The sequence below is a fragment of the Pristiophorus japonicus genome, chromosome 10 (genome assembly GCF_044704955.1).
Source record: "Pristiophorus japonicus isolate sPriJap1 chromosome 10, sPriJap1.hap1, whole genome shotgun sequence".
Classification (NCBI taxonomy): Eukaryota; Metazoa; Chordata; class Chondrichthyes; family Pristiophoridae; genus Pristiophorus; species Pristiophorus japonicus.
Window position 1 is genome coordinate 129,612,691 of NC_091986.1, and position 72,089 is coordinate 129,684,779.

The window sequence follows — 72,089 nt, forward strand, 5'->3', positions numbered from 1 at the left end:
ACGGGGACCTCATGTTCTCCCGCAGGATAAAGACGTCATGTGCTGCGAGGATGCGCTGCGTGTGGTTGCACACCAGTTGCATAGTCAGGGAGTTGTATCCCTTTCTGTTTCTGAAGACCTCAGCATTCTAGAATGGTGCTCGCAAGGCCATGTGCACACTGTCAATTGCTCCTTGCACCCTAGGGAAGCCTGCTATCCCGGCAAACCCACATGCGCGCTCATCCTATTTCTCCCTGGTCATCGGGAATGTCCATTCTTCGCATGTAGAGAGCCTGTGCGACGTCGTGGATACAGCAATGTGCTGCGAATTGTGAGAAGCTGCATATGTCCATGATTGCAAAGTGCTGCAGTACAGCGGGACCTGGGGGTACTTGTGCATGAAACACAAAAGGATAGTATGCAGGCACAGCAAGTGATCAGGAAAGCCAATTATCATGTATGTATGCTTGGGGTTACTAGCCACCAGGTGGCGCGACTGTCGGAGGTCATTGGGTTGTACGCACATGTGTGCAGCCCAGATATAAAAGGCAAGCCATCATGTAATGTAATCACTTAGGGCCCTAATAAAGCAGAGCCAGGTTTGTATCTGTGTTAGTTTACAGTATTCAGTCTATTGAGTTATTACATACATAACATTTGGCGGCGACGTAATTAAGAACCTTCGCATGCAAAAATGAGCACAATTGGAATTCTGGAGAGATTCGTGGAGGGAGAGGACTGGGCAGATTTTATCGATCGCCTGGACCAGTTCTTCGTGGCAAACAAAATGGAGAAACCCACTGATGCAGTCAGGCGCAGGGCGGTCTTCCTCACAATTTGCGGGTCCGAAAATCTATGGACTCATAAAGAATCTTCTCTCGCCTGCAAGTCAAACGGACAAAGACTATGAGGAATTGTGTGCTGTGGTACATGACCATCTCAAACCAGAAGAAGGCATCATCATCTCACGATACCGATTCTACAAGCACATTCATTCTGAGGGCCAGGATATATCAGAATTTGTTGCCGACCTAAAACGTCTAGCTGGACCGTGTAAGTTCGAAAACACGTTGGGAGACATGCTGTGGGACTTCTTTGTAATCAGCATCAACCTCGAGGTGATCCTGCGTAAACTACTGGTGGCAGAAACGCTGGACTTGAGCAAGGCTATCACGATTGCCCAGGCATGCGTGACAACGGACAAACACTTAAAGCAGATATCATCGGAAAATCGGAACTCGGCAAGTACTGTAAACAAGATTGTATCGTCGTTTGGCAGAGCTGCATATGGCAGGGCCTACTCGTCTACGTTTGCGAAATCTGTGGCTGCTCAAAGTCCGCCAATGAGAATGAATCCGATTTCACCGTGTTGGCGTTGTGGGGGCAATCATCGGCCTCATCAGTGTCGGTTTAAACAATACATTTATAAAGGCTGTTTGAGACTGGGGCATCTCCAGCGCATGTGTCCGCAATTGAGCAAACGTGCTGCGACGCACCACATGGAGGATGATGACCAGTACAGCGCGGATCCGGATATGCAATCTGAGATACCAGAGGAGGAAGTGTATGGACTGAATTCGTTCCTAACAAAGAGCCAACCGATAATGATTAATGTGAAACTTAATGGTGTGCCAGTACCGATGGAATTGGTCATGGGTGCGAGTCAATCAACAATGAGTCAGAGAACATTTGACAAGCGGTGGGATACTAAGGCTGTGAGGCCTAAGCTGAGTCCAGTCAATGCCAAGTTGCGTACTTACACTAAAGAACTCATAACGGTGATTGGCAGTGCAGTAGTCAAGGTGTCGTATGATGGTGCGGTTCATGATTTACCATTATGGATTGTTCCAGGCAATGGTCCATGCTGTTCGGCAGGAATTGGCTAGAAAAAATCAAATGGAATTGGAACAATATCAAAGCGTTGTCGTCAGAGGATGATACTCCATGTGCTCAAGTGCTGAGCAAGTTTCCCTCGCTGTTTGAACCAGGCATTGGCAATTTCATGGGAGCCAAGGTGCAGATTCACCTGGACTCAGGTGCAAGACCCATCCATCACAAAGCTCGGGCTGTTCTGTACATGATGAGGGAGAAGGTCGAAATTGAGCTGGACAAACTCCAATGTGAAGGGGTCATATCACCGGTTGAATTTAACGAATGGGCCAGCCCCATTGTTCCTGTGTTGAAGAGTGATGGCACTGTCAGGATTTGTGGAGACTACAAGGTTACGATCAACCGATTTTCGAAACAGGATCAGTACCCGTTACCGAAGGCTGATGACCTGTTTGCAACGCTAGCCTCTGGGAATTCGTTCACTAAACTGGATCCGACGTTGGCCTATATGACACAGGAGCTCGTAGACATTTCGAAGAAACTTATGTGTATCAACACCATAAAGGACTGTTTATCCATAATAGGTGTCCTCTTGGAATTTGCTCGGCTGCAGCCATATTTCAGAGGAACATGAAAAGTCTACTGAAGTCCGTCCCTAGAACCGTCGTGTTTCAAGATGACATTCTGGTCACAGATCATGACACTGCCGAACACCTGAATAACCTTGAAGAGGTACTACATTGTCTGGACAAAGTGGGACTCAGGCTGAAACGTACGAAGTGCATCTTCTTGGCACCGGAAATCGAATTTCTGGGGAGGAAGATTGCTGCTGATGGCATCAGGCCTACGGACTCGAAAACCAAGGCAATCAAAAATGCACCCAAGCCTCAGAATTTGACGGAGCTGCATTCGTTCCTTGGTCTACTCAACTACTTCGGTAATTTCTTACCTAGATTGAGCACTTTATTAAAGCCACTGCACATGCTGCTCAGAAAAGGCGACAACTGGGTTTGGGGTGTGTCTCAAGATAGGGCTTTCGCGAAAGCTACAAATCCGCTTTGCTCTGACAAGTTGCTGGTACATTATGATCCGTGTAAGCATCTAGTATTGACCTGTGATGCTTCATCGTATGGGATTGGCTGCATGCTCCAACAAGCTAATGAGTCGGGTAAACTACAACCTGTTGCATATGCTTCTAAAAGTTTGTCAAAGGCGGAAAGAGCTGACATCATGGTAGAAAAGGAAGCTTTAGCCTGCGTGTATGGGGTTAAAAAGATGCATCAGTACTTGTTTGGTCTTCGTTTTGAACTTGAAACGGATCACAAGCCACTCATTTCATTGTTTTCAGAAAACAAAGTTATCAATACCAATGCATCGTCCCGCATCCAGAGGTGGACGCTGACATTATCTGCCTATGATTATGTCATTCGCCATAGATCTGGCACTGAGAATTGTGCCAATGCACTGAGCAGTCTGCCTTTGCCCACACCGGTGGTGGAGATGCCACAACCTGCAGATCTACTGTTAGTTATGGATGCTTTTGAGAGTGAAGGAACCCCTGTCACTGCTCAACAAGTTAGGACCTGGACCAGACAGGAGCCGATTTTATTGATTGTAAAACGTTGTGTCCTTAGTGGTGATTGGTCTGCTATACCTGTGGAAATGTGTGATGAGACCAAACCTCACAACCGTCGTAAATACGAACCATCCATTCAGTCAGATTGTTTACTGTGGGGTAATTGTGCTGTTATGCCTAAGAAAGGAAGAGAAAAATTTGTACGTGATCTCGGTATTGTCATGATGAAAGCCATCGCCAGGTCTCACTTATGGTGGCCTGGAATTGACTCTGATCTGGAATCATGTGTGCATCAGTACAACACTTGCATGCAGCTAAGCAAAGTACCAGCGGAATCTCCGCTGAGTCTGTGGTCGTGGCCATCCAAACCATGGTCCAGGATCCACATCGACTTTGCGGGTCCTTTCTTGGGCAAGATGTTTTTTGTTGTGGTGGATGCACATTCCAAGTGGATAGTGTGTATAATCATGTCATCCAGTAATCCACAGATACCATTGAGAGCCTTCGTGTCATGTTTGCTACTCATGGTCAGCCTGACATCGTTGTGAGCGACAACGGACCTTGCTTCACTAGTCTGGAGTTTCACGAGTTCATGAAACTCAATGGTATCAAGCATGTGAGGTCAGCACCATTCAAACCTGCTTCTAATGGTCAAACAGTGCGTGCTGTCCAAACAATCAAGCAGAGCATGAAACGTGTAACTCAAGATTCACTGCAGACTCGCTTGTCATGCATATTGCTTAGTTACAGGACAAGACCCCACATGCTTACCGGGGTCTCCCCTGCTGAACTATTGATGAAGAGAGGTCTCAAGACCAAGCTCTCTCTCGTCCATCCTGACTCGAACGATCGTGTGGAAAACAGACGTCAAAATCAGCAGTGGTATCATGATCGTGCTGCTGTGTCATGCAACATCTCTGTTAACGATCCTGTGTATGTGCTAAATTATGGTCAAGATCCCAAGTGGATCGCCAGTACTGTTACGGCCAAGGAGGGTAACAGAGTGTTTATTGTCATGCTCAAGAATAGGCAAACATGCAGGAAACATGTTGATCAGATAAAGCTGCAGCATACGGATGAACTGGAACAAGTTGAGGAAGATACGATCAGTGATTCATCAGAGGACTCCGCCGTCATCAATGAATCTGGACTTTCAATCTCTGACATAGTTATTGCCACTCCCATCAGATCGGCTGCCCAGCCTCCAGTCATAACTGACTCAGAACGCTCGCCCAGAACTGGAGTTGAGCTGAGACGATCAATTCGTGAGCGGAAAGCCCCAGACCATCTTAACTTGTAAAAAGACTGATACTAAGATCTTGAAGGGGGATGTTGTCATGTATGTATGCTTGGGTTTACTAGCCACCAGGGGGCGCCACTGTCAGAGGTCATTGGGCTGTATGCACGTGTGTGCAGGCCAGGTATGTAACGCAAGCCACCGTGTAATATGGGCACTTTGGGCCCGAATAAAGTTGAGCCAGGTTTGCACCTAAGTGAGTTTACAGTATTCAGTCTATCGAGTTATTACATACATAACAATGGTAAAATCACTGATCCCATGCTCCCAGTGGGCAACCACAACAACTTGCATTTATATCCCAAGGTTCGTCACAGAAGTGTAATCAGAAAGAAAATGCATGCCAACCAAAGAGGTAACAGTGCGGGGATGGTGAAGAAAACCTATTACTGGATATGCTCAGTCTATTATCAGACAAATAAGTGTGCAATGAAGGGAGAGTGGGCCCACCAAACTGGACAATGGAGGAGAAGCGTTTGAGGAGGATGTTGTGCTCCACCATGTCAAAGACTGCAGAGAGGATGAGGAGAAATAATACTCCTTGCTCACAGTCACAGAGGGTGTAATTCATGATTTAGTTCGGAGTATTTCGGTGCACTGATATAAACCTGATTGGAGAAATGTGAGAAAGATGGGAATAGATTTAGGAGGCGACAGCACAGTCAAGGATTTTGGAGAGTAAAGGGAGATTGGTGATGGAGCAGTAGATTGCAAGGACTAAGAGGTCAAAACAAGAGTGGTTTTTTTTGAAGAGGTGGGCGATGAAGGCTGTTTTCAAAGGGAGAGGGACATTACCTGAAGAGAGCGAGTAATTTATGTCAGCTAGCAAAGGGGCCTGGAAGGGAAGTTGGCTGGTCTGCAGATTAATGGGAATGGGGGTCAAAGAAGCGAGAAGTGGGTCTCATGAATGAGGTGAGCTCAGCAAGGGTATAAAGGGAGGCAGAGGAGAATTAGAGATAGTTGCAGATTTAGAACCAGGACAAATGGGAGCCTGAGGAGAGGTTTGGCTAGTTGAGGCAATCTGAAATGAAAACTAGATATTCTCACAGTACCCTTTGATATATTTGTCCTCTTTTTATAAATTAGCTTTTTTGATTACTCTTTGTGCTGTCTTTTACGTTACTAGTTGTCAACTTGGTAGTCTAAAAGAAAGTCATGATTCCCATCAAAAATGAAACTTCAGTCACAAAGAGAATCACAATCCCCCCCACTCCCAACATTGAAACCATCAAAAAAGTCTATACTGTACTTGTTTTGTATAATGCAGTTTTGGTATGGCTTCTATCCCACAGAGACTACTATTGAGATGAATCACTTCCATTTTTTACTCAATCAGGAACTCATTTGCTTCCCTGTTCTTTACTGTCATAACCGTTTTTTTTATATAAATACTCTTATGCAACCACTTTTTATGCACTCAGCTGCAAAGTTAAATTAGTACACCACTTCCCTGAGAGTTCATTTGCTATATTAACTTCTGTAGCCTCTCATTAATTATTATAGGAGAGATGTTGTTGATAATTGTATCGGCTGCAATACCTCTAAGGGGATTTTTTTTTAATTCTCTTCCCCCAGTGAACATGTCAAAGGACTGGATGCAGAGGTCAGTGCACCTGATCACAGCATTCCCAATTTTCTGGCCATTAAAACTGATGACCGGAAAACCAGGAATGCAGCAAATCAGGAGCGCAGTGAATTTGGGAGCACTGACCTTTGCACCTTATTGTCCTATTAGGAGTCCAGTTGAGCGAGATTCTTTGCTGGAAGTGGAGTCTTGTCAAACTTACCCTCTATCGCTATAATTTTTAAAAACTGGAACTCTTTAGTGGGTGCTGTTCCATGGCATGAGGGAGCTCAGCGTACCAGGAGAAATTCTAGAAAAAGAAAGGTGAAAATCATTACTACCTTGCAAAAAAAAATTTTTTTTTTGGTTATTAAGGTGAGCAATATCAAGGACTTCAGTGTCAATATCAAATATTCCCCAGTTGTGTATAGCACAAATTCAAAGCAGGGTAGAGCACCCTCTACTCTGCCTCAACCAATGAAATACATTTTCATTGTCAGTGCCCCGGCACTCAGCTTTGAAAACCAGGAATGCATAACAGGAATCCAGGGCATGATCCCAGTATTTTTCATCAATTGAAATTAATGGATGAAAAATTATGGGGTGGGGGAGGGGTCCATGTCCACATTCCCACTATGGGACAGTGGCATTTGAAGTTCCGCACAATGGTGCTGAAAACATAAATTTACCCCAATGAGTTTTCAGCACAATCTCAGAAAAGTACCTCCCAGTGTACCAATATTGCATTTTCATTGCTCATGCCAGCCATCATTGTGGGCCTTCTGAATAAAACTCATAACTTAATGCCAGTTAGAGTCACATTATAGTAAATGTGTTCTGTGGCCTCCTACAAACTGGCTTGTCCAAACACATTTCATTGAGGACCTTTATAGCCATCAGAAAGAGGAGCCTTCCATCTCATCAGTCCAGGGTGAATATGGTTTCTATATTAAAATATTTTTTGGAGATATTCCTATTCTATGTCACTATTATAATCTACTTCACCAGTTATGATGTAAAATATGTAATTAAATGCTGTCGGGGTGAGCAATAAGTTAAATACTGCATGCAAATCTTAATTTGAGATGATTTGATTACTGTCTCCAGGAAAATATCACATTGTGTATCAGTTACCATATTCTTCACATTCTGTATGTACATGATCCCACATTGCTCTACTTTTGACAATCTGTGGTGCTGTGATGGAAGCTATTATTGTCTGCAGTTCCTGATGCTGTTTTTAGAGGTCATGCTCCCCCTAGCTTGCCTTGTCATTTTACTCACACCCGGTTTTGACAAACTGGTCTCTTTGCACCACTCTCCTGCACTTTTATACTATCCTCTCTCTATTTCAACTCTACTGTAGGCTTGTGGGAGGCCAAACCTAAAAATGGAGAGATCATTTCCTGAATCAGTCTCCAACAGTCCTATAGGAGCGTGGGGATAAAGGATTATTGACCTATTTAATCCTCTTGTATGAAAAAAGTTCTTCAATTCAAAATCAGAGTGTTGGCTGGGAACAGCTCAGTCAGTGATATGTTCTTGGTGCAATCAGAACACAAAAAAGTTTGAAACAAGTAAAGGCCATTTAGCCTATGAAGGCTGCTTCAGAGTTTACATATGATGGTTTTTATTATGGACATTCCCGCTTCCTCAACATCATCACTTTAAGTTCCTTCCCCTGCATCTCATAAGAAAAATCACAATACAAACAAGCTGATGTGCCATGCCAGTTCAGAATATTTCAAAGGCCATCATAGAAAGCAGTAGATCTGACAAATCGGGAGAAGGGGTTTCCAGTGCCGTGTGATGGAATGTTTATATTTGCCAGTACAGTTAACTATATGAGACCCAAGCTTTCGGAGCTGACGGCTCTACAGTAATATAATAAACTTTCACTCTTCCAAGCTTCTGAGTGTTGCGCAGTCCCTCCATCACAGCATAATAGTTTACTGCTGCCCTCTGGTGACTGATTTCTTTTGTTGTTCTACCCCATCGAAAAAAATTATGCATTTTATGCATGCTTGCTCAGCGAAAGAGCAATTCAAATTGGCTACTGAAATCTTCACATGGAGGAAAATGAGGAACTTTTAGCTTTGATACAAACCCATAATTAAAATTCTGGAACAGTAAGATGCAAAAGCCTGCCTTGAATTAGGAATCAAAGTCAGATCTGGAGATTTATTTTAACCAAAAGCCGTGCTCCACCTTAGTGTCTAATTTGATTGCTATTCTCATATTTAATGCCAGTGTATTTCTAGACTCCCAATAGGTGACACTGATGGTATTAATCTATGGGATCAATAACAGGAGCGGCACTGTTTTACATTATGAGATGCTGAAGGCTGAAGCTAAATCAATGCCCCATGCAATTGGCATGTGATAATCTGACTAGGAACCACCTCTGGTGCTGAAAGCTTGCAGACGGTTCATCAATGGCAAGTAACTATGTTAATTTGGGCTCAGCCCCATAATGCAGATAAAGCACCTGAATATTGTTTCAAATGGTCAATGCCCATATAGAATGGACATTCCAAGTTGGCCCTTCGTTCAGTCTGGACCTGCTGCATGTACCCGGAGAATATTTTTCATTTCTAACTTTGGTCAGGGCGATTTCAGTGCAGTGGCAGGGATGAAAACCTGTTTGGAAAGATCAGAGGAGACAAGCCAGGCAGGTGCGTTTGCACTGTAGTCATTCAATTAGTATATCACCATCCATAGAACCACATTTGTTTACAGCACAGAAGGTGCCACTCGACCCATCAAGTCTGTACCTGCACTTTGCTAGAGCAAATCAAAACTAATTCCTCTGCCCCAAATCCCTCCCCAGATATGATCTTATATTTTCCTCTGCTTCAAATATTTATCCAATCTTCCCTTAAAGGATGCATTGGTCTCTGCATCAACCACTCCCTCTGGCAAAACACCCCAAGTTCCAACAATACGACATGTAAAGACATTTTTCCTCACTTCTTAGAGAGAATTATAAATTGATGATCTCTTGTCACAGTTTCCAAACAAAAGCATAGTTTTCCCTATTCACTCTATCAAAACTCTTCATATTAAAATCACTCTATCAAATCTCTTAGCCAGAAATTAGCACAGGTGACCAAAAGCTTGGTCAAAGAGGTATGTTTTGAGGAGCATCTTGAAGGAGGAGAGAGAGATAGAGAGATGGTGAGGTTTAGGCAGAGAGTTCCAGAGCTTGGGACCTAGGCAACAGAAGGTATGGCCACCAATGGTTGAGTAATTATAATCAGGGATGCTCAGGAGGGCAGAATTAGAGGAGCGCAGACATCTCGGGGCGTTGTGGGGCTGAAGGAGATCGCAGAGATAGGGAGGGGCGAGGCCATGGAGGGATTTGAAAATAAGGATGAGAATTTTGAAATCGAGGCGTGGCTGAACCGGAAGCCAATGTAGGTCAACGAGCACAGGGGTGATGGGTTCAAACCTTTCCAACGGCAACCAGGCGTTCGGGCCCCCAGTGGCATCCAGACCTCTCCCCAGCGGCAACCGGATCCCCCTCCAGCGGCGACAGCTGTGCCTCTCCTCCATGACGGCGTTTTGGCCTCATCCTCCTCCACGACGGCGGCTGGCCTTTCCCCCTCCTTCAGAGATGACTGGGCCTCTACTTCCGCACTAGTGATCTGGCCTCTTATGACTGGTTAGCATCATGGCTGTGATCTCCCACCCTGAACCCTAGTGGGCCACTGACCCTCCCAATGCCTGCCCCCAACCAAGCCCCGAACCACCTACCATCAAGGGCACTACTCAGCACCAAGCCTGCGGCCAACATCTTGCCGTAGGCAACTAGGCCCATATAGCAGTGCCTGGTCTCCAGTCGTCTTGGACCCCCTTGCCACTGGACCAAGACCTTGCTCAGCTAAGCCCGTGTGGTAGCTGGTGTGCAATGGCCACCCCACGTTAAATGAACTCACGCACAGGCATCTTCCACTCCGTTAACATGAAGTTCGGGACCTGGAACGTCAGGACCCTCATGGACAACTCCAACAGCGACAGGCCGGAACGCCACACCGCCATAGTTGCCCAGGAACTGAGACGCTTTGACATCGACATCGCTGCCCTAAGCGAGACCCGGCGGGTAGGGGAAGACCAGCTCAAGGAACAAGGTGGAGGTTACACCTTCTTCTGGAAAGGGAAACCAGAGGGAGAACGGCATCTTCACGGAGTCGGCTTCACCATCAAAAACGAGCTGGTCTACTGCCTCAAAGACTCCCCCTGTGGGGTTAACGAACACCTCATGACTCTTTGACTCACCCTATCCCGGAATCAATGTGCCACAGTCATCAGTGCGTACGCCCCAACACTCGATGCAACGGATGAGTCAAAAGTGAGTTTTTACTCCAACCTCAAAAAATCCCGGTCCTGCGTCCCCACTGGCGACAAACTGATCCTCCTCGGTGACTTCAATGCCAGAGTCGGCAAGGACACAGACCTCTGGGGAGGCGTGATTGGCAGAGAGTGGGTAGAGAAAGCCAACTCCAGTGGTACCCTACTCCTGACAAAATGTCTAGAACATGAACTCCTTATCACCAACACCCTGTTCTGCCAGAGGGACAAATACAAGGCATTGTGGCAACACCCTCGCTCCAAATACTGGCACCTGCTCGACTATGTCATTGTCCGAGCCAAGGACCGCAAGGATGTGTGCATCACCTACGCCATGACAGGAGCTGATGACTTCTGGATGGACCACCGCCTAATCCAATCCGTCATTGACATCAACATAGCCTCAAAGCGGAGGGAGCAGCAGAAGCAGTGCTGCAAAAAAGTCAATGCCGGACACTTAAGGACCCAGCTAAGAGAGTCCTTTACAGTCAGCGCCTCACAGCTAAGCTGGCGTGCCTTAATGACCCTGAGATGCAGAATGCCCACCAGGCCTCCATAACCAGTGCCTGCAAAGAGACGCTCGGTCATTCAACCAGGAAACACCAGGACTGGTTTGATGAGAATTATCAGGAGATCCAAGCGCTAATAGATCGCAAGCACAGGGCATTTCTGAGCCTTAAACAACAACCCAACAACTCGGGAGCAGCAAAGCAGAATTACAGGCGGCTCAAGGCTGAGGTCCAACAAAAACCCCAGGATCTAAAGAATAGGTGGTGGATGGAGAAAGCACAGGAGATACAGCAGCTGGCCAACAGCCATGATGTGCAAGGATTCTTTGTGAAGTATGTAGCACTCAAATCACTGACTCCACACGGTCTGGTGTTGTAGTAACTGCTGTGACCTTGGTCCTTTATTGTGTAACTCCAGAGTGCCCTTCAGGTGTGGTGGGCAGCCTTTTATACTTTGTCTCGCAGGTATTTTTGGGTCTCCCACCACAGTGCCCCTTGTGGCGCACCATTGTAACTATACATTTAATGTACATGGACAATACATAACATCTCACTTCCCGCCCCCCGCAGTTCCAAAAGCAAATTGCCAGTAACCTCGGCCTTGTTTGTCCTGGTTGATTTGTGAGTGTGAGTCCATGACCATCTACTTCTCCCTTCACCCCCCTCCCCCCCCCCCGCTGTAGAGATTATGCTTGCGATCCGGTGCAAGCATGTGGTGTTTGCAGTCCGTACATGGGTGATACAAGTACACAAACATAACCTCCAGTAGAAAGCAGGTACACATGGACAGTACATTTGTATGCATTGAGGAGTTATATCAAAAGGTTGCAGGTACACGGAACAGTTATTAAATCTCAACTCCACTGGGTGAGGTGTGGTGGCGGCATACTGCCCCTTTTTGCCCGAGGTAATGGGCTGCGCTGAGACAGGGTATGGCAACTAGCGCGTTGCCTCTGTTCTCAGAAAATAGTTGCCTTTGTGGCTTGTCTGCAGCCGCTGAACAATTGCATAAATCACATAAAATCAGAAATCGCATTAATCATGTTAGTCACAGATCCATTAACCCTTTTAACTGCATTGTGATATTAACTCTTTTCACCAATCATCTCAATCATTTTAATCACAGTAATCATTTTAGCATCAAAATATTAACTCTTGTCATAAATCACGTCATCATACAAATCACAGTAATCATTTTGACTCACTCTTGCCCTTACAAAAGTCTCTTTGTGGGGACCGCCAATGGTGTAAGCCCCTTTAAGACTCCCGGGTACATTTCCCTTTTAAGACGCCATTTTGTTTTTCCCACGAGGTTTCTACTGGGCGCCGCCATTTTAAGTGCTCTGCTGGTGTCTGCCTGCCTCTCTCTGCAGAACTCTTCTGCCACGGGGCTCGCCGCCATCTCTGAATACACCCGGGAGCCGCAACGCACCGGCCCCCACACCGCCGCATCCTCCGGAGCACCCCACACAGCTGACCTTTTTGCCCGGGAGTCGCCACACACACACACACACACACGTCCTCCGGAGCCGACCTCCTCACTGCCGTAGCCGATCCTCCCGCTGCAAGTCCTGCGAACGGCCGCCTCTGCCTGCGAGCCGAGGGTGCCTGCTGGAGCAGCCTGTCGAAACCCTTCTCTCTTCTCCAGCTCGGTCGGCGCTGCTGCTGGTTCCAGCGCCTCTTTCTCACTCTCAGACTTTGCAGGGAAGAGTCGATGGCCGCCGCTGCTCTGCCCAACCCCACACACGCTTCCTTCGCTGCCATCCGATCCGAAGGTGGAGGCCTGCTCTGCCTGTGAACACGGGGCACAGCGGTCTGTGGAAGAATGAAGTCTTCCCAGCTCCCACGGACCTTCCCCATCTATCTCCTGCCGGGTAGCTTCGGCCCATCGCCTGCAATGATCCACAAAGGTAAACCGTGTGTCTCGCCCCCGTGAGATACCTGCACATCCGCTCTGCCAAGAACAGGTAGCAGTTTCTTGGTGTAAGTACACAGCTTCGCTGTGACCGGGACCAGCTTGGGTCGTGCAGCTGGGTTGATCCACAGTTTATCAAAAGTTTCCTGACTCATCAGCGACTGACCCGACCCTGTGTCCACTTCCATACTCACTGGGACTCCGTTAATCTGGACTTCCATAATCACTGGGGCCAAATCGTCAGTACACGTATACAGTCCAAACGCATCATCTTCTTCTACTTGGGGCTGGGATGCCTGTCGAGCCAAACCGCAATGCTCCTCGCTGGACAGTAGATCATCTACCATCTCCTCAGCCACACGGTGAGTCAGGTTTCTTTTGCACATATGCTGAAGGTGGCCTTTCGTGTGGCAGGTATTGCACGTATACTCCGCAAACCTGCACCGGTGAGCCCCGTGACTTCCTCCGCAGCGTCAGCATGGTGCTACTCGATTAACCTCCCTCGGCGGACTCTGAGTTCCAGGACCCCGTGGTTCGTGCTCTCTGCCCTGGGCAGGGCCACGTTCTGCAGTTTTGTCCGTGACAGGCGCTATCCTGTGAATAGTACCTGCCGGGTTCGAGACTGTGTGGATCATCTGCTTGGTGCTGCAAGTCGAGGTCATAAATGCCCGGCTGATGGTGATGGCTTGCTGCAGGCTCAGTAGATAGCAGCTTGTGAAGGAGACCCTCATGGCCAATCCCCATAACAAAAACATCTTGCAACGCCTCGTCAAGATGTGTGCCAAAATCGCACGATGCTGCAAGTCTCCTGATGTCCGCAGCATATTTTGTGACATCCTGGCCCTCAGGTCTGCAGTGGTGGTAGAATTTGTGCCTGGCCGTGAGGATGCTCTCCTTCGGTTTCAGTTGGTTACGAATGAGTTCAATCAGCTCCTCATATGACTTGTCCTTGGTGCTCGCGGGTGCCAGCAAATCCCTGACGAGACGGTAAACCTCATCGCCACAACTGGACAGCAATATCACCTTACGCTTCTCTATCAGTGCGTTCGTGTCCCCTGTCAGGTCGTTTGCTATAAAATAGTACTCGAGCCTTTCAGTAAAGGCCTCCCAGTCATTACCCTCTGTGAAATCCTTTAGCATGCCCAAAGTAGCCATGGTTGCGTGAAGAGCTCGTCCATGTTCTCGTCGCCAATTTGTGATGTATGTAGCACTCAAATCACTGACTCCACATAGTCTGGTGTTGTAGTAACTGCTGTGACCTTGGTCCTTTATTGTGTAACTCCAGAGTGCCTATCAGGTGTGGTGGGCAGCCTTTTATACTCTGTCTCGCAGGTACTTTCAGGTCTCCCACCACAGTGCCCCTTGTGGCGCACCATTGTAACTACATTTAATGTACATGGATAATACATAACATTCTTCATCACAGTCAAGGCCACCTATGGTCTAAACACCCAAGGCCCCACCCTACTGCTGGCCAAGAAAGGGGAAACACTCATCAAGGACACTGAGGCAGTCAGTGCCCGCTGGAAGGAGCACTTCAAAGATCTCCTCAATCGAGACTCTGCCTTTGACGAGTGTTCTCGACTCCATCCCGCAGCATGCAGCCTGCCACTACTCAGTGAGACCCCAACACTGCACGAGGTAGAAAAAGCCATAAGACAGCTTAAAAACAAGGCTACGGGTGCGGATGGAATCCTGCTAAGGCACTGAAGTTTGGCAGAGGGGCACTGTTGGCACGAATACATGACTTCATCTCTCTTATCTGGAGGGAAGAGAGCATGCAGGGAGATCTCAGAGATATGGCTCCAGAAATAGTGGATGCATTGGTGGTCATTTTCAACATTCTATAGATTCTGGATCAGTTCCTATGGGTTGGAGGGTAGCTAATGTAACCCCACTTTTAAAAAAGGAGGGAGAGAGAAAATAGGGAATTATAGACCGGTTAGCCTGACATCGGTAGTGGGGAAAATGTTGGAATCAATTATTAAAGATGAAATAGCAGCGCATTTGGAAAGCAGTGACAGGATCAGTCCAAGTCAGCATGCATTTATGAAAGGGAAATCGTGCTGGACAAATCTTCTAGAATTTTTTTGAGGATGTAACGAGTAGAGTGGACAAGGGAGAACCAGTGGATGTGGTGTATTTGGACTTTCAAAAGGCTTTTGACAAGGTCCCACACAAGAGATTAGTGTGCAAAATTAAAGCACATGGTATTGGGGGTAATGTATTGACGTGGATAGAGAACTGGTTGGCAGACAGTAAGCAAAGAGTAGGAATAAATGGATCCTTTTCAGAATGACAGGCAGTGACTAGTGGGGTACCGCAAGGTTCAGTGCTGGGCCCCCAGCTATTTACAATATACATTAATGATTTGGACGAAGGAATTGAATGTGATATCTCCAAGTTTGCAGATGACACTAAGCTGGGTGGCAGGGTGAGCTGTGAGGAGGATGCTAAGAGGCTGCAGGGTGACTTGGACAGGTTAGGTGAGTGGGCAAATGCATGGCAGATGCAGTGTAATGTGGATAAATGTGAGGTTATCCACTTTGGTGGCAAAAACAGGGAGGCAGAATATTATCTGAATGGTGACAGATTAGGAAAAGGGGAGATGCAACAAGACCTGGGTGTCATGGTACATCAGTCATTGAAAGTTGGCATGCAGGTACAGCAGGCAGTGAAGAAGGCAAATGGCATGTTGGCCTTCATAGCGAGAGGATTTGAGTATAGGAGGCAGGAAGGTCTTACTGCAGTTGTACAGAGCCTTGATGGGGCCAAATCTTGAATATTGTGTACAGTTTTGGTCTCCTAATCTGAGGAAGGACATTCTTGCTATTGAGGGAGTGCAGCTAAGGTTCACCAGACTGATTCCTAGGATGGCAGAACTGACATATGAAGAAAGACTGGATCGACTGGGCTTATATTCACTGAATTTAGAAGAATGAGAGGGAATCTCATAGAAACATTAAAAATTCTGACGGGATTGAACAGGTTAGATGCAGGAAGAATGTTCCCGATGTTGGGGAAATCCAGAACCAGGGGTCACAGTTTAAGGATAAGGGGTAAGCCATTTAGGACTGAGATGAGGAGAAACTTCTTCACTCAGAGAATTGTGAACCTGTGGAATTCTACCGCAGAAAGTTGTTGACACCTGTTCGTTAGATATATTCAAAAGGGTTAGATGTGGCCCTTACGGCTAAAGGGATGAAGGTGGATGGAGAGAAAGCAGGAATGGGTACTGAAGTTGCATGATCAGCCATGATTATATTGAATGGTGGTGCAGGCCCGAAGGGCTGAATGGCCTACTCCTGCACCTATTTTCTGTTTCTATGTTTCTATGCAGTGACCGTGACCACCTTTAAAAAAGGGTACAAGTCTGACTGCGGCAACTACAGGGGAATCGCCCTGCTATTAACCACTGGGAAAGTTGTCGCCAGAGTCCTCCTCAACCATCTTCTCCCCGTGGCCGAGGAGCTCCTCCCGGAGTCGCAGTGCGGATTTCGTCCCCTCTGGGGCACAACGGACATCATTTTTGCAGTGCGACAGCTGCAGGAAAAATGTAGGAAACAGCGCCAGCCATTATATATGGCCTTCTTCGCCCTTACAAAAGCCTTTGACACGGTCAACCGCGAGGGTCTATGGAGTGTCCTCCTCCCTTTCGGATGCCCCCAAATGTTCGTCACCATCCTCTGCCTGCTCCACGACGACATGCAGGCCGTGACCCTTACTAACGATCCATCATAGACCCAATCCACGTCCGGACCGGGGTCAAGCAGGGCTGCGTCATCGCCCCAGCCCTCTTCTCAATCTTCCTCGCTGCCATGCTCCACCTCACAGTCAACAAGCTCCCCGCTGGAGTGGAACTAAACTACAGAACCAGTGGGAACCTGTTCAACCTTCGCTATCTCCAGGCCAGGTCTAAGACCACCCCAGCCTCTGTCATCAAGCTACAGTACGCGGACGACGCCTGTGTCTGCGCACATACTGAGGCTGAACTCCAGGACATAGTCAACGTATTTACTGAGGCGTATGAAAGCACAGGCCTTACGCTAAACATCAGTCAGACAAAGGTGCTGCACCAGCCTGTCCTTGCCGCACAGCACTGCCCCCCAGTCATCAAGATCCACGACCCTGGACACCGTGGACCACTTCCCTCATCTCGGGAGCCTCCTATCAACAAGAGCAGGCATTGAGGACAAGATCCAACACCGCCTCCAGTGCGCCAGTGCAGCCTTTGGCTGCCTGAGGGAAAGAGTGTTTGAAGACCAGTCCCTCAAAACTACCACCAAGCTCATGGTCTACAGGGCTGTAGTAATACCCGCCCTCCTGCATGGCTCAGAAACATGGACCATGTACAGTAGACACCTCAAGTTGCTGGAGAAATACCACCAACGATGTCTCCGCAAGATCCTACAAATCCCCTGTGAGGACCGACGCACCAACATTAGCGTCCTCATCCAGGCTAACATCCCCAGCATTGAAGCACTGACCACACTTGATCAGCTCCGCTAGGCAGGTCACATTGTACGCATGCCAGACACGAGACTCCCAAAGCAAACGCTCTGCTCGGAACTCCTTCACGGCAAACGAGCCAAAGAAGGGCAGCGGAAACCTTACAAGGACACCCTCAAAACCCTAATAAAGTGCAACATCCCCACTGGCACCTGGGAGTACCTGGCCAAAGACTGCCCTAAATGGAGGAAGTGCATCAGGGAGGGTGCTGAGCTCCTTGAGCCTCGACATCGAGAACATGCAGAAATCAAGCGCAGGCGAAAAGAGCGTGCGGCAATCCAGTCTCAGCAACCCCTTCCCTCAACGACTGTTTGTCCGACCTGTGACAGAGACTGTGGTTCTCGTATTGGATTGTACAGCCACCTAAGAACTCATGCTAAGAGTGGAAGCAAGTCGTCCTCGATTCCAAGGGATTGCCTATGATGATGATGATGATGATGATGGGTGAGCAGGACTTGGTGGGAGTTAAGACAGAGGCAGCCGAGTTTTGGATCACCTCTAGTTTATGTAGGGTAGGTTGTGGAAGGCCAGCCATGAGTGCGTTGGAATAGTCAAGTCTAGAGGTAATAAAGGCATGGATGAGGGCTTCAGCAGCGGATGAGCTGGGGCAAGGGCGGAGATGGGCGATATTACGGAGGTGGAAATAGGTGGTCTTAGTTATGCTGTGGATATGTGATCAAAAGTTCATTTCAGGGTCAAATATGACACCAATAGTTGCGAATTGTCTGGTTCAGCCTCAGACAGAAGTTGGGGAGAGGGATGGAGTCAGTGGCTAGGGAAAGGCGTTTGTGGCAGGGAACAAAAACAATGGCTTCGGTTTTCCCAATATTCAATTGGAGTTACAAATCAAAGTTAGAAATGACATCCTCTGTGATTGTGACGATGATGCATTATTTCACCTCATCCTACTCAATCTCTGTGATGCCTTTGACATGATCAAAAATGCCATACACCTCCAATGCCTCGCTTCTGTTGTCCAGCTCATTAGGATTTCACTCCCTTGGTTCCACTCAGATTTCCGATTCTAGCCACAACATCTCCAGTAATGGCTATACTTCCCACCCTTGCTCTGTTACTTCTGGATTCCCCCAAGGATCTATCCTTGGCTCCCTCATCCTCATCTACATGCTGGCCCTTAATGGCATCAACCACACACTTGGGGACAGCCTCCATATGCATGTTGACAACAACCAGCTCCACCTCTCCCCCATTTCTCTCGACCCCTTCAATACACCGGAGTTGTTTGACTACTTGTTGAATGAGCTGCAATTTCTTCCAGCCAAACATTGGGACAATCAAAGCCATGGTCTTCAACCCGTGCCACAAACTCCGCACTCTTGCCACCAATTCCATCCCCCTCCCCGGCTACTGTCTCAGGCTGAACCAGACTGTTCAGAACCTTGGCATTTGATTTGGACCTGAACTGAGCACTAACCCAATATCCTCCCCATTGCAAAGCTGCCTACTTCCACCTTTGTAACATTGCCAGCCTCTGCCCCTGCCTCAGCCCAACTGCTGCTGAAACTCTCATCAATGCCATTGTCACTTTCAGACTCAACAATTTCAATGCTCTTCTCTCTAATCATCTGTGATATATTCACAGAGAACAGCACATACAGCTATAATGGCAGACAGCATCTCAGAAGTTCTGGAAGCTTCTGGTCAGCTGACTCATTTATTCACCTTTAGTTGCTGTAACACATCCACATCCACAGTGTGGAACTACAAACATTACAAGTTTACAGACATTACACTTCTCCCTCCTTAATGAAGAAGTTATTATAACAAACATCATACATAACTTGCATGTTTATACATAACAAAGGATATGGACTTATTTTGCCATATTTACAAATTTAACTTAACCACTTGTTTTCTGTTTCGAAGAGAATATCTTCGCTCTCGAACAGAACCTTCCAAACATGGTGTTGAATTTAAACTCATTCGAGGCTCCCCCTGAGGAATGGTTTCCTCCAAGAGATTGCCTTGATTTTCATTTGAACTCTCTCTAACTTCAGACTGTTTGTTTTCCTGACTCGGATTCAGACTTAAATTCTAATTTTCTCTTGGATTTGTTTTCAGTACATTGGATGTAGGATATGCTACTGGTGTATCAAAACTATCTGATGAGTCAGAAATAATTGAATCATTCCCACCTTCAACTCCTTCCATGTCTGTAGGTAAAATATGATCAATGTGAACAAACCTAACCTATCCATTATCAAACATATTTACCAAATATATGCAAGGACCACATATCTTCACCACACTTCCTGGTAATCACTTTACCCATTTATGGTGATGGTTCTTCACTCTCATCTTCTGATTTAATTTCACACTTCTATCTTTTACTCTACCTCTATCATGATTCTCTTTCTGTCTTAATTGTGTTTCTTCTACAGACTGTGCCAAATTTGGTTTTAACAACAAGAATCTGGGGTTCATGGCTGTCGTTTGAGAAACAACTCTGCTGGTGTTCTACCAGTAGTTGTTTGGGGAGTATTACGATACGTAATTAGGAAATTAGCCAATTTGTGATCCAATGACAACTGTCATTTCTTTGGATTGGGATCCAACATTTGTTTTATGAGGGCACGTTTTACAATTTATACAGTGCGCTCTGCTGCACCATTCGAAGCAGGGTGGTATGGTGGAACCTTGGTATGTTTCACACCATTTTTGCTCGTGAATTGTGCAAATTCTTTTGAACAAAATTGTGGTCCATTATCAGAAACAATTTCTTCTGGGAGGCCAAATGAAGAAAATAAACTTCGCAAAATGTCTAATGTTTTACTTGTTGTTATTTTCCACATTGGAAACACCTCAACCCGCTTCGAATGGCTATCAATCACAATAACAATTGTTGTCCTTCTAGCTCAGCAAAATTGATATGTAGCCTTTGCCACACCCTGGGAGGCCATTTCCATGGCTGTAATGGTACTGATGGTGGTTGCTTGCTTACCGATTGACATGTTGTACACTGACTAACGATGTACTCTATATCTTTATCAAGACCTGGCCACTATAAATAACTGCGTGCAAAACTCTTGGTCAAGCACATTCCCAGGTGCTGGTCATGGAGGTCTCCTAATAATTTGGACCTGAATTTATTTGGTATAACCACTCTTGCACCCAACATGATACAATCTTTATCGACTGATAATTCATTCCTACGAATGAAGAATGGATGAATATCTTTGTCTGTTACCTGGTTTGGCCATTCTTTGCAATATAATCATACACCTTTGACATCACTGGGTCATGTTTGGTTGCTCTACCAGTCTCATCAGCTGTGACTGACACTTCATCAATGTATGAAAAATAAAACACTTCTTCCCTATTGGGTGTAACTTGTGATGGGGGAGGCAATCTAGACATTGCATCAGCATTACTGTGATCAGCTGATCGTCTGTATTCAATATCATATGTATATGCTGACAAAATCAAAGCCCATCTCTGCATTCGGGCTGCAGCTAATGTTGGAACTGGGGACTTTGGATGGAGGATTGTTGTCAGGGGTTTATGGTCTGTAACGATGGTAAACTTATGACCATACAAGTATTTGTGGAACTTCTTGACCCCAAAAATTAATACCAAAGCTTCTCTTTTGATTTTCGCATAATTACTCTCACTGGCACTGAGAATGCGTAAAGCAAAAGCAATTGGTTTCTCCTCCCCACGATGTAATACATGAGAGATTACTGCCCCAAATCCATACAGAGAGGCATCACATGCTAGCTTAATCTCCTTAGATATGTCATAGTGAACTAACATGGTGCTCTCTACCAATTTGCTTTTACACTCCTTGAATGCTGTATCGCATTCTTCTGACCACTTCCAATGGACCTGTTTTTTCAAAAGTTCATTCAGTGGATGTAATACTGTAGCCAAATTTAGTAGGAACTTCCCACAATAGTTCAAAAGACCCAAAAATGAACAAAGATCAGTGACATTCCTGGGAGTGGGTGCATTTCTGATTGCATCTAGCTTTCCCATGGTTGGATGTAAACCATCTTTATCTACTCTGTACCCTAAATACTCCACTGAGTTTTTAAATAACTCACACTTACAAGCAGACACTCATACTCTGTTTCTCTAGCCGTTTGAGGACTTCATTCAATATGTTATTATGAATTTGCCTATTTGGTGCTGAAATTAGTATGTCATCTAAATAACATACTACCCCTTCAATACCTTGCAAAATCTGGTTCATCACCCCTTGGAACATGGAAGGGACGGAAGATACTCCAAACAGTAGCCTATTAAATTGATATAGGCCTAGATGAGTATTTATAGTCAAGCATGACTTGGACTCCTCATCTCGTTCAAGCTGTAAGTAGGCATTTGTAAGATCCAGTTTTGAGAAGATCTGACCACCTGTCAGTGTTGTGAACAAATCTTCTATATTCGGCAATGTATTGGGAACATTACCCTCTAGAACCTGGTTTACGGTTACTTTATAATCACCACACAATCTTAACTTACTATCGGATTTAGATACAATAACAATGGGTATAGCCCAATTACATCAATCTATCTTACAAATAATGTTCTCAATCTCTAGTCTTTTGAGTTCTTGCTCAACTTTCTCTTTGAGTGCATATGGTAGGGAACGTGGCTTGTAGTAAACAGATCTAGCGTCCTTCTGTACCTTGACACTTGACTTGAAGCCTTGGATCGGTCTGCCCGTTTCACAGAACACCTTCGGATAACTCCTGATATCATCCGTTGATGTAAATCTCGTTTCAACACGAAAAATCTCACTCCAATCCAGCTTCAGTGATCTCAACCAATTTCTTCCTAGTAATCTTCCCAGGCTTGTCTCCTTTCACTACTATTAGAGGCAAGTTCTGAAATTGATCCTTGTATTTCATCGGCACAGTGATACGACCTATCAATGGAATGTTCTCTGCCGAGTAGCCTCGCAACTCCATCTCCAATGGGAAATTATGCAATTTGTCGAGGCGTAGCGACTCCGGTACTACACTCACGGATGCACCCGTGTCGAATTCCATTGGCATCTTGAATCCCGCAACCTCTATGTGGATTTGGATACTTTTCAAATCGCTGTCCGTTAACCTTGTGCTCCTGATGACGTGTAACTCGAACATCTCCTTGTCCTGTTGTTGTTCTTCCATGCTATGTAGTCTCTGGGGATTTCTACTCATAGCTTTGAAAACGGGACACATAGCTTTAAAAACTGGTTTCCCTTCAGTCGGCATGCCTTCGCAAGATGCCCAGTCTTTCTGCAGAAGAAACACTCTGCCTTCACATATGGACAACTTTGAGCAATGTGTTGTCCCAGGCACCGATATAGCATGACTTCAACGCTCTATTAGAATTTCCAGTTTCTGAGACTTTGGGCCCCCACCGCCTTTTACTTTGAATCTGCAGGCGATTCACCTCAGTTGTCTGCCGGCTGTAATTATGATGAAATTCTCAGGAATATTGGTCGGTCGTGCCCATCGACCTCGCCGTCTGACAAGCGATATCAAAAGTCAAGTCAGGCGTTGTCAATAACTTTCTTCTGATCGCATCATTTTTCATCCCACAAACAAAATGGTCCCGCAATGCATGGTTTTGAAAAGTTCTGAAATTACAGTGAAGAGATAGCTTTTTTAATGCTACAACGCACTCACTGATATTTTCATCAGTCTTTTGATTCCGTATCCCGAAACGATAGCTTTCAGCAATTTCTAACGGTACCGGGTTATAGTGTTGCTCCAGCTTCGTTAAAATCTCTTTAAGCGTTGTATCCTTTGGCTTGTCCAGCACAAGCAGATTTATCACGGTTTCATACAACTCAGGACCCGCTTCCGATAAGAAGAGAGCTCTCTTCCATTCCAACACAGCCCGGTTCTGATCTGCATTTTCTGGAACTTCGATTATTTTATGTGCAGTGAAATACATTTCTAGCCGGTCCACATACGCCTTAAACCTTTCCTGGTCATGTTTATATTCACCTAAGTGTCCCATTACTGCTATGGGTGCAGCCATTTTGTCTCTGTAGTGCAGAAAGTGTGCTCGTTTTTTTGCCTCGGACTTTGTAGCTATTTCCAAAGACAGAGAAGTTTCCAAAGTCTCTCTGTCGGCTGGCTGAATCCTTCACCAACAAAATTTCAGCTTTATAGCATCCAAAAAATCCCATTCTCGACGCTAAATGTGATATAGAAACATAGAAAATAGGTGCACGAGTAGGTCATTCAGCCCTTTGAGCCTGCACCACCATTCAAGAAGATCATGGCTGATCATTCACCTCAGTACCCCTTTCCTGCTTTCTCTCCATACCCCTTGATCCCTTTAGCCATAAGGGCCATATCTAACTCCCTCTTGAATATATCCAATGAACTGGCATCAACAACTCTCTGCGGTAGGGAATTCCATAGGTTAACAACTCTCTGAGTGAAGAAGTTTCCCCTCATCTCAGTCCTAAATGGCTTGCCCCTTATCCTTAGACTGTGTCCCCTGGTTCTGGACGTCCCCAACATCGGGAACATTTTTCCAAAATCTAACCTGTCCAGTCCCATCAGGATTTTATAACTTTCTATGAGATCTGTCATGTTTGTAACTACAATGTAACATCACTATATTACTGTACACCCTCAACTCAGATGCACACCTTGACCACAGGGGGTGAACTTGTGGGAGACACTCCTTACCTAATCACACAGGTATATAAAGGGAGGTCCCACGCAGGGCGCATCACTTCTGGAGTCCTGTAATAAAGAGTTAAGGTCACAGAGTGGCCTTGTCCCTGGAATGTGCCTCATGTGGTTTCATGCTGTAGAGTAAGGACTTTACATTGGCGACGAGAAACGGGAATTCACGACCCATGAGAATGGCCACCGGTAGCACAGAGGAACGGTACTGTGTTGGGGAAGACTGGGACAATTTTGTCGAGAGGCTTCAGCAAAGCTTCGTTACTAAAGACTGGCTGGGGATGCAGCGGCCGACAAGCGACGGCCTCATCTCCTGACCAGCTGCGGGCCAAAGACTTATGCGTTCATGAAGGACTTACTGGCACCCGAAAAGCCGGCAGACAAAACCTTTGAAGAGCTTAGCAAGTTAATTGGAGAGCACCTCAAACCGGCGAGCAGCATAAACATGGCTCAACACAGATTCTACACACCGACGTTGTGAAGGACAGAACATACTGGACTTTGTAGCGGACCTCCGGCATTTGGCCCGCCTCTGTAAGTTCACAGACGCCTGCAGGGGGGAGATGCTAAGGGACTTCTTTATCGAGGGTACCGGTCATGCGAGAATTTTTTGCAAGTTAATTGAGACCAAGAACTTGACCTTGGAAGCGGTAGCGTTGTTAGCTCAAACTTTCATGGCGGGGGAGGAAGAGACGAAAATGATTTACATGCACAATTCTGCCTCTAACGCGGCGATGGATCTGGGAGTCAACACCATCAATGCTACTCAGGCAGGCAGGGGCAGTCTGACATTTATCAGGCAGCAACAGACCCCAGAGCAGGACCTCAACAGAGACAATGGCAGGCTGAACAGACGTTCACGCCATCACAGTGGACAATGTGGCCCGGGATGGGGCCATTGACACCCACTAATAGGATACTTAAGAGCAGTCAAAGGGACAGGCAGCGCGGAATTCCTGGCCATAGTCTCTTTGTCCCCAACAATGGAAACTTTAACTCATGCTGGAGGTGGGGGAAAACACTCAGCCAGATCTTGCAGATTCCAACATTTTGTCTGCAGAAACTGCAATCTCAGTGGCCATTTAGCTCGAATGTGCAGAAAACCTGCAACCAGACTATTATATGAGGCAGATGGATCAGAAGAGGGTTCTGTGAGGCAGGATGACTTTTGGGGCAAATCGATGGACGCCGAGGTTCAGCAGGTCCATGTGGCGAATATTCACAGTTCATACAACAAAACGCCACCAATGATGATGAGGGTTTTGTTGAATGGTATCCCAGTACGCATAGAGCTGGACACTGGGGCCAGCCAGTCACTCATGGGCGTTCAGCAATTTGAGAAGCTATGGCCACTCAAAGCCAGTAGACCCAAATTATAATATATTGAGACACAATTACGGACTTACACTAAAGAAATCATTCCGGTGCTAGGCAGTGTAATGATGGCTCTCACACACAATGGGTTAGTGAGCCGGCTGCCACTCTGGATTGTCCCGAGCAATGGTCCCGCACTGTTGGGGAGGAGCTGGTTAGCTGAGATGAACTGGAAATGGGGGGATGTTCACGCAATGTCCTCGGTGGAGCAAAGTTCGTGCTCACACGTCCTACATCAATTCGAGTCACTATTCCAACCGGGCGTCGGGACTTTCAAAGGCACTAAAGTAGTGATACACATCATCCCGGACGCCAGGCCAGTGCACCACAAAGCCAGAGCGGTGCCGAAAAAATAGAGAGCGAATTGGACCAGCTGTTGCGAGAGGGCATCATCTCGCCTGTTGAATTCAGCGACTGGGCGAGCTCCATCGTTCCCGTTCTAAAAGCGGATGGCTCTGTCAGGATCTGTGGCGACTACAAGGCCACCATCAATCGGGTGTCCCTACAAGACCAATACCCGCTCCAAAGAGCGGAGGACCTCTTCGCCACGCAGGCAGGCGGCAAGCTGTTCACCAAGTTGGACCTCACTTCAGCCTATATGACCCAGGAACTGGCCGACGAATCCAAACTACTGACCACCATCACTACGCACAAGGGACTATTTGCGTATAACAGGTGCCCGTTTGGCATTCGATCAGCGACCGCGATTTTTCAATGTAACATGGAAAGCCTGCTTAAATCCATTCCTGGAACGATCGTATTCCAGGACGACTTCCTCATCATGGGTCGAGACACCAAGGAACACCTCCACAACCTGGAGGAGGTGCTACGCCAACTGGACCGGGTAGGCCTGCGACTCAAGAAGTCTAAATGCATGTTCTTAGCTCCTGAGGTTGAGTTTCTGGACAGGAGGGTTGCTGCAGATGGGATTCGGCCTACCAAATCCAAAACAGAGCTGATTCGACGAGCACCCAGACCCTGCAACACATCGGAGTTGCGTTCATTTCTGGGACTGTTGAACTATTTCGGGAACTTTCTGCCGAACTTGAGCACGTTGTTGGAGCTGCTACACATGCTCCTGCGTAAGGGTTGCGATTGGTTTTGGGGGGGACTGTCAGGAACGGGCTTTTAATTGGGCGCGAAACCTACCTTGTTCAAACAAGTTGTTGACCCTGTACGACCCCCACGACAAGTGATGCATCGTCCTATGGGGTTGGGTGCGTGTTGCAGCAGGGCAATGCTGAGGGTCAACTACAACCTGTGGCTTATGCCTCCAGGTCGCTCTCTCAAGCAGAATGGGGATATGGGATGGCCGAGAAGAAAGCGCTTGCATATGTCTATGGTGTAAAAAAAATGCATCAGTACCTCTTCGGCAGGAAGTTTGAATTAGAGACGGAACACAAGCCACTCACATCCCTGTTGTCAGACAGCAAGGCTGTCAATGCCAATGCATCAGCTCGCATACAGCGATGGGCTCTCATGCTAGCTGCTTATGACTCCTCCATCCAGCACCGGCCCGGCACTGCAAATTGTGCTGACGTGCTCAGCAGGCTCCCACTGGCCACCACCGAGGGGGCAGCTGAGCAAAGCGCTGAGATGGTCATGGCTTTCGATGCCTTTGACAGTGCAGGCTCCCCCATCACAGCCCGCCAGATCAAAATCTGGACAAACAGAGATCCCCTCCTATCCTTGATTAAGAAATGTGTCCTGACTGGGACCCGCACACGGAGCATGCCCTGAGCAGGTCAGACCGTTCCACAAGCGGATGGATGAGCTCTCCATCCAAGCCAACTGCCTACTATGGGGCAGCCGAGTAGTCATGCCCCAAAAGGGCAGAGAGGCATTCATCAGAGAACTTCACAGCGAGCACCCAGGCATTGTGATGATGAAGGCCATTGCCCGGTCACAGGTTTGGTGGCCTGGAATTGATTCAGACCTGGAACACTGTGTTCGCAGGTGCACGACCTGTTCCCAGCTGGGTAATGCCCCCAGGAAGGCCCCGCTCAGCCCGTGGCCCTGGCCCACCAAGCCATGGTCACGCATTCACATTGACTATGCGGGCCCGTTCATGGGGAAGATGTTCCTCATTGTAGTAGATGCGTACTCGAAATGGATCGAGTGCATCATCCTGAATTCATGTACTTCATCCACCACCATGGAAAGCCTACATGCGATCTTTGCAACTCATGGCCTGCCGGACATCTTGGTTAGTGATAATGGCCCGTCTTTCACGAGTTATGAATTCCGGGAGTTTATGTCGGGCAATGGCATCAACCACATCAGGACTGCACCATTCAAGCGGCCTCCAATCGCCAGGCGGAACGGGCAGTCCAAATCATTAAGCAAGGTATGCTCAGGATTCAAGGACCTTCCCTACAATGCCACCTATCGCGCCTCCTGCTGGCGTATAGATCTCGCCCGCACTCGCTCACGGGGGTCCCGCCCGCAGAGCTACTCATGAAACGGATACTCAAAACTCGGTTGTCCCTCATCCACCCAGTCCTGACCAACATAGTTGAGGGCAAGCGCAAGTCACAAAACGAGTACCATGACCGTAATTCAAGGGGGAGATATATAGAAATAAATGATCCTGTATTCGTCCTCAATCACGCCATGGGGCCCAAATGGCTTGAGGGTACTGTAATTGACAAAGAGGGGAATAGGGTCATCGTGGTAAAACTCAACAATGGCCAGATATGCCGTAAGCATCTGGATCAAGTAAAAAAAAGGTTCAGCATGGACACGGAGGAACCTGAAGAAGACCATGAGATGGAGCTCACAACACCACCAGTGAACGAGCAACAAGAGCAATCAGAGAAATGCACAGTCCCTGCGGTCAGCCCGGACAGGCCGGAATCACCACAGGTGACAGACACTCACGTCAGTGTCCAACAACCAGAGCCCCAACTGCGGCGCTCCACGAGGGAGGGTAGACCACCTGAAAGACTAAACCTATGATCCCAGTAAGACTTTTGGGGGAATGGAGGGTGTGGGGGGGGGGGGGGGGGGGGAAGGTGATGTCATGTTTGTAACTACAATGTAACACCACTATATTACTGTACACCCTCAACTCAGATGCATACCTTGACCACAGGGGGTGAACTTGTGGGAGACACTCCTTACCTGATCACACAGGTATATAAAGGGAGGTCCCACACAGGGCGCATCACTTCTGGAGTCCTGTAATAAAGAGTTAAGGTCACAGAGTGGCCTTGTCCCTGGAATGTGCCTCGTGTGGTTTCATGCTGTAGAGTAAGGACTTTACAAGATCCCCTCTCATCCTTCTAAACTCCGGTGAATACAGGCCCAGTCGATCCAGTCTCTCCTCATAAGTCAATCCTGCCATCCCGGGAATCAGTCTGGTGAACCTTCGCTGCACTCCCTCAATAGCAAGAATGTCCTTCCTCAGAATAGGAGACCAAAATTGAACACAATATTCCAGGTGAGGCCTCACCAAGGCCCTGTACAACTGCAGTAAGACCTCCCTGCTCCTATACTCAAATTCCCTAGCTATGAAGGCCAACATACCATTTGCCTTCTTCACCGCCTGCTGTACCTGCATGCCACATGCCAACTTTCAATGACTGATGCACCATGACACCCAGGTCACGTTGCACCTCCCCTTTTCCTAATCTGCCGCCATTTGGATAATATTCTGCCTTCGTGTTTTTGCCACTAAAGTGGATAACCTCACATTTATCCACATTATACTGCATCTGCCATGCATTTGCCCACTCACCTAACCTGTCCAAGTCACCCTGCAGCCTCTTAGCATCCTCCTCACAGCTCACACTGCCACCCAGCTTAGTGTCATCTGCAAACTTGGAGATATTACACTCAATTCCTTCATCTAAATCATTAATGTATATTGTAAATAGCTGGGGTCCCAGCACTGAGCCCTGCGGCACCTCACTAGTCACTGCCTGCCATTCTGAAAAGGACCCATTTATCCCGACTCTCTGCTTCCTGTCTACCAACCAGTTCTCTATCCACGTCAGTATAATAACCCCCAATAACATATGCTTTAATTTTGCACACCAATCTCTTGTGTGGAACCTTGTCAAAAGCCTTTTGAAAGTCCAAATACACCACATCCACTGGTTCTCCCTTGTCCACTCTACTAGTTACATCGTCAAAAAATTCTGGAAGATTTGTCAAGCATGATTTCCCTTTCATAAATCCATGCTGACTTGAACTGATCCTGTCACTGCTTTCCAAATGCGCTGCTATTTCATCTTTAATAATTGATTCCCACTACTGATGTCAGGCTAACTGGTCTATAATTACCCATTTTCTCTCTCCCTCCTTTTTTAAAAAGTGGGGTTACATTCGCTACCCTCCAGTCCCTAGGAATTGATCCAGAGTCGATAGACTGTTGGGAAATGATCACCAATGCATCCACTATTTCTAGGGCCACTTTCTTAAGCACTCTGGGATGCAGACTATCAGGCCCCGGTGATTTATTGGACTTCAATCTCATCAATTTCCCTAACACAATTTTATGCCTAATAAGGATTTCCTTCAGTTCCTCCTCCTCACTAGACCCTCGGTCCCCTAGTACTTCCGGAAGGTTATTTGTGTCTTCCTCCGTGAAGACAGTACCAAAGTAGTTGTTCAACTGGTCTGCCATTTCTTTGTTCCCCATTATAAATTCACCTGAATCTGACTGCAAGGGACCTATGTTTGTCTTCACTAATCTTTCTCTCTTCACGTATCTATAGAAGCTTTTGCAGTCAGTTTTTATGTTCCCAGCAAGCTTCCTCTCATACTCTATTTTCCCCCTCCTAATTAAACCCTTTGTCATCCTCTGCTGAATTCTAAATTTCTCCCAGTCCTCAGGTTTGCTGCTTTTTCTGGCCAATTTATATGCCTCTTACTTGGATCTAACACCATCCTTAATTTCCCTTGTTAGCCACGGTTGAGCCACCTTCCCCATTTTATTTTTACTCCAGACAGGGATGTACAATTATTGAAGTTCATCCATGTGATCTTTAAATGTTTGCCATTGCCTATCCACCGTCAACCCTTTAAGTATAATTTGCCAATCTATTCTAGCCAATTCATGTCTCATACCATCGAAGTTACCTTTTCTTAAGTTCAGGACCCTAGTCTCTGAATTAACTGTGTCACTCTCCATCTTAATAAAGAATTCTACCATATTATGGTCACTCTTCCCCAAGGGGCCTCGCACAACAAGATTGCTAATTAGTCCTTTCTCATTACTCATCACCCAGTCTAGGATGGCCAGCCCTCTAGTTGGTTCCTCAACATATTGGTCGAGAAAACCATCCCTAATACACTCCAGGAAATCCTCCTCCACCGTATTGCTACCAGTTTGGTTAGCCCACACAGAGCACAGCACACACAGCTTTCTATAATGGCAGCAAGTATCTCAGAAGTTCTGGAAGCTTCTGGTCAGCTGACTCATTTATTCACCTTTAGTTGCAGTAACACAATACGTCCACATCCACAGTGTGGAGCTACAACATTACACGCTTACAGATATTACCCTCTGAAAACTTCAACATCCAAAATTCTGCTGCCTGTATGCAGCATCAAGTCCCACTTATCCAAGCATCATTGTTCTTGCAGACCTACAGTGGTTCCCGAACCTGGACCGTCTCAAATTTAATCGTCAGGTTTAAATTCCTTTGTGTCCTTGCCCCTTTCTATATCTGTGGCCTTCTCCAGGCTTATAGCTTCCCTAACTCGCTGTTCCCCTAACTCTGGCCTTTGTGCACACCTCTCCTTTCGTCCAACCATTGGTGTGTATACCTTAGCCACCTATCCCCTACCCTCTGTAATTCTCTCCGCCTCTCCTGCTTGCTGCCCTACTTTAAGACCCTCCTTCAAATCCACTTTGACTAAGCTTTTATTCACCACAATATCTCATTCTTCAGCTCATCATCTCTCTGTGAATTTCCTTGAAATTATATTCTATGTTAAAGGCGCTATGTTATTTTCTCTTTATAGAGGCTGACTGACCTGCTGCTTATTCCCAGCATTTTCTGTTTTTGTTTTGTGCATATTCTAGTGGAACTTGCAGTTTTTATGGACTAGCTGGAAGCTATGAAAACATGTTGATAAAGATATCAGGAGATATCCAATCTCCATTCAATAAGAATCCATGACACATGGCCCCAGCTCTCCTATTATAACATTTTGAGTCCCTCTGTCTTTCTGTCTACTATCCAGCATAATGGATTGTTATAATCAATTGTGAATAAAGATAGAATTGTTGTTCTAATATTTGTCCAATATCAATTTATTCTACTTCCTGCGGGCCAAATCTCCTTTCGTGATAATCCGGAATTATCCTTTCTATATCATTTGCAATGTAATATTAAGCCACACCACCACTTTAAATCCCAACAGACAGCTTCTCTGCAAATTCCTGCTGACGGTGACACAACACAACCCAACCCACCCCTTGTACTGAATAGCCAAGTTTTGCGACAGTGCTGTAACCCGGGACAGGGATTGGCCGCACGGTTGGTTGCTGGTTTGCGGCATTTTTTCGCACTGAGGCCTGATCGCGCGGCCCGGCCCTGCCCGGCTCGGCCGGTTTTACATTTCTTTTTTTATGTTTGTTTTTTTCTGCCCCCACTCAGAGGGGAAGGCAGCCGGGCGCGGAGCGAGAGTAGCGTTAGCGCCCCTCTCCCCGCGGTAACCATGACGCTGGCTCCCAAGGAGCTGACCAGCCTGATCGGCATCATCTGCGAGGAGGCGACCAGCAACACGTTCGAGGGCCTCTCCACCGCCTTCCACCACTACTTCGCCAAGCACGACCACTTCCGCGTCGGCTCCACGCTCGTCATGTTGCTGCAGCAGCCCGACCTGCTGCCCAGCCCCCAGCAGCGGCTCACCGCCCTCTACCTGCTCTGGGAGATGTACCGCACCGAGCCGCTGGCCGCCAACCCCTTCGCCGCCGTCTTCGCGCACCTGCTGAACTCGGCCCCGGTGGCCGAGGAGCCGGAGAAGCAGCTCCTGGGTAAGCGGCCCCTGTCCAACTAATCTCAGCGGCGGCCCGGAGACCTGGGGCACCGCCTCCTCCTCTTCTTCACACCCGCCTCCCTGTTGGCTGTGACTCGGTGGGTAGCACTCTCGCCTCTGTCACAAGGTTGTGGGTTCAAGTCCCATTCCAGGGACTTGAGCATAAAAAACCAGGCTGACACGCCAGTGCAGTGCTGAGGCGAGTGCTGCACTGTCCGAGGTGCCATCTTTCGGATGAGATGTCAAACTGAAGCCCTGTCTGCTTTCTCAGATGGATGTAAAAGATCCCATGGCCCTATTTCAAAGAAGAGCAGGCAAGTTATCCCCGGTGTCCTGGCCAATATTTATCCCTCAAACAACATAACACAAACACTTTTTGTGGGAGCTTGCTGTGTGCAAATTGGCTGCTGCATTTCCTACATTACAACAGTGGCTACACTCCAAAAGTACTTTATTGGCTGTAAAGCACTTTGCGATGTCCGGTGGTTATGAAAGACGCTATATAAATCCAAGTTTTTCCCTGAAGGTGATCAGCGATTCTGAGAGTTTGTAGAGACCAGGAGGGCTGGGGACCAGTAGAGCCCAAGTCTGTGGCTAATAGCGTCTGGGATGCTATAGTTTTTGAAAGAATGTGGTCAGGGTTTTCTGTTTCTTGTTTGACTTGCATTTTCAGAGTGCACAATCTAGGCTGATCCTCCAGTGCTGGATTATCGGTGGTGGTGCTCTTCAGATGAGACAGTAATGCAAAATCTTTCAGTCTTTTCTGGTGCTTCACTTGGGTGTGAAAAATATCACAAAGTGGACCGAGTTCTACTCCATTTCCTCTCCACAAAGCAATAGTCTATGAACTTTTAGAAGGAAATTAATGTGAAATGCTTTAAGGGATTTCTGAGCTTTAATGAGGTGCTATGTAAATACAAGTCTGTCTTTCATGTAATTTTAGTCTATGGAGCATGGTATACCTCCAATAGATCAGATGAAAATTCACACTGGGCATGTAGGAAACTGCTGGAACCGTTCTTTCATATTCGGTTCAAATTCAGCTCAGCCTGGATGAGAGTCTCTCCCGCCCCCTGTACTGCTGAAGTTCCTATGTGAAACTAGTTTAGGCAACATGCAGCGAGTTACTAATTGGTATTCCACAGTACGAAGCTGCCCATAAATCAGCACAAATTGGTAATCTGAGCTTGTGTTCAGAAGAATGGCTGGTGTAGGAAATGGACATGTCATACTGGTGTAACACATGCTGTTCTGAGATTCAATTCCAGGTAGATTTTTAAATCCGTCTTGAGACTGCTTTATTTTTCTTCTAACCCATGTTATACCTAACCTCTGTTTAATGCTGACACTAGCTTCACAATTTAGAAACATATTCATTCCACTGAATTGAATTTGAGTCCAGTTTCAGTAGCTCAAAGGAAAAGTGATATGAACTATTCTACTTTTGCCTCCAGTACTTACATTTTGCATTGTAGCGGGCAACAAATGATAGTTCATAAGCTCCCTGATTTAGGGTGACCTACTCATTGCGAACTGGATTTGTTTTTATTTAAACTCTTAATTGAGTATAAATCTGTGTGAAATCCAATGAGCCGTTGAAGATTAGAAATAATTTCAATATTAAAGTTTTATTTCCCCAGCATTTTATAATTGTAGCAAGTTGGGAATTGGTACTGGAGCTGCCAGATGAGGGAGAGTATTTGTGCTGGGTTGTAAATAGCCCTTGAATATAATGGCCCGGAATTTGTGGTGGGTAATGACGGCGAACTGTGAATGTTTGCTGTCATTACCCCTCTGAAAGTGACCGCAACTTCAGGACGTGGCGCATGTGCATCCAAACGCAGAAATCCTGAAGTTGCGGTCAGTCATTTACTGCTCCGACACTAGCAGTGCTGTGGACCGCCCCTACGCTCCCCCCCCCCCCCCCCCCCCACAATCCGTGAAACTGACAAACTTGGACTTTTCCATGGTAATATCGCTGTTAAATACCCTGTTAAATGTTCAGCCTTGTAGGAATAGGTGTAACTGGGGTTTTAACAGCGAATTGTCTGGTAAACAAACGTTCTGACCCTGAAAAAACTCATTTTTGTATTTGTGGAGTGTCAAATTTCTCCGTTATGATTATAAATTACAATTTTTAAAAAACTTTTAAAAAAAATGTAAAGTTTGTTCATGATATTTTGGCTTCTACCATATCTCCATGTGAGTGTCTCAATCTTTATTTTGCTCTAACATTTTTTTAAAATCTGGATAAAGGCAGCTTCTCATTTCCTGGTTTCTTGTCTGAGAATTCTTCAATGTGATTGGCTTCTTTGACAGCTTGTTGATGCCACAGCAGCTTTTTGCTGGGAATCCCATGACATAGTGCTGCAATCAATTGAATGTCAAAAGGCAAACCTTTCGCCACAAAGATTGCGAGATCTCTGTGTGGGCAGCTTTCTTCGGGGCCAGCGGCAAGCACCTTTGATTCGCCGCTGACTGCAAAATACAGGCCACTGTGCTGTCTCTTGTTTGACCTCTCTTATTCATATTGCTAATATAAATCTACACATTGAAACATGTAGCCAGGACAAATCTTAAATTAGCATTTTTAGAAAAATTGGATGGCTTCAGAATAGCCTGGAGGGGCCACAGAACGTTTGGATGGAAGTTGGTATTGTCTCCTCCCCCACCATAGAGGATAAGTCAACTAACAACTAGTTTAAAAGCAGCACCAGCTTAAGGAACTAGCTGCTTGACTCTAATTTTCATCAGGGAATGTTGGAGAAATACAATTTAGAAAAGCGAGTCAAGTGTATATCTTAACTTGCATTTTGCTATCTTTCCGGAACTCATTATTTTATGGAGTATAGTATTCTGAGAGAACCTGTGGGAAATTACAGCTCTTAAACATACAAAAAAAAATGACATTTCATTAATATAAATCTCAATTTTTAGAGCTTTCTATGGTACTGTTTGGACTTTTCATGCTTTGGTTTTGTTTTTGTTTAAATAATTTTTAATTACATAATAAATTAGACTCCAGACTGAACCTTGTTTTGTTTGTACTGTTTGACAGGTTTCTTGCCACCGATTACTCCCCCAGAGAAGTTTTTTCTTTCTCAATTGATGTTGGCTCCTCCAAGAGAGCTGTTTAAGAAAACTCCCCGTCAGATTGCGTGTATGGATGTGGGTAACATGCCTCAGTCTGTAGACATTAGTGGTCTGCAGCTGGCCTTGGCAGGTGAGTGAAATTGTTGTATATGTATACTCCTTTAACAAAGCTGAAATTATAGTAAGTTTAGCTGAGGATTCTGCAGATCTAAGTTTATTGAATTGTAATGTTTGTCTTGTGAGTGGGCACACACGTTCCGCAGCTGGCAAAATGCAGACTGCAATTATCAGATGGTGATATGTTGTAGCTAAATAGATATTCTATTTCGAAATAGATGCTAGAATCACTTTATCTGAGTGAGTGAATTTTGAGCCAGTAGCAACACAAGCAAACAAACCTCTGCCTCAAGCTGGTGGTTGTTTGAGTTGATTGGTATCTGCCTTATTTTTTTGAGTCTGCCATTGCTGAGTTTTGCAGCAAAATTTAGCAGGTTGAGGCTGAAAAACAAAATAGTCTGGGTGTCATTTTTAGATGTTAAGGGCAATGGAAGTAATGTGAACTCCCAACTACAAAACTAGACTGGGAAAGCTTAAGAACTTTCAGGGACTGAAAGGAATTCTGTATGTATTACAAATAATGGGTCGTCCGTTTAAAGGCTGACCAGGATCAGATGACCAGTTTGATATTCTCTGAATCCATCAAGTGTTTTCCAATTCTATAACTGACTCCTTTCCATCTTTTCTTGATGGGTGTTTTGAAACAAAAATGCCCTGTTACATGAACAAGTTGTAACTTAATTGTATCGAGACGGAAACTTACTAATGCTGCGATGGAAATTTAGTAACTTTTAGTTTCCATATACAGTATCTATATAGCTGAAATGAATTAGACTTGTGCAAATACCAGATTTTTCTTGCCGTCACTGATAAATTGCACAAAAATACTCCAAATAAATCTGACCAAAGCACTCAAACAACCATCATTATGGTATTTGGTTTGATTTGAGTGTGGAGTTGCAGATGTGGAAGCAAATCTAGTTGGGAGTCATTTTTTGTCATGTTGGCACAATGTTTTTAGTATGAAGGTTAGTTAGTAATCTGTGGAGCGATTAGATAAGATAACATTTCCGATGTAACCCTTCATCGATTTGTTAGGAATGTTATGGTGTTCTGAAACATTGTGCTGAAATATGAGAGCCCTTGAAAACTTCAAATATTTCTCCCATTCTGAATTCTCAAATTTGTTGAACCATCAAAAATAAGGATAATACTGGATTGTGGAGCATGTAAAAGATGTAACTCACTCTCATGACATAATGGAAAACTTCTCATAGACCGAGAAGGATAAACCGTCATCTCAGCAATTCTCATTCATTTGCTGGTGGGTGTCTACCGTTTCCTTGAGATCTTGTCACCTACCTGTCCCCCATTAATGGTCTATGGTGCGGGGAGAATATCTAACTATCTAATTTTTAAAACATTCATTCACGGGATGTGGTTGCTGACCATGCCAGCAATTATTGCCCATCAGTAATTGCTCTTGAGAAGGTGATGGTACGCCTCCTTCTTGAACCACTGCAGTCCGTGTGGTGAAGGTACTCCCACAGTGCTGTCAGGTAGGGAGTTCCAGGATTTTGACAATGAGGGAATGGTGATCTATTTCCAAGTCAGGCTGGTGTGTGACTTGGAAGGGAACTTGGGGGTGGTGGTGTTCTCATGCACCTGTTGCCGCTGTCCTTCTAGGTGGTAGAAGTTTGGGAGGTACTGTCGAAGAAGCCTTGTCAAGTTGCTACAGTGTATACACTGGTGGTGAGGGAGTGAATGTTTAAGGTGGTGGATGGGGTGCCAACCAGGCAGGCTGCTTTGTTGTGGATGGTGCTGAGCTTCTTGTGTTGTTGGAGTTGCACTTATCCAGGCAAGTGGAGAGTATGGTGTTATTGGTGTTTCCATGCGCCTGCTGCCCTTGTCCTTCCAGGTGGTAAAAAGTGCCAGGTTTGGTGAGGTGCTGCCAAAGTACCTGGTGGTCCCGGAGGAATGTAAGATCCCGGTTGGAGGCCTCGAATCGCTGCGCAGTGCATGGGGAGATGACTTTGAGGTACATACGTACAAGCTGGAGTCACGTGGGCCTGGTCCACCAACCACTATGCAGTATTCTCATTGATAAAAATGGGAACTCCGTTCGTGCGAGTTCCCATTACAGGTTGGACATCCCTTATCCAACACCACCCCTCGTCCGTCATGATTCTGGTGGCTGGGGGCACATGTGCAGAACGCGGCGACCTCCACCCAGACTTTGGAATCTGCCGACACGCGGCCCGACCGGGGTGCCGACCTCCTCCCGACCTTGGGCCGCCTCTCTTTCCACCTCCCCCTGCCCCTTAGGCTGACCTCCCTTTATCCAGCAAAATCCCTTATTCGGCACAGGCTAGATCGCAAGGGTGACGGATAAGGGAGATTCAACCTGTACTATCAATGAGAAAACCTTCCTAAAGCAAGAAACACAGCATAATAAACCTCACATATTTAAAATTAATTGAAATTAAATGTAATTAAATGTTTTAGACCAAAAAAATGTTTTTTGGAATTTTTTCTAATGTGTTTTAATTGTGTTAAAAATAAACTTGCCTTAATGGACAGGGTTTTAATATAAAAATGAGTGTTCAAATTTAATTTTTATATGTTTTAAAACTCTTATGCTGGTAAAAGTAAGCTATGCGACTGCTTTTACCAGGCATAAAAGTTTGAAGGACATTTGCTGGGCATGAGTTGGGCAAATAGACCAATCTCTGCCGCATGAATGTCCTCCCGGGGAAGCGGAGGATCTGTCTTTAAAAATCTTGACCATTCGGAAAAGCCGGTTTTCGGCGCATGTGTACCACGCCCTGAAAACCGGCTTTTGCGAGGCCTCGCCGGGTCCGTGTGCACTTAGTTTAGACCTGGCTGGGCCGAAAATTCCAGCCCAATCAGATCTTGAATGGGGGATAGTTAGCCAATTTATTTGTTGCCATGATAGTTTTCCCATCCTTACCACCGACCCTATGGTTTGCTCTTTGTCTCCATAATGTGCTTCCCTGATATTTTGTTCCTCTTTGGGCCATGTGGTAATTTGTTCTCAGTAATTCCACAATTTGAATCTTTAGCCCTGCTGAAGCACGAGCACCCCCTCAGCTGTGACCTTGCATTGATTGGTGCACTCCTGATTCACTCTGCTCCCTCCAGGATCCCATAAACTATTCTTTAACAGAAACATGCATTTATATAGCGCCTTTAACATAGCAAAATGCCCCAAAGTGCTTTACCAGATAAAATTTGACACCAAGCTACATAAAGAGATATTGGGACAGGCGACCAAAAGTTTAATCATATAGGTAGGTTTTAATAAGCGTCTTGAAGGAGGATAGAAAAGTGGAGAGGTTTAGGGAGGGAATTTCAGAACTTGGAGCTAAAGCAGCTGAAGGCGCGGCTGTCCGTGGTGGAGTGATGAAAATTGGAGGAGTGCAGAAATCTCGAATGGTTGTAGGGCTGGAGAAGGTTACAGAGACAGTGCAAGGAGGGATTTGAACAGAAGAATGAGAACTTTAAATTCATGATGTTGCTGGCCCGGGTGAAGTGGGCGGTGCGAGTTAGGATACAGGTAGCAGAATTTTGGATTTGCTGGAAGTTTATGAAGTTCACGTAACTGAAACATCATAGACTGTCTTTTATCTTTACCAACTCTTGACTAACCTGTGTATTTCCAGTATTTTCTGTGTTTTGTTTTTAGATTTCCAGCATTTGCAGTCAATAACATGAGAAATCCACTATAATTCAGGAAAAGCTGTGTACGGAATTTTCAGGTAGCTCCCCATACCCCTCAAGATTACCTTGAGACAATTATGAACTTTGTTGAATGTGGCATCTGCGTATGTCTTTTGCAGCAGTCCTAATTTTTCAAATGGCTGAACACAATTTTTTGTGTGATTGTGAATGAGAATTTAGAATTTTTGAAGTAGTACAAGGAAAAATGTCAAATGGCTCAGTTACTTTCTCCACAAATTAGCTAAACCTTATAGATCATGGAGATCCCGTGTTTGATCTCCAGTGTGTGCTGAGTGAAATGATCTCAGCTGGGCCGCAGTCAGGGTTTGGAAGGAGAAAATTTAAGAGTTCTTGTTGCTGTTCGCTATCTGGAACTATACCTCAGCAAGGAGTCAACACCTTCAGAGGAAGGCGGGAGGGGAAAGAAAGAAAGAAAATAAATATTGTAGCAACTGAACTGTATCTATCACAGGAAGTGGTGTAAATAACTGGGAGTCAACTTCAGTTTATCTATAACTGTCCTTTATATATTAATCGACTTTATACATTTGTACACTTTGTGTATAATCTTTTATTCATTCTGCAGAGCGCCAGTCTGAATTGCCAACACAGAGCAAAGCCAGCTTTCCGAGCATACTCCCTGATCCCGATCCTGACTCTTCCAACTCTGGATTTGACAGTTCTGTAGCAACTCAGATTATAGAGGCTTTAGTGAGTGGACCAAGGCCACCAATAGAAAGTAGGTAGTTTTAAATTGATGTTTAAGATGTTAGTAATAGTGCTCCTGATGTAGAATGTTTGATTCTCATTCACAGAACCCAAGTTCAAATCTGCCCATTTTTTCCAATGAAGATGTTTTGCCAGCTTTTGTTATGGTTGGTAAATTATTTTGTGCTAGAAGAGCACACCGTGTCTGGTGCGAGACTGAATTAGCCAAGCAGCCGTCTCAGAAATGGGTACCATTAATATCAGTCGAGGCCATCCAAACCTGGCAGTTATATCATGTGTAATAGTAATAGATACATGGAAAGGGAAGGAAAGGTTGGCTATATTCCTCTGTGTTAATACATCTAAAGTGGGAAATTGTGGGTGCAAAGCTGCATCATCCTATTATATACACCATTTTTAACTTGGCTGCATAGATTTCCTAACTAGCTTGATTGTTTGGTGAGAGAGGGATAAAGAAATCCATCTTCCACATGCATAAGCCAGTCGGCTTTCCTCCCTGCACACACTCCCAGATTGTGAGCTGCGCTGTGTTAAGCTGTCAATGTGGTGGACACGCCCTTCAATTACAGCTCGAGAACAGCACGTGCTGAGTCGTTATGCTTTTTTAGAAGCGGTTAATCTGTAAAGGAAAATAAATGCATTGATGCTTTTTTAAAAAAAAAACGCATTTTTGTTTCCCAGGCATAAGAAAATATTGCTCTAAAATAAAATGAGAAGGGAGCACTTAGTGGAATGCAATAACCCGATGCACGGTGTAATTGTGTTGTTACATCTGTTGTCAGACCTATTGTGTCATAAGTTGCTCTATAGATACAGCTACTGTGGATTCTTTCATCTCCTTAAAACATGGAGTCATTTCTTTTTAACTTGGCCAAAATATAAATCACATGCAGCTGGAGTTTCTGGAATCTTGTCAAGCAACCATGTCTAATATTTTGAAGACATATAAACTATTTGACTTTACAATATATTTTTCCTGTCAACTTTTTTCCGGTGGAAAACGAAAAAGTTAATCGTGGCTTTCTTTTTCTTATGTGAAGGTCACTTTCGGCCAGAGTTTATTCGACCTGCTCCTCCACTTCATGTATGTGAGGATGAACTAGCTTGGCTGAACCCAACAGAACCTGATCATACAATCCAGTGGGATAAAACCATGTGTGTTAAAAACAGCACTGGGGTGGAAATTAAGCGTATCATGGCAAAGGCTTTCAAGAGTCCATTATCTGCACAGCAACAAACGCAGGTAATTACAAATAAGTATTACTTCAAACTGAATCATTTGGAGCATCAATGAGCTGCACCACCAACACTCACTGTTATGGAATTGCACCTATGATTGCCAGTTCCTTCTGGTGAGTCCCGATATCAGCTCTGCAATTAAGAGACGACTCTGAATGGTGGCGAGGTGCTTCCTGATAATGAGGAATAAGCAGACTAGCTCATGTCAGAAAGGTAGCAAATTTCTCGTTCACGATAGTTTTCTTCAACAGTATATCCTAGATCCAACAAGGGGGCAGGCCATACTAGACTTAATAATGACTAATGCGCCAGATTTAGTTAACCACCTAACTGCATGAACATTTATCTAATAGCGATCATAATATGATTGAGTTCAATGTTGTGTTTGAAAAGGAGAAATGTGAAACCGCTACAAAGATTCTAGATTTTGGTAAGGCTGATTTCAACGGGATGGAACAGAGACAGTCCACAGTAAACTGGGCAAATGTGTTCATGGGTAAATCGACAGAAGATCAGTGGGAGTTGTTCAAAAAAATAATTTAACGTGATACAGAACCAGTTTATATCCCCAAGAGGCAAGAGGTCTACTTGCCAAAAAAAACCCGAGTCATTGACGACAAAAGAGGTAATGGATAACATATAAATTAAAAGAAAAAGCGTCCAAAAATGCAAAAAATAGCAAAAGAACAAAAGGTAAAAAACAGATAAGACCTATACAAAAGGGACTATGAAAAGAAACTTGCATGGGATATCAAAATCAACACAATCTTTTTACAATTATATTAGTAAAAAGAGGGTGGTCTGGAGCAATGTGAGCCCCTTGAAAACTGGCAATATTGTAAATGAAATGAAGGAAATGGCGGCCATACAAGTGAATAATTGAAATCAAGGGTCTTAGTGAGGAACTTAAAGTAATTAATATTAGTCAAGAAAAATACTGGAGAAATTATTAGGACTAAAAATGATATTTCCTGGACCTGATGGCCTACATCCTAGTGTTCTAAAAGATAGTGAATGCATTGTATTAGTGAATGCGTTAGTTGTGATCTTCCAAAATTCCCTAGAATCTGGAATGGTCCCAGTAGATTGGAAGGTAGCAAATGTGACACCGCTATTCAAGAAAAGAGGAGGGGAAGAAAACACTGAACTATAGGCCAGTCGGACTGACATCAGTTGTCAGAAAAATGGTAGAATCCATTATTAATTGGTAACCAGGTACATAGAAAATCATAAAACCATGTTGACGCTGCCTAATCATATTGTGAAAGGGAAATCGTGTTTGACAAATTTTAGAGTTTTTTGAGGATGTAACTAGCAGAGTAGATAAAGGGGAACCAGAGGATGTAGTATATTTAGATTTTCAAAAGGCATTCGATAAGGTGCCATACGAAAGGTTGTTACATAAGATTAGCGCTCATGGGGTTGGGGGTAATATACTAGCATGGATAGAGGGTTAGTTAAAGGAGAGAAAACGTAGGAATAAACAGATCCTTTTCAGATTGGCAGACTGTTACTAGTGGGGTGTCGCAAGGATCGGTGCTGGGGCCTCAGCTATTGCCATTCTATTATTAATGACTTGGATGAAAGGACCAAGTGTGCTGATGATACAAAGCTAGGTGGGAAAGCAAGCTGTGAGGAGGACACAGAGTGAGCAAAGGGATATAGACAGGTTAAGTGAGTGGACAAGAAGGTGGCAGATGGAGAATAATGTGGGGAGATGTGAGGTTATTCACTTTGGTAGGAAGAATGGAATAATTGAATTTTTTTAAATGGTGAGAGACTATTATGTGATGGTGTTCAGTGGGATTTGGGTGTCCTTGTACACAAAACACAAAGTTAGCATGCAGTTACAGTAAGCAAATAGGAAAGCAAATGTTATGTTGGCCTTTATTGCAAAAAGGTTGAGAGTACAAGAGTAAGGAAGTCTTCCAGCAATTACACAGGGCTTTGGTGAAACCACACCTGGAGTTCTCTGTACGTTTTTGGTCACCGGACCTAAGGAAGGATCTACTTGCCTTAGAGGGAGAGCAACGATGGTTCACTAGATTGATTCCTGGGATGAGCGAGGGTTATCCTATGAGGAGAAATTGAGTAGAGAGACTACACTCTGTAGTTTAGAAGACTGAGAGGTGATCTCAATGAGACATACAGGTTGAGAAATTCAATACCAGTAAAAACCTGCCAGTGCCACTGCGGGTGTTAACGGCCACCAAAAATGGTAGCGTTGGCATGATCGGTAAATAGGCGTTGGTGGAGTTCATCCCAGCAAGAAGCCCCAATGTAGCGTGGCTATAAGCAGCATTTGTCATTGCAACTCAAACAACCTTCTGTTGAAGCAAGGCTGTCATTTCTGAAAGGGACTAACTATTTGAACTGCAGTTTTTTTGACCGACAGCCGTCCGTCCAACCCCGTTCCCACTGTGTGTACTGCTTTTTTTTTTTGACCGACAGACAACAAGCCCTGCTCTCCACCTGGCCCGAATCATTCCATGCGCGTGATACCGAGTAGTAGGACCTGAGGCTCCGACAATTTTTTTCTCTTCCCCCCCCCCCGGTCCCCCGCCACCGGCTGGCCTGGGCCCGATGGTGGCGGTCCTGGGCCTGAAATTGGGGCACCGAACCGGAAGTGGGACCCTGTGATCAGCTCCGACCACATAGTTGCTCCACGGGTTCTTTGACCGAGCTGCTGCTCCTCCAACCGACCGCCGACCGGGCCTCCCCCTGAGCCCCCGGCCTTCCATGAGCCGCCGAGCCTCCTACCGAGCCTGTGGCTAGAGAGGGGAGAGAGAGCGAGCTTGAGGGTGTCGGGGGGTTGGGGGGGGGGGTGGAAGAAGAGGGAGAGGCGGGGGAGGGTGGTGGAAAAAGGAGAGGCGTGGGGGTGGAGAAGAGAGAGCGGAGGGGGGAGGGGTGCGAGAGGAGGGGCTGAAGGGTGCGAGAGGCCGGTGGGGGGGGGGGGGGGAGGGGAGGGAAGGGAGAGAGAGGTGGGGGGGAGGGGAGGGGGAGAGAGAGGCGGGGGCGGAGAGAGAGGCGGGGGGGGAGGGGAGGGAGAGGCGGGGGGGGGAAGGGGAGAGAGAGGCGGAGGGGTGAGAGGGGGCGGGGGGGAGGGGAGAGAGAGGGGGGAGAGAGAGAGGGCGGGGGAGGGGAGAGAGAGGCGGGGGGAGGGGAGGGGAGAGAGAGAGAGAGAGAGGGGGGGAGGGGAGAGAGAGAGAGGGGGGGAGGGGAGAGAGAGAGAGGGGGGGAGGGGAGAGAGAGAGAGGGGGGGAGGGGAGAGAGAGAGGGGGGGAGGGGAGAGAGAGAGGGGGGAGGGGAGAGAGAGAGAGGGGGGGAGGGGAGAGAGAGAGAGAGAGAGAGAGAGAGGGGGGGGGGAGGGGAGAGAGAGAGAGGGAGGGGGGAGGGGAGAGTGAGAGGGGGGGAGGGGAGAGTGAGAGGGGGGGGAGGGGAGAGTGAGGGGGGGGGAGGGGAGAGAGAGAGAGAGGGGGGGGAGAGAGAGAGAGGGGGGGAGGAGGGGAGGGGAGAGGAGAGAGAGAGGCTTGGGGGGAGGAGAGAGAGAGAGGCGGGAAGGGTTGGTGGGGGGGAGCGGGGGAGGTGGAGGTGAGAGGCTTGGGGCAGGAGATAGGGTGGGGAGGTGCGGATAGGAGGGGAGAGAGTGAACTCCGGCAAGATGGATCATGTTCTACCAACCCCCTACAATGGACATCGTTAGAGTGGATGACATCCAGAAGTCACGACACTGTCATTATTCACTTCATACCCAATAAACCTGTTAACAATCCATACACAATGACCCATCTATGGTGGGGGCGGGGAGCGGGGGAAGGATGCACTTGCACTGGGGTAAGGCACTTCGGCTGGAGGAGGGATGTACTTGGACTGGGGTACGGGATCTTGGCTGGCCCTTGCTGTCTTCTGGGAAGCTCTGTCCTCTGTCGCTTCAGGAAGTCAAAGTGGATCGAGATACAATTTGCAAAGTCAGTGAGACCTTGGGATGGGCGGTTCACATTCCTGTGAAACTTCAGAGTGTGGCTTATCCTCCAAGGGGACCAATCAGAAACAAAGGGTGGAGCATGGCGTCCATTTTGGCAGTACAAATAAATGCGCCCTTTCTGAAAGCAGTTCAGTCTCTTGGAGGGGAACTGCCTTCTGAAATGAGAAAAAAATAAAAATCATTTAAAAACAGTTTTTAAGATCTTGCAGTTCAACAGCCTTCTTAAAAAAAACATTAAAAAGAATTCCCAAATGGAAGCCTTCAGCTCATGAAGCTGAATTGCCTTCCGCACCTAAAAAAAAAAATGACAAGTGCTTCATAAATGGCTCCGCAAGCTAGGGAAGGGGCACCCAGGGTCTTGTACGCAGCATTCCAGCTTTGTGCAGTTGGTCAACACTGCAAGAGATGTCCTCTACCCACAGGTGCCAGGAATCCCTCCAGAAAGAAGCATGTGGGACCAGATCACCGAGGCCGTCACTGCCAGCAGTGTCAAAGAAGCTTCATGACCTCAGATCAGTGGTCAAGGTCAGTGAATGCACCTTCAAAAGCTGTCTCCAACCAACTGCACCACTAGCCCCACACACACACTGCTCAATGTTCAACAACGCCCCCCCCCGCCCGCCCCCAATCACTCACCTACCAACAATCTGTACCAAACACGAGGTACGCCTCCTATTCCTAGCTTCACCTCACCTCCTTGGAGGAGACGGTGCTGGCCATTTTTGACAGGAGCATGGCTGAGCTCTTGGCCAGCGGCGGAGCTGAAAGGATACAAGATGCTGGTATTCTTCTCACATGCAATTCTTGCTTTTCCGCCCTCCCCTCACCACAACTCCACCCTTGTGTCTTCCTCATTTCACACACCCAAGAAATGCAGCCTGCGCAGCCAGTGGTTAACCAAGAAGAGAGAGGAGAGTGAAGAAGAAACACTCACTCGATTTGACACACCCAGCCACCAGCTTCTAGAGTTTGTCCTGCAAGGCTATTTGCCGTGCCCCCACTGAAAGTCAACAGCCTTCCATCAGCCATACTACAGCCACTGGGGTAGCATTGCGTGACATCAGTAAGATAGGCAAAGGCACACGCAAGACAGTCACTAAGGGAATGCACAAGGGTGATGGGTTGATTTATTGATATATTGGATGGATAGATGTATAAAGTTGGATTGGAAAGATTGCCTTGTGGTGACTCTTATTTCAGCATTGTGCCAAGAGGACACTGTGATGGTCAATAACAGAGGGAAGATGTGGGACAAATATTGAAAGAGCAATTGGGGTTGTGGTCACTGGTACTACAGGTGAATGATTCCATCCCAGATATCCCAGCCAGAAATGAGCTGTCTGGGTTGCAACCTTCCTTCTGTTTCCTCCTCTTCCCTCTGCAAGCGGATGCTGTAAACCTGAAATAAAAGCGTAAAATGCTAGAAATACTCAGCAGGTCAGCCAGCATTTCAACGTGAGACACGAACTCTGTTTCTCCCTCCACAGATGTTGTCTGACATGCTGAGTATTTACAGCATTTTCTGTCTTCTTGGAGGCATTCCAACATCCAGCAGAACTCCTTGCACACTGATATAACTTTTAACATGTATTGCCCCAAGCTACTACTTCAATAACATCAAAAAATCCAGTCCAAAAGGTTAAATGCAAACTTAGCTGAAGTTTGTCCTTTTAAGAAGTGCTGACAGCATCTGTCAGTCTGCTGCATGCTCACTTTTCAGAGCAAGCTTAGGACCCAGCATTGAGGTCGAAGTTTGCAGAGCGTGACGTTATGTCAGCGGCACACGCTCTCTTCATTTGCATCTCCAGGTCCAGTGCGCAGCCGTCCAGACCCACACCAGAGAAGGGCGCTCGAGTGGCGGCAGCCATTTTCACCATGATTCCAGCCCCAACAGGTGGTGCTAAGGTAGGGAATTTCTAGGCCATTAGATTCTGAGAAAGCTTGACAGGATATGTGCTGAGAGGCTGTTTCCTTGGCTGGAGACTGGAACTAGAGGGCATAGTCTCAGGATAAAGGGTTGGTCATTTAGGACGGAGATGAGGAGAAATTTCTTCACTCAGAGGGTTGTGAATCTTTGGAATTCTTTACCCCAGAAGGCTGTGGATGCTCACTTGTTGATTATATTCAAGGCTGAGATCAATAGAGTTTTAGACTCTTAAGGGAATCTAGGAATATGGGATTGGGCAGGAAAGTGGAGTTGAGGTTGAAGATCAGCTATGGTCTTATTGAATGGTGGAGCAGGATTGAGGGGCCGTCGGGCCTACTCCTGCCCCTATATCTTATGTTAATTACTTTGCGTCAGTATTTACAGTACAGGAAGAGGATAGCATGTCTGGCATCCCAAGGGATCTAATATTGAATCGGGGACGGGAACTCACCAAAATTAATGTAAGCAAAATAACAGAAATGAAGAAAATAACACCACTAAAGATGACAAATCCCCAGGACCATAGGGATTCTATCGCAGTATTTAAAGGAAGTAGATGAGAACATTGCAAATGCCCTAATTATAGGCCCGGATTTTACGGGGCCTATAATGGCGTACGCTGTTGGAAGTGCCCCGCAAGTTCAGCTTTTCCGCATGTGCGAAAACACGGAACTTACTATCTGTTAAGTTTTTCCTGAACCGATCGTACCCCTCCATTATAAATTCACTTTCGCTGGCGCAGAAGTTGGGCTATTTGCTTAATTACTGCCCAGAGAATACTCACAAAACCTTTACGACTGGTAAAAACAGGCATAAGGCCTTCTTTTACCAGTGTAAGAGTTTAAATAAATGTTAAAATAAATGTTTTAAACAATTTAAATATCAACTTTTATTTAAAATTAGTTACGGTCAATTTTGTCCTGATTTACATTTATTTTTCAAAAATTAAATGTTTATTGTAAATTTTGTGGTATTTTAATTAATTTTGAACCTGTGATCATTTATTTTTATTTCACTGTTGAGTAATTGTATTTTTTAGGTGATTTCTATTATGCTTATGGTGATTCCGTACGTAAATGGAATCCCCATAAGTATAATAGGAATGCCCCTTTGTCATTGGTTGGCCTGGCTCATGTGATCCCAGGGATGCTTGTGAATCACATGCTCCCCTGGGATGCATGGGCCTTTACGTAGGCGTACGCCTGCAGTCCTAGGACTGCAAGAGTCTGAAACTCTGGAGGCAGCAGGTAAGTACGGTTTTCTTGTGGTTCGGAGGCGTACGCAGGCAGCAAGCCTCCGACCACAATTTCTAGGCCATTATCTTCCAAAGTTCATTCGATTCAAGAACTATTCCTTTTAGATTGCAAAATTACAGTTTGGAAAGGTGAGCGGGAAACCAGGGAATTGTAGACCAGTTAGCCTAACAACTGTTGTCAGGAAATTACTAGAATTAACTCATCATCATCGACTAGAGTCTATAATTAACTATAGGCTGACTGAACACCTTGAATATTTTCAGCTGATCAGAGAGCCAGCATGGATTTGTAAAGGTTAGGTCATGCCTGACGCAACTGATTGAATTTTTTGAAGAGGTGACTATAAAATAGTGGACAGGGGATTGTCTATGGATGTTATTTATATGAACTTCCAAAAGGCATTTGATAAGGTCCCTCATAAGAGACTGTTAGCTAAAATTGAAGTTCATGAATTGAAGACAAATTATAGACCTGCTTAGGAAATTGGATAAACGACAGGGGACCGAGAGTAGGGATAATGGGCAAGTACTCTAATTGGCAACATGTGACTAGTGGTATCTCACAAGGATCTGTGTTGGCGCCTCAACTACTCACCGTATTTATTAACGGCTTAGATGATGGGATAGACAGCCACATATCCAAGTTTGCCGATGACACAAAGATAGGCAGGATTGTAAGCAGTGTAGATGGAAACACAAAATTACAAAGAGATATTAATAGATTAAATTATGTGCAAAACTATGGCAAGTGGATTTCAATATAAACCAGTGTGAAGTCATCCACCTTGGATCTAAAAAGGATAGTTCAGAATACTTTCTAAATGCTGAAAAGCTAGAAACAGTGGAGGTCCAAAGAAACTTTCTGGTCCATGTATATAGGGCTCTATTTTCTTCTTTGGTGATTTTTGGCACCCAGGAGGATGTATGGGCGATTTTTTTTTTGTGCCCAATTGTGCCGGGGGAAAAAAATTGGAACTTTTGCCAAAGTAACATTAAATTTTGGCGCTGCGGTACCCGAAGTTAAATCTGGGAGTAGAGCTTCAAGTCGGCGCCAAAATCTGAGGTTGCCAGGGTAACGAGAGACACACACACAGGCCTGCAGCTCCACCTGCGACTTAGATGTGGCCCTTATGGCTAAAGGGATCAAGGGGTATGGAGAGAAAGCAGGAATGGGGTACTGAAGTTGCATGATCAGCCATGATGTTGAATGGTGGTGCAGGCTCGAAGGGCCGAATGGCCTACTCCTGCACCTATTTTCTATGTTTCCACGGCCAGGGCTTGCAGCAGCAGGGGAGCGGGGGAGGATTGCCGCAAGACCGGGAAGGGGGGTGGGGATGGGGTGGTGGGATTTGGTCCGGGATGCAATGGGAGGAGCCAATCGGCCTGGGATTGCAGTGGGGCTGGGCCGATGGGCCAATCGACCCAGGATTGCAGCGGGACCGGGAGCGGGGTCTTTTCAGCCCAGGATTGCAGCGGGACTGGGAGCGGGGTCTTTTCAGCCCAGGATTGCAGCGGGACTGGGAGGGGGGAGGGGCATTCGGCCCAGAGTTGCGCCGGGAGCCGGGGTCCTTTCGGCCTGGGATTACAGCGGTGGGGCCAACACCAGAACAAGTAATCTTTAATGTAAAGAGATGAAAAAGGAACGTACTAAACATGATCATTATAAACTATCTTTATGAACAAGACTAAACTGCAAGGAAACGTCTCCATTACAGACCTGAGAGCCGATTTTCTTAACCTAACGTAGGGTTTTTCTGATCGGTACTTAAGGCCACTCTGCGCTGTCCTTTTTTTAAAAAAAAAAACGGCATGGGAATCAGTTTTCACCCAGACCTACGCCAAAAAATCTAGCATACAAAAACTCTGCTGCTGACAGTTGCTACCAGCGTACAAACTTTGAGGAAAGTTGCAAAATCAAGATTACTCCAAAAAAATCAGCGGACGCCAAAAAAACGGCGCCCACTTGTGGCGAAAATTAAGCCCATAGATTGTTATAATGTCATCGACCGGTACAGAAAATAATCTAAAAGGCTAACGGAATGCTGGCATTTATATCTAGAGGACTCATTCAAGGGGGTAGAAGCTATACAAAGCCTTAGTTAAACCACACCTGGAGTACTGTTTTCAGTTCTGGGCACCACACCTAAGGAAGGATATTTTGGCCTTGGAGGCGGTGCAGCATAGATTTGCCAGAATGATACCTGGACTCCAAGGGTTAAATTACGAGGAGCGATTATACAAACTAGGGTTCTATCCCTGGAATTTAGAAGGTTATGGTGTTATTTTATCGAAGTTTTCAAGCATTAAGGGGAACTGATGGAGTAGGTAGAAACGATTTCCGCTGGTTGAGGAGTCTAGGACTAGGGGACATAGTGTAAAGGTTAGAGCCTGGCATTTCAGGAGTGATGTTAGGAAACACTTTTACACGCAACGTGTGGTAGAAGTTTTGAACTGTCTTTTGCAAACGATGCTAGGTCAGTTGTTAATTTTAAATCTGAGGTTGATAGATTTTTGATAACCAAAGGTATTAAGGGATATGGGGCAGAGGTGGGTTGTGCCACAGATCAACCATGATCTCTTTGAATGATGGAACAGGCTAATCCCATGGCTAAATGGGCTACTCCTGTTCCTATGTTCCTATGAAAGTCATGGGACGATAACAGCAGATGCTTGGAGCAGGCAGTGTTGTGGGTATGGAAATAAAATACCTTAAGAGGGGAGAACATACCCGAAGGTGATTACAAAGCACGATTATTCCTGATAGGCATATTTTACTTGTGATAATTTAACCGAAGGGTAAATTTTGTGAACGTATGCACAAGGAGATTTTTCACACGGCTCATGTAGGTGCTGTGGAATTTAAACCAAGTAGGTAGAGGGAGAAGTCCTCCATCTTTGCTTTCAGATCTCCTGTCGGCTGGCTCAGGTTGGCATTGGTGGAGGCTGGAAATATGTTGCCTGCCAGTGTCTTCAGCTATTGAAGGGGAAAAAAAGAGTGAAGTTCTTGTACTGAAAGCAAATACACCTCCTTCCCCTGGCTCTTGACTCATGGCTCTGATGAGAATTATCTAAAATTTTGTGAAAATGAATATTGTGCTAGAAGACTGGAGGGTGACAAATGGAAATAAAGAGATAGAAAACAGAAATTGCCAGGCCAGTTAGTCTTACTGCAGCTGTTGATAATCTGAGAGTATAATACATGATGGGATTACCAAATATGTTTTTTTTTTAAAGTTAGTTAGGACCAGTCAGCATGAATTTCTAAAAGTTAATTTTTGCTTGACTAATAATATAGAATTCTTCAAAGAAATCAGAGGATAAATAAAGGAAATGCAGTGGCTGTAGTTTGTACAGAGTTTTAAAAAGCGCATGTTAAGATAACCGCAGAAGAGAATGCCACATGGATACAGAGATATTTGAAGGGCAGAACGCAAAGGGTAGGAGTAAAAGGACATTTCTTACATTGGAAAGATGTGGTGAGTGGTCTGTGTTTGGGCTGCTGTTATTCTGCACTTGGGAATTGAGGGATCAATTAAAAAATTTGTCACAAAATTTAGTTGTTGAAAGTTGTGACCTTAAATGGTAAGATTTTAAATGGAGTAAAGGAGCAAAGGAACCTTGGTGTGAAGAAAGTTAAACTGTCAGCAAAGGCTATAAAAAAGAGAATTTAATCTTTTTGCTATTTATATCTAGAGGCATGGAATACAAGAGCAAAGAGGTAAAGTTAGGGTTATTTTTAAGTAGAGCTGAGAAATTTGAGATGTGATCTGGTAGAGGTCTTCAAGATTATAAGAGATAATAGGGTAAATAGTGATAGGTTGTGAGACGGTAACAAGAGGACATCAATTTACAGAAACAAATCAAAGGGGATGTTGGAGAAAAAAATTATTTTATACAGAGTGGTTAGAATGTGGAATTGTCTGCCACTGACTAGGGAATTAGTGACTTGAAAAAGATGAACATTAAAGGATATGGGAAGTGAGCAGGAGAGCGAGATTAAAGTATGCAGCTTAGATAGAAACACTGGCAGAGACTTGATGGGCTGAATGGCCGGTATCTATGCAGTAAAATTCTATGGTTCCATAATCAAGGTGCAGAGTAATGGCGGTGGGGGAGGGGCGGAAGAGGAGAGAAAGCATTAAAGGTGAAGAGAAGAACATAAACTGTTTGCACCAATCTGATCAATTTATTTATTGCCATGATCTGAATCAAAACAACAACAAGCATTTGTATAGCACCTTCAATGTAGTGAATTGTTCCAATGCACTTCACAGGAGTGTTATCAGACAAAATTTGACACTGACCCACATTGAGATATTAGGACAGGTGAAAGAGATAGGTTTTAAGGAGCATCTTTAAGGAACGAGAGGCGGAGTGGCGGAGAGGTTTAGGGAGGGAATTCCAGAGCTTGGGGTCTAGGCAGCTGAAGGCATGGCTGCCAACATGGAGTGATGGAATTTGGGGATGCACAAGAGGCTAGAATTGGTGAATGCAGAGATCTTGGAGCGCTGTAGGGCTGGTAGGAGGTTACTGCGATTGGGGGTGGGGGGGCAGTGGTGAGGCCATGGAGGGATAATAACTCTGAAATTACTACCAATGTATATATTACATATACTATACATGTGTAACTTTTAGAATTTGCATGTACTGTGAAGTTTATGCAGTATTCTGTGTTGTATCATTATTTTTTTAAGGCAATAGGTCTTCTAATGGGCACAATCTACTATCTCAAGTTTATGCATAACCGTCTACACTAAAGGTTAACTACTTTCAAAATAATTGCTGCAAACTTATTGCGAGACAATCCAAGGTTCAATTTGGGGATATAACATTGTATGGGGAAAATAAGGGAGAGGGCTATTAACTGTGTTAACTATTTCCTGAATGTTAAAAGGTTGTTTACAATATACATGAATGATTTAGATGAAGGAATTGAGTGCAATATCTCCAAGTTTGCAGACGATACTAAGCTGGGTGGCGGTGTGAGCTGTGAGGAGGATGCTAAGAGGCTGCAGGTTGACTTGTGGACAGGTTAGGTGAGTGGGCAAATGCATGGCAGATGCAGTATAATGTGGATAAATGTGAGGTTATCCACTTTGGTGGCAAAAACATGAAGGCAGAATATTATCTGAATGGCGGCAGATTAGGAAAAGGGGAGGTGCAACGAGACCTGGGTGTCATGGTACATCAGTCATTGAAAGTTGGCATGCAGGTACAGCAGGTGGTGAAGAATGGCATGTTGGCATGTTGGCCTTCATAGCTAGGGGATTTAAGTATAGGAGCAGGGAGGTCTTAATGCAGTTGTACAGGGCCTTGGTGAGACCTCACCTGGAATATTGTGTACAGTTTTGGTGGTCTAATCTGAGGAAGGACGTTCTTGCTATTGAGGGAGTGCAGCGAAGGTTCACCAGACTGATTCCCGGGATGGTGGGACTGACATATGAGGAGAGACTGGATCGACTGGGCCTGTATTCACTGGAGTTTAGAAGAATGAGAGGGGATCTCACAGAAACATATAAAATTCTGACGGGACTGGACAGGTTCGATACAGGAAGAATGTTCCCGATCTTGGGGAAGTCCAAAGCCAGGGGTCACAGTCTTAAGGATAAGGGGTAAGTCATTTAGGACCGAGATGGGGAGAAATTTCTTCACTCAGAGTTGTTAACCTCTGGAATTCTCTACCGCAGAGAGTTGTTGATGCCAGTTTGTTAGATATATTCAAGAGGGAGTTAGATATGGCCCTGACGGCTAAAGGGATCAAGGGGTTTGGAGAGAAAGTCGGAAAGGGGAGCAGGAAAGGGGTACTGAGGTAAATGATCAGCCATGATCTTATTGAATGGTGGTGCAGGCTCGAAGGGGTGAATGGCCTACTCCTGCACCTATTTTCTATGTTAGATTTATCTAATTTCTTCCAGTGCTAAAAATCATATTTTTATCTGCATTAATGTTAGTTCTATGGATACATATGCAATGTTTAAAATAAGAATTTAACTCACCAGTAGTAATTACTGGGTAATCATCTGTTGGCATGTCTTACAATGGGCATACATCTGGGTTGTACCTGAGTAACGATGAGTTTTTACTTTTATTTCCTCCACGGTAGCTCCTTGGTGAATTAGAAAAAGATCCAAAGCTAGTTTACCACATTGGTCTGACTCCCGTCAAGCTGCCCGATCTGGTAGAAAATAATCCTTTGGTTGCCATAGAGATGTTACTGAAGCTAATGCAGTCAAGCCAGATTACAGAGTATTTTTCTGTACTTGTGAATATGGATATGTCCCTTCATTCCATGGAAGTTGTAAATAGGTGAGTTGTGTGCTTTTTTTATTACCTAAAATTTTCTTTGGTTTTTAATCTCTTCTGTTTTACTGAAGCCATTTCCACATAAAAAGATAGTGCCTAACTCCAGCCATTCTTCTTCATGCGTGAACCTAGAAAGTGTGTTGGCAGGCGGTCTCTGCTGCACAACTGGAAAAAGTTAAAGATGCAGTAGGTTTTAAGCAAGTTCAGAGGTGGGGGAGGGGAGGGAAGATCTGTGATAAGGGTGGAAGGTGGGAGAGATTAAATGACAAGGGATGATGGTGCAAGGCAAAAGGGGATGGTAATGGGACAAGTAAAGCAACAAAATATGGGTCTGGAGGAGGTGGAAATGGGAATAGCAGAATCATTACCAACAGCTGTTATCTGAAAAATGGGGGCAGTGGTTATGATCTGAAATTGTTGAACTCAATGTTGAATCTGAAAGGCTGTAAACTGCCGAATCGAAAGTTGAAGTGCTGTTTCTTGAGCTTACTTTGAGCTTCATTGGAACAGTGTAGGAGGCCGAGGATTGAGGTCAGAGTGGGGTGGAGCAGTCAGCTATTCAGGAGTGTTCTTTCAATGAAAATTGGCCTGCTCTTTGTATAGTACAAGTTACTGGTTTTATAATTGATTGCTCCTCTTGTCTTTTTTGTAGGCTGACCACAGCTGTTGATCTTCCTCCAGAATTTATTCACCTCTATATTTCAAATTGTATCTCCACTTGTGAACAGATTAAGGATAAATATATGCAGGTAATTAACTTGTTTTTGCGTAGTTGAATTGATGAACTTTTTCTGCCACAGTTGCTATTATGGTATGCTCCCTTGCATGTTGTACAAATGGTCATTGGAGAATATTTGATTGGGTCTTGTCATGCGTGCACCAATGAGTCGGCCAGCTCCCAAGTGTATGTCAGGTGATATGGAAGAGTAGAGTGATTATTAGTTACCTCTCCTCTCTTCCCCTTTCTGACTAGTGTGCCTGACACTAAAACTGGTGGTCTGTACCCATAACATCTGTTCGATCCTGAACTGCAATTTCTATTCTCATCTGGTCAGGCATCAAGGTTACATTTTTCCATCTCACTTCTGGTCCTCAAAAGCTTCTTTGTATCTTTAATCTCCTCCACCCCACCCCTTCTCCCATCCCCAAAAACTTCCATTTTTGCTTGGTATCCTTCACCTTGTTGAGTTATGTGAGATGAATTTTTACATGCGTGGTTTATAAGTAGTTGCTCCAGCTCTCTGTACTATCCACCCTACATGATACTTTGACCTACCAATGTCTTTTTTTTAAAGAATTGAAAAGGACTATATAATTTAGGATTTCAGAGGATAAGCTTCCATATCATCTTGAAAATAAATCCTTATCTCTCAGGTGTTGTTAGGGTAAAGTTTGACGGCACCACAACTAAATAACATTCATATTATGCATATTGTGCACTATTTTTACCCCCTTAATTAGGTTATGGAGGGCAGAAAAGGGGATGTGGCCAAAGACATGAAATCACTATTAATGTGAACATTTAAAGTCACTAGCATATAGCACACCACTAGCAACAGAATTTTATAAATGTCAGACTATGTCAATTCAAAAAATGCCTTCACTGATTATACACTTTTTGATTTTGAATAGTCATGCTACAAATTAACCTTGTCTCCCGACTTTAAAAAATGTTACTGAGATAGATTGAGGCTTAGCTAAGATTCACCTCTCCCTCTTCCCCCACCCCACCACCCCCCCACCCCCCATCCACCCGCCACTATTAAGTGACTGCCTGTGGGAGGAATGGGAGAATAGAGGAAGGCAGCTTCTTAGCTGAGCCCAAAATTTACTATCAGTAACAATAATGTGCATTTTTATAGCACTTGTGATGCAGTAAAACGTCCCCGGGCACTTCACAGGAGAGTTAACAAACAAATCTTGACGCCAAGCTACATAAGATATTAGGACTGGTAATCAAAAGCTTGGTCAAAGAGGTATGTTTGAAGGAGAGAGGTAGAGAAGTGAGCAGGGTTAGGGAGGGAATTCCCGGTTTTAGGGCCTCTGCAGTTGAAGGCCTAACCGCCAATGGTGGAACGCTAAAAATTGGGGATGTGCAACAGGTCAGACCTGAAGGAGTGCAGTGATCTCCAAAGGTTGCAGGGCTGGAGGGGCGAGGCTATGGAGGGATTTGAAAACAAGAATGAGAATTTTCAAATCAAGTTGTTGTTGGACCAGGAGTCAATATAGGTCAGCGAGCACAGGGGTGATGGGTGAAAGAGACTTGCTGCGAGTTAGGATACGAGCAGCAGAGTTTTGGACAAGCTTAAGTTTAGAGGTTGCTAGGTGGAAGTCTGGCCAGGGGAGCTTTTGAATAGTCGAGTTAAGGCTCACATGGTTGATTAGACCTGCTGGTGCTCAATAGAATTCTACCCAGCAGGTGTTCAATGCCTTTTGAAGGGGAAGTGAAAAAATTGGAAAGAGAAGAAAATGTCAGTGAAATTCAGTCATATATAGAGTGCTGTTTATGCAGAATTCTCCACTAATCAACTGCTTCTATGCTGTATGGTTTGTATTGCTCAGAAGATGTGGAAAGTATGTGATGAACTTTTACCTATGACGCTGGTGACACTAAACTAACTCGATCTGTTATCTTCTAGAACCGTTTGGTGCGTCTTGTTTGCGTCTTCCTCCAGTCTTTAATCAGAAACAAAATAATCAATGTCCAGGACTTGTTCATTGAAGTGCAGGCCTTCTGCATTGAATTCAGCCGAATACGAGAAGCAGCTGGCTTATTCCGATTACTGAAAACACTGGATACTGGAGAAATTCCTTCGGAAGCAAAATAATGGAAGGCGGGATTCAAAATTCCAGAATACCAGAAAGGCTTTTGTCGTGTGTTGGAACCTTTTCAGTGGTTTCAGTGCACAATTGAAAAATAATTAGTTTTGTTTAAAAACAGTAAGCCTTTCTTAACCAGCAAGTTTGCCCAAACAGGACCTGATTTATTTTCTTGTTATACAAGTGTACAAACTGATACTGATGAGCATCTTGGTCACTTTGGGGGGTAGAGTTGTTGCATAGCAATGCACATCACTTGGCTTACTCCTATTTAATTTGTGGTAGGATATGCTTTCTATAAGAGAAAACTGTGTTAATCAGTTTATTTTTGTTCTCTTTTCCATATGTATATACACGTTTCAAGTTATTAAATGCATCTACAGACAAAGTTAGGTAAAGTACAAAAGTAACAATTTGTGCACCATGTTTGAATTGAAAAGTTCATGGATGTTGATTATAAATTTTTAATTTTAATTAAAATGCTGAAATATGACACGATCCATACTTCTGGTTACTGACACTTGAATGAAGAAATGAGGGGTGGAAACTGCCTGCCGGCTCGAATTGGTTGCAGCGACCTTGCATCCGAAGATGGAGATTTGAGGTCTGCAAGAAATTGGTTCTGAGCCTCATCTAAATAATCAGGGCAACTTGCTGGCACTGGTCGCGCTTCCACAGAAAGTTCACCTGACGGAAGAATGCAATTTTGGGCCACCTGCTCCATCAGCAGCGGCTCTCAGGTAAGTCCCGGGGGGAGTGATCATGGCCGGCAGCACCCATTGAAAGCACAATGGAACTAGAAGCACTGCTGCCCTGGCAGCACAGATTTAAAAAAAAATGTTGACTTGCCTTCACAGTGGCTACTACCTCCACATCCTGAAGGACGGAGGCCTGCTCCGATTAGGGCAGCCCACTTTCTTGTAAGAATCCTTAAATCGGCACTAGGCTCCTCGTAATAGTATGATAGTCTGTGCAAGGGGCCCAATAACTTTTAGGCAGATGCCTGAAAAATGGTCTGTCCAATTTTGGGTCATACCTTTGGATGTAGATCCTTATTGCCCATTTTACACCTATTGCAATGAGGACCAATTATTACTCCAAACAATGCAGTACCATTCCTGTTTTTGTCTTGTTTTGTAGCATAGTATCTGAATCCATCATTACCTGGTTGGTTATTTATGTGGATTTAATGATGCAAACCCCTTTGTTTTAAAAAAAAATCTTATGTTCACTGAGTTATAGGTGCTTCATGACTGTTGGTGCTTAGTTGTTCAATAAACTATGCTAAAGATAGGATCTGAAGTTTTTTTAAAATGTGGGCTTCAAAAAATTAATACGGTTGCAGTACAAAGAAATAACCTAGCTGCAGGTGTATGAAATCAAATTAGATACATTTACATGTCAAGTTAGTAAATAGTGACTAGTTTTTGATTTGAGGTTCCTCTAAGTACAAGTTAGATTGACCTTGTTTGGATATAGTTCATAGAACCTTAGTCATATACAGCACAGAAGGAAGCCATCTAACCCATCGGGGCAATTGTCCTTTCACGATAGGACCCGAGTCCTTGCACTGATTGGAGAACAGAATATACCTTAAAATATTCTAGAAGCTTTGGTGATTCAAATGGCAGATTTGAAGCCCAAATTTCAGTCTGCTCTTATACAGCAAACCTCATCCCTCCACTGGGTTTAGTAATGCTAAAAAAACAGACAGCACCGGAAGCCATTTTTGTTATAGTGAATCCCCAGGTAGCTCTAACTTTAAAAAACCCTTCCTGAGCTCCAAGAATGCATCAGCACCTGGCCTGAGGCCCAGGAACACTTTGAAATGGACTTTCCCATTCCCGGTTGAATATAACAGGAAATTAAACCTGCTCCAGTCCTACTTCAGTTAGGACCCCATCCTGCTCTATCTCTGATTTCATCCAAATGTTGTGCTCCTTAACTATGTATTGTATTTTCCAACCAAACTGCTCCACTTCACACTCAACTCCGTTCCCTACATGACTGCTATTCCATACCCACATCCCTGATGACTTACAAGCAATGCCCCAGGTCACAGAGTGGTTTCACATACATGTTGTAATAATTCAAGTATTCAGCTTTATATTTTAATTGCAAATATAATGAAACTTAATTTGGGATTGACCAGAAATATGAAAAGTTGTAATTAATGTATAGGTAAGTTTAAGGTTGTGCAATGTTATTTGACCTTAATGTGCTGTCGCCAAACAACTGAATCCTAACTTCCTTATAACAAAGGAAAATTCAGGCTGTTTAATGTTATTAATAGAACACTTTCAGGGGAAAAACATATATCCCATATATGTAATTTACTTGAATCTGAGAAATAGAATTGTAGCACTGTCAGGAAAAAGGAATGTCTAATGAAGTGCTGACAGAATTACTCCAAACAGTTGTCATATACAACAATTTATATCATAGGCAGTCCCCCGAAGCGAGGATGACTTGCTTCCATGTCAAAAAGGGATGAGTTCACAGGTGTTTCAATGATATATTCCAAATCCCAAAGTACATCTTGAAGGGTGGAAGATGCCTGTGTGTGGATTTTTATTAACGTGTGGTGGCTGTTGCACACCAGCCACCACACTGGTGTGACAGCTAGGTCTTGGTCCAGTGGCCAGGATTACCCAAGACAACTGGAGACCCAGCTTTGCTGTGCCCTTGCCTCTTCTGAGCCCCAAACTCACGCCTCTCGTGGGCCCCGATCACTTCCATTTACAAACTCTTGCTGCTCCTTTGCAGTGCGGGCAGACACAACAGGAGGGGCAATCAGCAACCTGGCTTCTGCAGCAACACGCTCTGCTCCCTGAAGTGGCATGCCGCTGCACGCTCCCTCCAATGGCCGCGGCCTGCTGATGGTCTGGCAGCATCTTTTCACGTAGTAAAATGTCCCAAGGCACTTCACAGGGGTATTACAAACAAAAATAAATACTAACACTACATTAAAAACTAAATAGAAAGTGAACAATATTGTGTTGTAATGCTCCAGCGCACAGCATCTGGTTGCAGTTTGAATCTAAAATTTCCTATATGACAAGTCCTAACGGTTGATTTTCCTGATTCCCTCCCATCCTTTGCCTTGTACCTTCATAAGCGCAATATGCCTCAAATGCTTTACACCTACAAAAGTCAAGCTACCTGGCCCAGTTACACCCCCAACATAGAGTGGTGCTGGGAAACAGATGGAAACAAGAGCCCAGCTGCAGGCCCGTTGGAGGACAGCAGCCAGAAGATCCAGTGGGTGACTGGAAAAAAGTAAGACTACTTACCTTGCCGACCATTTTTGGCTTGCTGCCTGCCAGTCAGACCATTCACTTGAGTGAGGTCGACGCGGATGGCCCTTTTCGAGCTCCTTGGAGCACCCTTGAACGCAGCTAGAGGAAATTTGTGCAATGTTGTTTGTCTTTAATGTGCTATGGGGATATGGCAGTGTAGTGATTATGTTACTGGCCTTGCAATCCTGAGGCCTGGACTAAAAATCAGTTTGTTCAAATCTCACCATGGCAGTTTGTGAATTTGAATTCAGTTTAAAACAAATAACAAATCTGGAGTAATGGTGACCATGAAGCTATCAGACTGATGTAAAAACCCAACTAATGTTCTTTAGGGAAGGAAACCTGCCATCCTTATCTGGCCTGTATGTTACTCTAGACGCACAGCAGTTAAGACTCTTTACCACCTTGTTATATCAAACCGCTACAAAGTATAAGAGTAAAACCGGACGGACGGACCAATTGCCTTTGTCCTAGGCATCGGATTCGGACATGACAAAGACACAGTCCAGTCAACTTTACAAAGTCCTCACTGGGGATTTGTGCCAAAGTTGAAAGAGCTGTCCCACAGACAACAGCCTGAATTTTCATACTCAGAATCATACCGATCAGCCAACATCCTAAACTCCTCCATCACCATCTGTGGAACAAAAAAACTTCCAGGTGTGAAATCCAAGATAGAATTTGACCAAGTGTGGCACCGAAGAGCCCTAGTAAAATTGAAGTCAATGGGATCAGGAGAAAATTTACCATACCGAACACAAAGGAAGATGGCTGTGGTTGTTGGAGGCTAATCATCTCAGCCTCTGGCCGAAGTGGGAATGTTCACTGATTGCACAGTGTTGAGTTGTGAATGGAACTGCTCAGAAAATGAAGCAGTCCATATGTGCATGCAGCATGACCTGGACCACATCCGGTTGGTCTGGTAAGTGGCAAGTAACATTACACAAAGTGTCAAGCAATAACCATCTCCACAAGAGAGTTTAACTACCTCCCCTGGATATTCAGTGGTATTACCATTATCAAATCCTTCACTATCATTGGGGGTCACCATTGACTAGAAATATGACTAGACCAGCCCCATAAATACTGTGGTCACAAGAGCAGGTCAAATGCTGGATATTTTACAGTATCTCACTTCCTGACTCCCAAAGCCTTTCCACCATCTACAAGGCACAAGTCAGGAGTGTGATGGAATACTTTCCACTTGCCTAGACGGGTGCAGCTGCAACAAATCAACAAGCTTGACACCATCCAGGACAAAGCAGTCCGCCTGATCGGCACACCATGGCTGCAGTGTGTGCCATCTGCAAGATGCACTGCGGCAACTTGCCAAGCCGCCTTCGAGAGCCCTTCTCAAACCCACAACCTCTACCACCTAGAAGGAAAAGGGCAGCAGGAGCATGATAACATCACCACCTCCAAGTCACAAACTATTCTGTCTTGGAAATATATCGCTGTTGCTGGGTCAAAATCCTGGAACTCCCTACCTAATAGCACTGCAAAAATACCTTCACCACCCTGATTGCAGTGATTCAAAGTGGCGGCTCACCTTCTCAAGGGCAACTAGGGATGAGCAATAAAGGTTGGCATTGCCAACGCCACCCACATCCCAAGAAGGAATAAATTAAAAATTGCGATGTGAGCTTTGGGAATACTCCCTCTTGCCTCATTTCCACTATTGCAGGTGCAGGACCTGTTCTGCCTCTTGATAGATGTCCCAGAAATCCTGGGGAAACAAAATAGGGTTGAAGACCTCGCAGAGTCTCCAACCCCTTTTCTTGACCTTTGCACTTGGGCAATCGCCATTCCCTTGGGGCAAAAGTCAGGAAAATTAGCTTCCTGATCTCAGTGGTGCTGAGGGTGCCAAGAAAACCGGGTGGTCTGACTACTCACATATCTTCTATTACTTGCTTTTGGTATTGGGTAGCAACCAGGCTAGCACATTGGTCTTTCAGCTTAGACTTGGATTTGAATCCAAGCCAGGCTGATGGAGCAAATGGCTATAAGGGCCCTATTGTATGAAATGGATTTGGTCAGTCTCAGCACATATCCAATGGATGTGGCACAGAGTTTCCTCAGCACCATGATCTGTGCCGAAGATTTCAGGGTCAGTTTCATTTGAATATGGTGGACAAGCTCCTAGCATTATCAACACCTCCCATTAAGAGCTTGGGCATTTGGGGTTGAAAATAGTATGCTGCCATAGCAGCTTAAAGAATGATACACCAAAATAAGTCTTGCTTCAAACTAGGAACACAGCTCATTGGATAATGCAAGATAAATCTGTTGCAGGACACAGATTCATGGAAGCAGAAGTGCTACTGGCCCAAATAAAACAGAGGAGGGAAGCCATGTTTGGGAGCTATCAACAAAGGTCCCCAAAGTAATGTGCCCAGACCCCGTGGAAGAAAGTGGCCAGAGCAGACAACAATAATGCCAGAAACCCACAAAGCAATATTCAGTCACAAGTTTAGTAACCTTACCAGGTCAGGTAAAGTAATGGGAGCCACCAGGCACTTTTTTTTTGTAATTGAGCTCAGGTCAATTATGAAATTTGCTCCTGAATGTTAATCAGACACATTTAATTAACGAGATCAAAATGTAATCAGTCTTTAAGAAGCAAATAACTGTTTAACTTTAACATCTCTACAGAGCCATTCTTAAGCTAATTTTAATATCAGTTTACAGGATCCAAAAAACTTAGTAATTTGTTAAGGATTCAATTGCATTTGCTGGGAACAATAACTTTTGTTTAAATAACATTTTCAATTTTCATGACAAATTAAAAAGTATTTAATAAGCAGTTACTTTTCATACAAAAGACTGCAATTGGAAACAAAATCTTTTATTGGAGTATGAAATCCCTCTATTTTCCCTCAGGCAAGCCTCAACAGATCGCAGATTTCCTGTAGCTGAAAGACTGGGTAGGCAACTTACTTTCACCCTTCCATCAAAGCTACTCCAAAATTGGCTACTAGGAGGTATGTGAAGTGACACATCAATTGCTCTCCCTCCAATTTTCTCTGAGGTCAAAGCACCTTGTTTTCCTAACCCACTGTTGCAGAGATTAGGAACTTGGTAGAATGGGCATGGGTAATTACATCAACGTTCCTCCAATCTGCTGTAATACTGGCACAAACCAAACACATTTTAGAAAAAACATTTTCACTACTTCTCCCAACTTGATTGCCCCTTATGTTATTCGCTGCATCCACAGTCAAAGTAGCAAAATAGGATAATCCATAAATATAATTAATGCCACTCCTCATTCAATCTGCCAGAAAGATTGATGGTTGATCAATGCAGGAAAGGATACTTTTTTTCACTGCTTCACCATGCCCAGAATCATAGTAATTCTCAGCATACTAATGAATCACATTAAAGGTACTCTACTTAAATTGATCTATCAAAAGAAATTCTGATGTGCAGTGCTTTTATTTTACGATTCTTGAGAAATATACAATTTTTCTTCACTGAACAGCTAGATGATGTAAAGTGATGAATATATGTAACTGTTCAGTCTGATTTTCTTTGCACAATACTAACATGTCTGAATAACCACTTTTTAATTAAGCTGAAAGATTAACTTATAACGGTGCTGTATTAAGATCAGATTAGTTTGGGCTGAAGAAAGGAGGTTTCCCATATTCAAGATTTTATGATGGAAACAAAGGAAAGGTCAGTTTAAAATGGATTTACAAGCAGTGGACTGAAGACCAAATCTAGATTGTCAATTATTTCCAATTCCCATTTTACTTTACGGGAAAATGTAATTTACTTAATGCAGCCTCAAGTGATAGAATAGTTTATGAATTGTTCCCAAACTGCTGAACTGAACATTGCATTTTACACACAGCAAGATCCTACAGTCATGATTTGAATAATCTGTTTACTCTTTTTTTCAGTAGTGTTAATGGAGGAAGAAGTGATAGCTAGGACATCAGGTATATTCCCTACTCTTCTTCAAATAGTGCCATAGAATTTAAAGCTAGAGTTTTCTGCTTCTGGGCTCGCTAGTTTTTGATTCTCATTAAAATGAATGGGTGGAAAATAGTGGGCTGGTGAGTGCATAAGCGGAAAATTCCAGTTGAATCACTAAAAGATGCCGAGAGGGCCATGGTATAATATTCTATCCACAGGACTGCACCTTGAAGAATAGAGCACTCGCCCAAATATACATATTCAAACACCCAGGGTTGCTATGCCAGATTACTTTCTAGTGACTCTGATGAAATTCATACATGTGGACAAGGGTGCTCTAAGAAGTTGTGATGCCAAATAACAGGCAGAGCCACACTTTCCGGGTGCTGCTATCCGGGTTGCAGTTGGGGACAACCTGCTGGCCGAATTAGCTGAGGAGCAGCAAAGGAAGAGGCAGTTGGAGGAGACCTTCTGAAATAGCCAGGACTATCTGTCAGGTCACTGAGGCCAAGGGTAGTGACGGGTCCCTCCAGGAACTCTCGGTACGCCCAGAAAATTAGGGAATTAGAGAATAAATTAAAAGACGTACAGGCAGCCTATAAGGGGTAAGCCAATTAGGACCGAGATGAGGAGAAACTTCTTCACCCAGAGAGTGGTGAACCTGTGGAATTCTCTACCTCAGAAAGTTATTGAGGCCAATTCACTAAATATATTCAAAAAGGAGTTAGATGTAGTCCTTACTACTAGGGGGATCAAGAGGTATGGCGACAAAGCAGGAATGGGGTACTGAAGTTGCATGTTCAGCCATGAACTCATTGAATGGCAGTGCAGGCTCGAAGGGCCGAATGGCCTACTCTTGCACCTATTTTCTATGTTTCCGAGACAACACAATGAAAATTGGCACAGGAAATACTGAAAACTACATCCTAGTGTGTAAATGTGCCCAAGAGGGAAGGGGAAAATCATAATTTAAGAGGTAAATTGAAGAGGTAAAAATATGTTGAATGTAGGCCTAAAATTTGTACTCGTCCATGACTGTTTCAAATTTGTACTTCTGTATTCAAAAATCACACTAATTGAAAAGTACAATAAAAATCAAATATAATGCACAGTTCAAAGTGTGTTTATTGCATGTATACAAATTCACTAAGGGGTTAGTCTTTAAAACTTGCAAATTCCTATGATTATCTGCAACATTTTTATCACAAATTGACCCCAGAGCTTTTACAACAGACATGTTTAAACTTCGCAGCAGGCCAGGCACAACTGAAGTAAAATGGCAGATTGAAGCAAATTCCACTAAAGGAGCTGCAGGCATGTAGAGTCTTGCTACAACTTTCTTACAACAAATTGCATCTGGTTAGAAAGAAAATTGCAATGCATTACTGGCATTTAATTTGTTAAGTGGAAACGCCCCAGTACTTTTAAGACTCCTGGTACTTTACTGGTTTGATCTGAGCCTCACTTTAAAAATAAAATGCTACCAAATTGTGATGTGTGATCAGGTTGAAATTTCCTTGTAATTCCATGCTATTGTAACATTCATGTCATTACATGCAGTTAATATTGAATAATTCTATAACAGTTAGGAATTATCAGTTTTGTTACATCTGCTTTGAAATTACTTGAATAACCTTTTTTTTTTTATCCTAGCACAAAAGAGTTGCTAAAAATGAATGCACTTTTTCAAATTGATGTCCAAACCATTGTATAAAGAGGATTTGAGAATGATAAATTATTGTAGATTATAAACTCATTATTTTGTTGGCATAAGGCACAAGACTTTATTGCTTTTTATACACTGAAATAAAGTAAAGGAGTAAGATCTTACTCTTTGGCCTAATTAGAAAACATTGCCACTTTCAAGTCCTGTCCTTTCGTTATTTTATATGATGTGGTAACATGGGCCCCAAGTTTCCATATGATTTGCGCCTGATTTTTAGGAGCAACTGGTGGAGAACGGACTATCTTAGAAATCGCAATTCTCCACATTTTTTTTCTGCAGTTCTAGTCAGGTAGAACAGTTTCACTTTGGAACAGAATTTTTTCTTCAAAAGGGGGCGTGTCCGGCCACTGACGCCTGATTTCAAAGTTTCCACAGTGAAAACGTACTCCAAACTAACTTAGAATGGAGCAAGTGAAGATTTTTGTAGAACTGAAAAAACCTTGTCTACACATTAAAAAAATCAGGCGCAGGTTACAAATTAGGCATCCAGAACGAGGTGGGAGGGGAGGGGGAGGGGGAGGGAAGTCATTAAATTCTATAATAAATCCTTATTTATACTTATACAAATATTATACAAATAAATCCAACTTGAATAAAAATTTATAAGCAAAGAAAAGATTAAATAAACCATCTTCCTACCTGTGTGAAAGTGCTTCAGGCAGGGAGAATGCTGCAGGAAGCCTCAAGTTGAGGCAGCCGTTCCCGCGGGGGGGGGGGGGAAGGGGGCAGCCGTTCGTTCCCGACGGCAGGGGGTGTGGGGGGGAGGGAGGAGGGAGGGAGGGAGTGCGGGCTCGACCGACCGAACGCAGCGGGGGGGGGGGGGGGGGGGGGAGGAAGCCGTTCCAGACGGCGGGCGGGGGGGGGGGGGGGGGGGGGGAAGCCGTTCCAGACGGCGGGTGGGGGGGGGGGGGGAGGCCGTCGGGAAACGGCTGCCTCAACTTTCTGAGGCTTCCTGCAGCCTTCTCACTGCTGCAAGAAGCCTCAGTGCTGATGGCAATGTGTTTTTATTAAAAAATGTTCAAAAATTAAACAGCTACAAAGAACTACAAAAATGGCCGAGTGCCAATGTTTCCTTCACACTGCGCGAACGCTCCAACGCGCACGCGCAGGGTTGCCGGCAGGAAAAAAACTAATTTAAATGGTACCCGCCCCCTCCCACTTACAAAATCGGCGCGAGTGGTAGGCTCCGCCCCCCTGGGTGCCGCGCCAGGCAGACATGGAGCTGCAGGGCGCTCCAGAATCGCGTGTTTTTTTTCCGGCGCTGCTTTCGTCGCGAAAAACGGGCGCCCAGCTCGGAGGGGCGCCCGTTTTGTAGCGTGTGGAAACTTGGGGCCATGGTATTGCAATAACGGATTGGCTTTAAATTGATAAAGCTGTATCACTGCTTCAATAACTACTGAGGTTCTTAAGTTTTAGAATTATTTTTATGGAAATCTTTACCAAACAATTTGCAACATCTGTTCCAAGACATTTCTGCAGTACAGATAATTTAACACCATAAACAGGGCCTCTGCAAAACATATTCTGATCTAATTACATTATGAAGTATTTTACAACAGCTGTGTTAATCAAAAGTAAACAGATACTTTTTAAATTCTTCAATCTTTTTAGTGCATTTTAATAGAGAACCCATTTAGCTGTTATTAAGTTTATGTCTACAGTTGCAAAAATTAAATTACCATACAATATCCTTAAAGTGGAATGGCCACTTACAGAAAAATCTACTAGTACTATAGATTAATGCTCCCAGATAACATTATACATTACTAGTTCAATTAAAGTCATTGACAATACCACTATCTGACAACTGGGTACAGGACAAGTAAACCTCTTTAGCTCCCTAAACACCTGACAAATTGGCTAAGGATAAATTCAACGAAAATAAGCTAATCAAATAAGCATATTTACAAATCTATTTTATAGGCTGCACAGTACTTAGAGAATATTATATGAAGACAAAATGGACACACATGTAACCAAACAGTGATTAAAAACTAAATTCCAGCTTCAGTAAACACACCAAATTGCCTAAGCCACTTGTCCAATTACCTTTCTTTAAATAGTGGAAGAACAGGAATTTTGCTGTGTCTAAGCAGGAGTCCCGTGCGTTATCAAATCAATATATTCACCTCTATAAAGCATTATCCATTTTTTTCCATTTCACAAGGTTATTTTAATCAGTTAGAACAGCAATGAAATTAATTAAAAATGCATGACCTAGCATTTTGTTGCACACATTAAACAGTATACAGTATTTTCATTTCTGTTCCAAGAACCCACAAATGGCATTTCTTGTGCTTTAAATCAACACCAATTTCCAATTTATTTTCTTCAGAAATATTCATCGGGGATCTGGACATCCAATGGGACAAGACGAACTGTTACTATTTATTTGATTTTCTAAATTCGCTTCTAGAAATAAAAAGGAGAGAAAATATAAAACTCTAGCAAGGTGCAAAGCCTCAAGTTTTTTTTTTGAAAAGCTAACCATATATTGTTAGATTCCACATACTCAGCCTGCAAATCTGTTGCCTATTTGAAACAATGTGGAGATTTTCTCTGTGCACATGTAGCAAAATCTTTGTAACCATATTTATGATTTTGCTGCAGAGGACATCTTGGGGGTAATTTTGACATTATGCAATAGCGTGAAATTGGTGCTAGTGAATTGGCAGCCCATTTAACATATGTCCCGATTTTTATTTCTGTTGACTTAAAACGGACTGCCGGTTCGCTAATATCCATTTTGCACTATTGCATAAAGTTAAAATTACCTCCTTGCTCCCTAAACGAAGTGCTAGAAAATCTGTGGGCGACGCTTGATATAGTAGCCACAAATGAAGCATGAAGTTCATTAGCTGGGAGAATCATGAAGCATCGAACCCATTATGACTTTCTTCTCTTGCAGTTTGTGTTATACGCAAGACCTCAGATGCAAAAAAAAAGTGTATTTTCCATGTAAAGTGTTTGATGACATTATCCCATTGTCACAACCAAGCAACAGACTTCCTATCTCAGCCTGAATGGAAACTTTAGGTCAACTGGAGGAAGCCATGTCAGCTTTGGCCTCTCTCAATACAAAATGCAACTTAATCTGTACCTTTGAGCTCCAGGAGGATCACTTACTACATTTTACATTTGATTCATATTTAACAGAGCTTTTATGTTTTTGAGATTTAAACCTCAATTAGCATTCAAGGGCTCATCAGCAGTAGAGGATAGAATAACACTATCCTTTCTTCCAGTATCATCTTTCAACCTTCATAACAAATCTGCTTTGTGCAGCTCTGCAATGGCTGAGTGAATTTATTGATGGTGTTATACAGACCAAGAAATCCTAGTCTACTCCCTCGTCTGGTTTCAACCAGGGTACTGCTCAGTGGCTTTCTGTTAGAGAAGGGAAAAATTGGCCAAAGGTTCCTACTCCTCATCACCATCACATAACTCGTGCTGTAAGTACATGTGTGGATGCTGGGTCAAGCCAGGATTGGGTTTTGAGGAGATATATCCTTTGGTCAGATAGTCTGCTGACACTATCAAGATTCATGTGTGAATAAAGGCTTCTGTGATGGAGTATTGGAGGGAAACCAACACTCCAACAAGCAAGAATGAGGAAGAGAAAATTAGTTTGAGAGGGAAAAACCCTCGGCGTTTGGAACAGGACTTGTGACAGGATTTGAAGCAGCTTTTTTGGACTTTGAATTAAAGATACTGCTCTTATAGATGCCCTTACTGTGGATTTTTAATTTAAAAATGCCAAACCTAGATATTAACAGCAAGTGTGCAAAACAGGAATGGGAAAGAAAATGCTTTAAAATTCAAAAGATTTGCAAAAAACAAAAAGGGTACAATGATCACACAAGAGGAGGAAAATGGAACAAGGCCTTAGAGGCAGCACAAGCTGTGTAACATTATGTGCATGGTTGTCAAAGGCAGTATTAAAAAGAATAGCATCTTGTGATTATATGCTGTTTGAATATCTTCACTTGCATGTGAAAGATGAAAGAATGAGGAAAAAGAGAGGAATACCAATGTATATTTCCAGCCAGCTCCAACATTAAAAAGGGTTTTCCTGTGCACATGGAGATTCATGTTGCTGCAGGATTCTGACGTTGGCTATACACAAACAAAACAGAAAATGCTGGAAAGGTCATCTCCACAGATGCTGCCTGAGTATTTCCAGCATTGTGTGTTTTTATTTCAGATTTCCAACATTTTCAGTATTTTGTTTCTGTATTGGATATACATGATTATGTTTTTTTCTGGAGGAGCTGGAAGAAGGTGGGAAACGTTGTTGTTTTTAATGAGGTAACAGAGAGGGTTAATGGGGGCAATGCAGTTGATGTGGTGTATATGGACTTCCAAAAGGCATTTGATAAAGTGCCACATCATAGGCTTGCCAGCAAAGTTGAAGCCCTTGGAATAAATGGGACAGTGGCAGCATGGATATGAAATTGGCGAGGTGACAGGAAACAGAGTAGTGATGAACGGTTGTTTTTCGGACTGGAGGAAGGTAGATAGTGGTGTTCCCAGGGGTCGGTACTAGGACCACTGCTTTTCTTGATATATATTAATGACTTGGACTTGGGTGTACAGGGCACAATGTCAAAATTTGCAGATGACACAGTGAACAGTGATGATAGGATCATAAGGTTTACATTAGCTATGGAAAAGGACATAAGCAATCTAGAGTAAAAATACTTAATTGGAGGTAGGCAAATTTCAGTTGGATAAGGATCGATCTGGCCCAGGTAAATTGGAACCAAAGGTTGGCAGGCAAAACTGTGGTGGAACAACAGGCTGTCTTTAAAGAGAAAATAGTTTGGGTACAGTTGAGATACATTCCCACTAGGGGGAAAGGTAGGGCAACTAAAGTCAGAGCTCCCTGGATGACGAAAGAGGTAAGTAAGTAAAATGAAGCAGAAAAAAAGTGCGTATGACAGATGTCAGGTCGAGAATCAAGCTTTTCTTGATATATATTAATGATTTGGATGTGAGTGTACAAGGGCACAATTTCAAAATCGGCAGATGACACAAAACTTGGGAAGTATAGTGAACAGTGAGGAGGATAGTGATGGACTTCAAGAGGACATAGACAGGCTGGTGGAATGGGCGGGCATGTGGCAGATGAAATTTAACGCAGAAAAGTGCGAAGCGATACATTTTGGTACGAAGAACGAGGAGAGGCAATATAAACTAAAGGATACAATTCTAAAGGGAGTGCATGAACTGAGAGACCCAGGGGGATATGTACATAAATCGTTGAAGGTGGCAGGGCAGGTTGAAAAAGCAGTTAAAAAGCTTACGGAAGCCTGGGTTTCATAAATAGAGGTATAGAATCCTTCTTCTTAGGCAGTCCCTCGGAGTCGAGGGTGACTTGCTTTTACACTAAAAATTTGAGTTCTCGGGTGACTGAAGAGTCCAATGCGGAACCTACAG

The 72,089-nt window shown here is 44.5% G+C and overlaps 2 protein-coding genes across 2 annotated transcripts in view; one reads left to right on the top strand and one right to left on the bottom strand.

Moving 5' to 3' along the window:
* Positions 1 to 32,046: 32,046 nt before the first annotated feature.
* cnot11 (CCR4-NOT transcription complex, subunit 11) lies at positions 32,047 to 58,197 on the top strand. Its single transcript, XM_070892083.1, has 7 exons — positions 32,047 to 32,553; positions 35,614 to 35,778; positions 40,033 to 40,185; positions 41,216 to 41,418; positions 54,685 to 54,887; positions 55,537 to 55,633; positions 57,524 to 58,197. Exons 1-7 carry the CDS (start codon positions 32,235 to 32,237, stop codon positions 57,710 to 57,712), a joined length of 1,329 nt encoding a protein of 442 aa, XP_070748184.1. The 5' UTR covers positions 32,047 to 32,234; the 3' UTR covers positions 57,713 to 58,197.
* Positions 58,198 to 67,648: 9,451 nt separating this feature from the next.
* The window catches only part of LOC139275093 (E3 ubiquitin-protein ligase RNF149-like), a 68,388-nt gene continuing 63,947 nt past the window's right edge, over positions 67,649 to 72,089 (bottom strand). The window contains exon 8 of the mRNA XM_070892084.1: positions 67,649 to 69,062. Within this exon, the coding sequence (XP_070748185.1) occupies positions 68,992 to 69,062 (71 nt within the window). The 3' untranslated portion in view covers positions 67,649 to 68,991. The remainder of the gene's footprint in view (positions 69,063 to 72,089) is intronic.

Excerpts from the sequence above, each read along its gene's own strand:
- cnot11 (XM_070892083.1), top strand. The coding sequence starts at position 32,235 with ATGACGCTGGCTCCCAAGGAGCTGACCAGCCTGATCGGCATCATCTGC. Across the intron at positions 40,186-41,215 it reads ACCAAGGCCACCAATAGAAA|GTCACTTTCGGCCAGAGTTT; the intron begins GTAGGTAGTTTT and ends TCTTATGTGAAG. Across the intron at positions 55,634-57,523 it reads TTAAGGATAAATATATGCAG|AACCGTTTGGTGCGTCTTGT; the intron begins GTAATTAACTTG and ends GTTATCTTCTAG.